Source organism: Heterodontus francisci, unplaced genomic scaffold, assembly GCF_036365525.1.
Source record: "Heterodontus francisci isolate sHetFra1 unplaced genomic scaffold, sHetFra1.hap1 HAP1_SCAFFOLD_411, whole genome shotgun sequence".
NCBI classification, from domain to species: domain Eukaryota; kingdom Metazoa; phylum Chordata; class Chondrichthyes; order Heterodontiformes; family Heterodontidae; genus Heterodontus; species Heterodontus francisci.
In genome coordinates, this window is record NW_027142047.1 from 525,670 (window position 1) to 597,758 (window position 72,089).

The window sequence follows — 72,089 nt, forward strand, 5'->3', positions numbered from 1 at the left end:
GAGAGTGAGATGCACTCAAGGCTTTGCAGCACTACCTGCCTGATTCTTTTTGACTGTCTGGGGATCACCAATTCCTTCTCTCCCTGCATAATCTTCAGCTGTTGGGTGACCACATCTATAAACATGCTAAAGCTGAATAATTTGGTGTATTAGAAGGAAGAATGTGCAGGATTATGGGAAGAAGGCAGGGAATGGGATTAGGTGAATTGCTCATTCGGAAAGGCGACGCAGACACGTCGGACTGAATAGTTCCTTTTGTGCTGTAATAACACTGTGATGGGGCGTCTCAGATGGGTGTAATGGTGGAGAATGGGGGATTCATTGTGGGAAAGGGAAGTTGTCCTATAGGAAACTGAATCTTAGCAGGGACTCTCCGACAGCCTGTCCTGGTGGAAGGCATCCAGAAAATATCCTCCCTGCCTCCTCCTCATTCTCCTGAGGTGGCCTCCGGATTCCTGCTGCCAATGCCTGTGTCCTCGTGATGGTGATGATATGAAGGGTGCAGCAGAACACCATGAACTTGGGCACCTGCTCCAGTGTGTACTGGAGGACTCCCCCCGAACGGTTCAGACATCGGAAGTAAAGCTTCATCACACCGATGGTCAGTTCCACCATGTTCCTGGTGACTCCATTGCATACATTTTGCACATGTTAATTGTGTGCGTTTGTTTGGTGGTGGGAGATGATTTGGGGTTGTAGAAACATGAGTTGGGTCTAGAGGGGGTTTTCCTTTGTCTCCGAGGAGCCGCATTCTTGTTCTGCATGGAGACCCACAGTGTTGGGACCGGTTGACTGCTTCAGAATGAAGGTATGGTGGCTGCTGCCACGATAGTGGACATTCACCAACATGATTTACTGTGCATGCTCACACACCAACTGTCCATTAATGGAGTGAGAGTTCTTTCAGTTCCTGTACCTCTCCCCGTTGACATGGAGACCCCGCAGAGCCACCTACACCATCAGGAATCCCGCTATCCTGACAAAGCCACGGGATCTCTCATCCTGCTTCTCACTGCTGAGGGAGAAAATGATGACATAGATGGTCATCCTCACCTCCCAGAATTATCAATGTACAACACACAGGCCTAGTAACTACTGGTCAGTTAGTGTAACATCAGTGGTGAGTAAGGTTTTAGAAACAATGATCAGGGAAAAAGGACAACACACACTTGGAGAGGTTTGAGTTAATTAGGGAGTGTCAGCACGGATTTCTAAAAGGCAGATTATGCTTGATGGGCTAATTGAATTTATTTCGATGATCAGAGAAGGTTGATGAAGGGGATGTGGTGGATGGTGCCTACCTGGATTTTATGAAAGTATTTGATTAAGAACCACACACAAGTTTGGTTAACAAAATTGAAGCTCATGGAATAGCATCTAATTGGATCAAAAACTGTCCAAAGGACAGCAAAAAGAGAAATGTGTTAAATGGTTATTTTTCAGACTGGAGGATGGTCGACATTGATGTTTCACAATGGTCAGTGCTAGGACCACAGTTGTTTTTTTTTTGCCGTATAAAAATGACACGGATCTTGGAATACGGAGTAGAATTTATATTTTTTCTGATGATTGCAACCTTGGAGGAGTGGAGAACAGTGAGGGTGATACAAACCACCTACAACATGATATAGATAGGCTAGCAGAATGGACATAGAAGTGGCAGGTAGAATTTAATAAAGAGTAGTGTGAGGTAATGTATTTTGTCAGAAAGAATAGGAAGACAACATAGACTTAATGACACAGTTCAAAAGATTGTGCAGGAACAGAAGGACCTGGGGCTCCATATGCATTGATCTTTGAAGGTGGCAGGACATATTAGCAGAGTGTTTCGCAAAACATATCAGATCTTGGGCTTCATCATTAGAGGCAAATATACAAAAACAGGGCGGCTTAGCTGAAACTTTACAAAGCTTTGGTGAGACCCCAACAAGAGAACTGTGCCCTGTTCTGTTCACCAGACTGTAGGAAGGATGTGAAAGTCCTTGACAGGGTGCGGAGGAGATTTACCAGAATGATTCCAGGGATGGGAGTTTAGGTACAAAGTGAGTTTGGAGAAGATGGAGTTGTTCTCCTGGTGTAAAGGAGATTGAGAGAGATTTGATAGAGGTGTACATGATTATGATAGACTTAGATAACATAGACAAGGAAAAACTGTTCCCATTAACTGATGCAACGCGGACTAGGGGGCACAGATGGAAGGTTTTGGTTAACATATGCAGGGGAATATGAGGAGGAACTTTTTTACTCAGTGGATGGTAATGAGCTGAAACTCACTGCCCATGAGGATGCTGGAAGCCGAGACAATCAAAGATTTCAAAAGGAAACTGGATGGAAACCTGAAGGAAATGAACTTGCAGGGATACGGGGATTGAGCGGGGGACTGGGGCTGACTGGATTGTTGCACAGAAAGCCGGCAGTGAGGGGCTGAATGGCCTCTTTCTGTGTTGTAAATGACTCCATCAATTTCTACCACTCTATGTTGGATATGTCAACTGCTCCTGCCTGTAAATATCCAGATACATAGAAGTTCAATGAAACTGTGAGCTTAACAACCACTGACAGCTCCGTCCTCACCCTGGTGAGAGGCTCCAGGTTGTGTTACAGGAGGCGACACAGCTCTGTGACCACCTCCTTATTGAATCAGAGTCACCTCACACATTGCTCCTGGGTTAGGTGTAGGTAGGAGAAGTGCTCTTGGAGCACCCGGGATGGGCAGGGAAGAGCCCTCTCCTCCTCTCTCTTTACAGAGCTTCCCCTCTCCGCAGCATCTGCTCCATTTGTTGGTCATGTTACAGACCCAGAGACACTGTAACTACAGTCCCCATACGTCGTCCAGAGTTGGGTCACCAAATCCTCTCTACACAAAGAACTAAGAACAAAAAAAATTACAGCACAGGAACAGGCCCTTCGGCCCTCCAAGCCTGTGCAGATCCAGATCCTCTATCTAAACATGTCGTCTATTTTCCAAGGCTCTGTATCTCTTTACTTCCTGCCCATTCATGTATCTGTCCAGATACATATTAAAAGACGCTATCGTTCCCGCGTCTACCACCTCCGCTGACAACGCGTTCCAGGCACCCACCATCCTCTGCGTAAAGAACGTTCCACGCATATCCCCCCTGAACTTTTCCCCTCTCACTTTGAACTCGTGACCCCTAGTAAAACTTTTCCCCTCTCACTTTGAACTCGTGACCCCTAGTAATTGAATCCCCCACTCTGGGAAAAAGCTTCTTCCTATCCAACCTGTCTATCCCTCTCATGATTTTGTACACCTCAATCAGGTCCCCCCTCAACCACTGTCTTTCTAATGAAAATAATCCTAATCTACTCAACCTCTCTTCATAGCTAGCGCCCTCCATACCAGGCAACATCCTGGTGAACCTCCTCTGCACCCTCTCCAAAGCATCTACATACTTTTGGTAATGTGGCGACCAGAACTGCATGCAGTATTCCAAATGTGGCCGAACCAAAGTCCTATACAACTGTAACATGACCTGCCAACTCTTGTACTCAATACCCCGTCCGATGAAGGAAAGCATGCCGTATGCCTTCTTGACCACTCTATTGACCTGCGTTGCCTTCTTCAGGGAACAATGGACCTGAACACCCAAATCTCTCTGTACATCAATTTTCCCCAGGACTTTTCCATTTACTGTATAGTTCACAAATGTCCCTGAATGTCTGCAGCAGCTCACAACACAACCTCCAGAAAAACATCCACAACACCTCCACTAACTTTACAATAGCAGAAGTAAGTCAAAAGCCTGTAAACTAGATGCCTGGTCCTTTTAAATAACACCGGAGGGGTTTCCTTTTGCTACTGAATGTATGTTCAGCGGTCAGTGGACATGCACAGAAAAAGTTTAAAGAAGTACATCAAAGCTGCTGGTATGGTACATTGACATCACTTTCAAATCCACCCTCAAAGGAACAACACATACAAGGTACAATTGAGCTAGAGCCCTGCGCAGCTTGGGACACTGTGCAGGGCATAGTAGAGGTGGCCGGCTGTGAAGACCACGCTGACAGCACATAGATGATGTGACTGGGCTGGAGCCCCGCTCAGCATGGGATATTGTGCAGACCGCACCGTAAGTGGCCAGCTGTGCGATTCACATCTCTTTCTGGATCCCAATTCTGTACCGTCAGCAGCAGTCTTGCTGCAGAGTCTAAAATCGTGGCTCGGAACAGATACAGAGGGAAAGAAATTCACTTTACAAGGAGAACTGAAAAAAGATTGAAGTCGAAAGATTTGCAGGAATATATGAATTGGAGAGGGGAAAGTGAATAAATGGAAGGGTGAGCCATGGAGAGATTCAAACACAAGAATGAGAATGTTAAAATTAAGGTGCTGCCAGACCGGGAGCCAATGGAGATCAGTGAGCACAGGGGTGATGGGTGATCGGGATTTGGTGTGAGTTCGAATACAGGCAGCAGAGTTCTGGATGGGCTGTGGTTTATGGAGGTTTAGAACTGTGAGGGTGAACAAGGTGGAATTGGAAAAGTCAACTGTGTATTTAACAGTGATGCGGATGAGGGTTTTTGCAGTAGATGGGCTGAGGCAGAGGTGGAGTTGGGTGATATCATAGAGGTGATATTAGGCATGGTTAGTGATGGAAAGAATATGGAGATGAACTCAGCTCAGGTTCAAATGTAACAAAGAAGTTGTAGACTGTCTGGTTGAGCCTCAGATATTGGGCAGGGTGGAATATGTGCCTCCCAGATAGGGGATGGAGTTTGTGATGGAGACCAATGACACTGGCTTCAGTCTTCCCAAAATGTACATAACAGAACAGTTTTTCAGTGAAACAGGGTTTACTGATCTCCTGGCCTGAAATAGAGACAGCAACAGCAGCAAAGATGAGAGAGTAAATGACAAGAACTGTAATACAGTTGACAATGGTTTATAGAGCAAAAAGCTGAAGATATTCACCAGGCATAACAACGGCAGCAAGAAGGGCAGAGTAAATTACAGGAGCAGTAATGCAGTTAAACATGCTTTAAAGGATTTATAGCTAGATAGAGAGACTTACCAGGGACACCAATAATAGCCAGGATGGGATAGTAAACATATTGAATAATCTTCAGTGCGAGATAGATACGAGTGTTTAATGAGAACCGATCATAATATGTAGAAAGGGAGTAAAGATCCGAGGATAGACTCCTGTCCATTGTTGTAACATTCCAATCTATTGTTCTCAGATTCTGACCCATTATTGTAACATTCCAATCTATTGTTCTCAGATTCTGACCCATTGCTGTAACATTCCAGTCTTTTGTTCTCAGATTCTGATCTATCCTCTCTCTATCTCTCTGGAGCAGCTGATCTCTGTAAGTGCCGGGGCTGATGTTCCCATTGACATATGGAATAACACATTGAAAGAAGCCCCTTATTAATAGAAGATGGAAAACGTCCAGTGACACAATTAGGGTCCATGGAGACTGACATTAATTAAAGTCACGGAACAAACATATTCAGTTAACCCTTTTCAATCCAACACTTTTTGTACCACAATAAGTTGAACATTTACCCAGTCTGGATGGGATGTATGATGGTTGCTGAGGGAAGCAATGCTGGAAATAGCAGAGGCACTGGCCAGAATCTTCCAATCCCCCTTGGATATGGGCGGGATGACAGATTTCCACAGGCTCACCACCCTCTGGGTGGAGAAACGTCTCTTCATCTCAGTCCTGAAAATTTTACCCCATATACTTAGATTATGACACCTGGTTCGGGAGTCTCCACCATCGGGAACATCCTTCCTGCATATACCCTGTCAAGCCATGTTAGAATTTTATAGGTTTCGATGAGATCCCTCCTCACTCTTCTGAATTCCAGTGAATATAGTCCTAACCGACTCAATCTCTCCTCATACGACAGTCCTACCACCCCAGGAATCAGTCTGGTAAAACTCTACTGCACTCCCTCGATAGCAAGGACATCCTTCCTCAGATAAGGAGATCAAAACTGCACACAATATTCCAAGTGCAGCCTCACCAAGGCCCTGTATAATTGCAGCACAACATCCCTGCTCCTGTACTCGAATCCTGTCTCTTTAAAGGCCAACATAACATTCGCCTTTTTCTACCGCCTGTTGCACCTGCATGTTTACCTTCAGTGACTGGTGTACGAGAACACCCAGGTCTCGTTGCATATTCCCCTCTCTCAGTTTATAGCCGTTCAGATAATAATATGCCTTCCTGTTTTTGCTAGTCAAGTGGATAACTTCACATTTATCCACATTATACTGCATCTGCCATGCATTTGCCCACTCACTCAACTTGTCCAAATCACCCGGAAGCCTCTTTGCATTCTACTCACCACTCACCCTCACACCTAATTTTGTATCAGCTGCAAATCTGGAGATATTACATTTAGTTTCCTCATCTAAATCATTAATATATATTGTGAATAGCTAGGGTCCCAGCTCCGATCCCTGCGGTACCCCACTAGTCACTGCCTGCCATTCAGAAAAAGATCCGTATGTTCCAATGCTTTGTTTCCTGTCTCCCAAACAATTTTCTATCTATCGCAATACACTACCCCCAATCCCATGTGCTTTAATTTTACACGCTAAACCCTTACGTGGAACTTTGTCAAAAGCCTTCCGAAAGTGCAAATAAATCACATCCACTGGCTCCCCCTCATCAACTCTACTAGTGACATACTCGAAGAATGCTAGTGGATTTATCAAGCATGATTTCCCTTTCATAAATCCATGCTGACTCTGTCCGACTCTACCACTGTTCTCCAAGTGCTCTGCTGCAAAATCTTTGATAATGGACTCCAGGATTTTCCCCACGACCGATGTCAGGCTGACTGGTCTACAATTTCCAACTTTCTCTCTACCTCCCTTTTTTAACAGTGGGGTAACATTAGCTACCTTCCAATCTGTAGGAACTGTTCCAGAGTCCATAGAATCTTGGAAGATGACCACCAATGCATCCACTATTTCTCGGGCCACTTCCTAAGTACTCTGGGATGTAGATTACTAGGCCCTGGGGATTTATCTGCCTTCAATACCATCAACTTCTCCAACACCATTTCTCTACTAATACTGATTTCTTTCAGTTCCTCTCTCTCACTAAACCCTGTATTCACCAACATTTCTGGTATGATATTGGCGTCCTCCTTTGTGAAGACAGAACTAAAGTATGCATTTAGGTGGTCAGCCATTTCTTTGTTTCCCAGAATAAATCCCCCTGTTTCTGACTGTAACGGACCTGCATTTGTCTTCGCCAATCTTTTCCGCTTCACATACCTATAGATTCGTTTACAGTCAGCTATTATGTTCCCCGCAAGCTTAATCTTGTACTCCATTTTCCCCTTCTCAATGAATCCCTTGGTGCTCCTTTGCTGAATTTTAAACTGCTCCCAATCCTCAGGTCTGTTGTTGTTTTCCTGGCAAATTTATATGCCTCTTCCTTGGATCTAACGCTATCTCTAATTTGCCTTGCAAGCCATGATTTGGCTACCTTTTCTATTTTACTTTTGCGCCAGACAGGTATAAACAATTGTTGCAGTTCATCCATGCGCTCTTTGAATGTTTGCCATTGCCTTTCCAGCGTTATCTCTTTAAGTAACGTTTCCCAATGTATCATCAACGACTCATGCCTCATACCTTCGTAGCTTACTTTATTAAGATTCACGACCCTAATCTCAGAATCAACTAGGACACTCTCCATCATGATGAAGAATTCTATCATATTATGGTCGCTCATCCCAGAGGGATCTCGCACAACTAGATTGTCAATTATTCCTCTCTCATTATACAATAACCAGTCTAGGATAGCCTGTTCTCCAGTTGGTTCCTCAAAGAATTGGTCCTGAAAACCATCCCGTATATTCTCCAGGAATTTCTCCACAATGTATTGCGACCAATTTAATTTGCCCAATCTATATGCAGATTCAAGAAACCCATAATTACAGATGTTCCTTTATCGCATGCGTCTCTAATTTCCTGTCCAATGCCATTCCCAAATTCAGCACTACAGTTTGGGGGTCTATATACAACACCCACTACCGTTTTCTGCCCCTTAGTGTTTCTCAGCTCTACCCATACATATTCGACATCGTCAGAGCTAATATTCTGCCTCACTATTGCGTTCATTTACTCTTTAACCAGCAATGAAACTCCACCGGGGTTGGAGATAGGCCGTTTTAGTGATGGTGTGAATATTTGGTAGGAAGCTGATCTCAAGGCATCTCAGGGTTAACTATGTAACTAAGTCTGTGAGCAGTTTGGCTTAGTCTCAAACATTTACAAAGGAGAGGGATGGAGTGTGTAACTAGGAAATGTTTGGAGCAGAGACAGAAAACAATGGCTTCATTCTTCTCAATATTTAATTGACATTGCAGATGTATGAGGTAATACATTTTGAAAGGATGAATGAAGAGAGACAATACAAGTTAAATGGTGTAACTATAAAGATGGTGAAATAACAGACACACTTGGGGTGTGTGTACACAAATCTTTGAAGGTGGTAGGAAAGGTTAACTTGACAGTTAATAAATGTATGGGATCCTAGGGTTTATAAATAGAGGCAAAAAGAACAAAAGCAAGGACATTATGTGAAACATATATCAAATACTAGTTCAGCTACACCTGGAGTCTTGTGTCGAATACTGGGAACCACACTTTTGGGAGGACATGAAGCCTTCGGAGTGGGTACAGAACTGTTTTGCTAGAATTCGTCCAGGCATGAGGAATTACAGTTAGGTAGCTGGGGTTGTTCTGCATAGAGCAAAGAACTTTCAGAGGAGATTTGATTGAGGTGTTTAACATTAGGAAGGATTTAGATAAATTAAATAAAGAGAAACTATTTCCAATGTCCAAGAGACACAGATTTAAGGCGATTGGTAAAAGAAGCAGACATGAGGATATTTGTTTCTGAGTGGTTTGGATTTGGAATGCACTATCTGATATGCTGATGGATACAGATTCAATAATAGATCCCAAAAGGGAATTGGATAAATATCTGAAGGAGAAAAAATGCAAGGATATAGTGAAAGAGTAAGGGAGTGGGACTAACTGGATTGCTCTTTGAAAGGGCCAGCACAGACTTGATGGGCCGAATGGCCTCATTCAGTTTGTGCTATTCTATGATTCTATGATGGTTCCCACCTGGACTTTCACAATATTCCAATCCTTTCACAAGGCGTTTGAGAAAGTACCACATAATAGCCGTGTTACCGAATTAGAAACACATGGGATAAAAGGACCAATGTCAGCTGTGGCTCAGTTTGTAGCTCTCTCCCCTTTCAGTGGCAAGCTTCCAGGATCAAGTGTCACTGCAGGACTTGATTACAAGAATCAATGCTGACATTGCAGTGCAGTACTGAGGGTGTGCTGCACTGTCAGAGGTGCAGTCTATCGAATGAAACTTTAAACCAAGTTGCAGTCTGCCCTCTCAGGTGGATGTTAAAGATCCCATCGCACTATGTAGAAGCAGAGGAGGGGAATTATTCCCGGTGTCCTGGTCAATATTTTTTCCTTCAATCAACATCACAAAATCCCATCTGATCATTCTCACATTGCTGCTTGGGGGATCTTGCTGTGCAGAAATTGTCTGCCTGTTTCTTACATTACAAGAGTGACTTCACTTTCAGAAGTATACATTGGTTGTAAATCACTTTGGGACATGCAGTGGTCATGAAAGGCGTTTCATAAATGGAAGTCTGTTTTTTATTTTCAATGTCAGCATGCAGGAAATTAGCTCAGTGACAGAAAGTAGAGAGTAGTGGAGAATGTTATTCTTTAGCCTGGAGGGAAGTACACAGTGGGGTTCCCCAGGGTCACTGTTGGGATCACAGTTTTTTTTTAAAGAGATACAGCACTGAAACAGGCCCTTCGGCCCACCGAGTCTGTGCCGACCATCAACCAACCATTTATACTAATCCTATACTAATTCCATATTCCTACCACATCCCCACCTGTCCCTATATTTCCCTGCCACATAAAAGTTGATTGATGACGGAAGGGCTGTCGATGTCATATACATGGACTTCAGTAAGGCGTTTGATAAGGTTCCCCATGGCAGGCTGATGGAGAAAGTGAAGGCGCTTGGGGTCCAAGGTGTACTAGCTAGATGGATAAAGAACTGGCTGGGCAACAGGAGACAGAGAGTAGCAGTAGAAGGGAGTTTCTCAAAATGGAGACGTGTGACCAGTGGTGTTCCACAGGGATCCGTGCTGGGACCACTGTTGTTTGTGATATACATTAATGATTTGGAGGAAAGTATAGGTGGACTGATTAGCAAATTTGCAGACGACACTAAGATTGGTGGAGTAGCAGATAGTGAAGGGGACTGTCAGAGAATACAGCAGAATATAGATAGATTGGAGAGTTGGGCAGAGAAATGGCAGATGGAGTTCAATCAGGGCAAATGCGAGGTGATGCATTTTGGAAGATCCAATTCAAGAGTGAACTATACAGTAAATGGAAAAGTCCTGGGGAAAATTGATGTCCAGACAGATTTGGGTGTTCAGGTCCACTGTTCCCTGAAGGTGGCAACGCAGGTAAATAGAGTGGTCAAGAAGGCATACGGCATGCTTTCCTTCATCGGACGGGGCATTGAGTACAAGAGTTGGCAGGTCATGTTACAGTTGTATAGGACTTTGGTTCGGCCACATTTGGAATACTGCGTACAGTTCTGGTCGCCACATTATCAAAAGGATGTGGATGCTTTGGAAAGGGTGCAGAGGAGGTTCACCAGGATGTTGCCTGGTATGGAGGGCGCTAGCTATGAAGAGAGGTTGAGTAGATTAGGATTATTTTCATTAGAAAGACGGAGGTTGAGGGGGGACCTGATTGAGGTGTACAAAATCATGAGAGGTGTAGACAGGGTGGATAGCAAGAAGCTTTTTCCCAGAGTGGGGGTTTCAATTACTAGAGGACACGAGTTCAAAGTGAAAGGGGAAAAGTTTAGGGGGGATATGCGTGGAAAGTTCTTTACGCAGAGGGTGGTGGGCACCTGGAACGCATTGCCAGCGGAGGTGGTAGATGCGGGCACGATGGAGTCTTTTAAGATGTATCTAGACAGATACATGAATGGGCAGGAAGAAAAGAGATGCAGAAGCTTAGAAAATAGGCGACATGTTTAGAGAGAGGATCTGGATCGGCGCAGGCTTGGAGGGCCGAAGGCCCTGTTCCTGTGCTGTAATTATCTTTGTTCTTTGTTCACATACCTATACTAGGGGCAATTTATAACATCCAATTAACCTATCAACCTGCAAGTCTTTGGCATGTGGGAGGAAACCGGAGCACCCGGAGGAAACCGACGCAGACACAGGGAGAACTTGCAAACTCCACACAGGCAGTGCCCAGAATTGAAACCGGGTCGCTGGAGCTGTGAGGCTGCGGTGCTAACCACTGCGCCACTGTGCCGCCCCAGTTGCTGTATGTTAATACAATGGGCTTGTGTACAGAGGGGATAATGTCAAAGTTGGCAGGAAACTCAGAAATGTTAATAAGCGGTGAGAAGGATAGTAACAGACTTCAGGACGACAGCGACTGACCAGTGAAATGAGCAGGAACATGGCAAATATAAATGAACACAGTGAAGTGTGAAGTGAGACATTTGGGTAGGAAGTGTAAGGGAAGGCAACAGAAACAAAGGGGTATTGTTTAAATGAGGAGACAGGAACAGAGAGACTCGTAACGTTAACTCTGCTTCTCTTTCCACAGATGCTGCCAGACCTGCTGAGTGACTCCAGCATTTCTGTTTTTTGTTACAGAGAGACTTGGTGTGTATTCAGACAGATCTTTGAAGGCCGCACGAAAGGTTGACAAGTTTATGTCTGATATAACAGACATCAGGTAGAAAATACTATTGAGAAACAGGCTGAATATTGAAAGTCCAGAGGGGAAGTGAAAAAGCAAATAAGGGAAGCAAAGAGAGAGCATGAAAAGAGGCGAGCATTAAAGGAAATCCCTAAGTTTTCTATCGGCATCTAAATAGTAAAAGGGTAGTAAAAGGAACAATGGGGCCGACTCAGGACCAAAAAGGGGATTTGCACATGGAGGCAGAGGATATAGCTGAGGTAATAAATGAATAATTTCCACCTGTCTTTACCAAGGAAGAAGATATGAAATCCTTTCCTTTATTAGCCGAGGTATAGAATATACGAGCAGGGAGGTTATGCCAGAATTGTATAACTCATTGGTTAGGACACAACTTGAGTACTGTGTGCAGTTCTGGTTACCTCATTACAGAAAGGATGTAATTGCACTAGAGAGGGTACACAGAAGATTTACGTGGATGTTGCCAGGACTGGAAAAATGCAGCTCTGAGGAAAGATTGGACAGGCTGGGACTGTTCTCCTTGAAATAGAGAAGGCTGAGGGTAAATCTGATTGAAATGTACAAAACTGAGAGTAGAGTGGAGCTGAAGGGTCCATTCACCTGAGAAAAGAGGTCAGTGGCGAGGGGGCATGGACTTAAAGTGATTGGCAGAAAGACTAAAAGGGAGCTGCGGATTTTATTTTTCACCCAGCGGGTGGTCAGAGTCTGGAACTCACTGTCCGAAAGGGTAGTTGAGGCAGAAACCAAAAACTCATTCAAAAGGTGTCTGGATGTGCACCTCAAGTGCTGTAATCTATCAAATGCTGGAAGGTCGGATTCGAATGGATGGATCGTTTTTTGGACAGCATAGACACGATGGGCCAAGTGGTCTCTCTGTGTGCCATAAACTGTCTATGATTCTAAGATGCAACCCAGGCAATGTTGAAAGAGGAGATAAGTCAGACACTAGTGGGGTTTAAAATTGATAAAGAGGAAGTATTAGATAGGCTGTCTGGACTTAAATTGAATAAAGCACCAGGACCAGATGAGATGTATCCAAAGATACTGAGGGAAGTGAGGGTGGAAATCGCAGAGCCACTGGACATAATTTTTCAGTCTTTCTTAGACTCGGGGTGATGCCAGAGGACTGGAGAATTGTAAACGTTACACCCTTGTTCAAAAAAGGGTGAAAAGATCAGGCCAGCAACTACAGGCCTGTCAGTTAAACTTCGGTGGTGGGAAAACTTCTAGGAAGAAATAATCTTGGACAAAGCTAATAGTCACATGGACAAATGCGAGTTAATTAAACACGCCAGCACGGATTTCTTGAGAGAACATCATGTTTAACTAATTTACTGAGATGTTTGAGGTGGTATCAGAGAGAGTTGATGAGGGCAATTCTGTTGATGTGGTGTACATTGATTTTCATATAACGGTCTATTCAGTTTCAAATGAACCTGCCTCCACCATTCTCAAGCAGTGCATTCCAGACATTTAACTATTCCCTGCATGCAAAAACCTTTTTATACAATGCCACACAACAGACCTGTGAGCAAACTTGTAGCTCATAGAATAAAAGGGACATTAGCAACATGGATAAGAAATTAGCTGAGTGACAGGAAACAAAGAGTAGTGGTTAATGGATGTTTTACAGGCTGGAGGAAGGTTTGTGGTGGAGTTCCCCAGAGATCAATGTTGGGATCCTTGCTTTTCCTGATATATATTAAGGACCTAAACCTGGGTGTACAGGGCACAATTTCAAAGTTTGCAGCTGATACGAACGTTGGAAGCATTGTGAACTGTGAGGAGGATAGTGTAGAACTTCAAAAGGACACACACAAGTTGCTGGAATGGGCAGACAGGTGGCAGATGAAGTTCAATACTGAGAAATGTGAAGTGATTCATGTTGGTAGGAAGAACATGGGGTGACAATATACAATTCTATAGGGTGTTCAGGAGCAGAAGAACCTGTGTGTATATGTGCATAAGTCATTGAAGGCGGCAGGACAGGTTGAGAAAGTGTTTAATAAAGCATGCAGTATCGTGGGCTTTATTAATATGGTCAAAGAGTACAAGAGCAAAGAAGTTATATTGAACTTATATAAGACACTATTTCAGCTTCAGCTCTGGTATTGCGTCCAGTTCTGGGTGCCACACTTGAGGAAAGACGTGAGGGCATTGGAGAGAGTGCAGAAAAGATTGACCAGAATCATTCCCAGGTTGAGGAATTTTAGTTATGAAGATAGGCTGGAGAAGTTAGGACTGTTTTCCTCGGAGAAGGCCGAGAGGTGATTTATTAGAGGTTTCAAAAATCATGAGGTGTCTGCATAGAGCAGATAGAGAGAAACAGTTCCCACTCGTGAACGGATCGAGAACGAGAGGGCACAGATTTAAAGTCATGGGTAAAAGAAGCAAAGACGACCTGAGGAAAATATTTTTTCACACAGTGCATGGTTAGAGTCTGGAATGCACTGCCTGAGAGTGTGGTGGAGGCAGGTTCAACTGAAGCTGAATAGATTGTTATATGAGAAGGAAGAATGTGCAGGATTACAGGAAGAAGGCAGGGAACGGCGTTAGGTGAATTGCTCATTCGGAGAGCCGGTGCAGATACGAAAGGCTGAATTGGTCCTTCTGTGCTGTAATAATTCTCTGATGTTTTTATTACAGGATGCTGACCAAGGGGACACTGTGATGGGGCGTCTCAGATGGGTGTAATGGTGGAGAATGGGGAATTCATGGCTGGAAAGGGAAGTTGTCCTATGGGAACTGGAATCTTAGCAGGGACTCTCCGACAGCCTGTACGGTTCGAAGGCATCGAGGAAATATCCTCCCTGCCTCCTCCTCCTGATGTGTCCTCCGGATTCCTGGTGCCAATGCCTGTGTCCTCATGACGGTGATGATATGAAGGGTGCAGCAGAACACCATGAACTCAGACACCTGCTCCAGTGTGTACTGGAGGGCTCTCCCCGAGCGGTTCAGACATCGGAAGCATTGCTTCATCACACCAATGGTCTGTTCCACCATGTTCCTGGTGACTCCATTGCTCACATTATACACATGCTAATTGCATAACTAACGGTTGACGGTGGGAGATGGTTTGAGGGTGTAGAAACATGGGCTGTGTCTAGAGGGGGTTCATTTGTCTCCAAGGAACCACATTCTGGTTCTTCATGGAGCCCCGATGTGTTGGGACCGGCTGACTGCTTCAGAATGAAGGGATGGTGGCTGCTGCCAGGATAGTGGACATTCACCAACATGACGTACTGGCCATGCTCACACACCAACTGCACATTGATGGAGTGAGAGTTATTTCAGCCCCTGTACCTCAACCCATGGGTTGACATGGGGTCCCCGCAGAGCCACCTACACCATCAGGAATCCCGCTATCCTAACAAAGCCACGGGATCTATCATCCTGCTTCTACCTGCTGAGGGAGATATTGATGACATAGATGGTCACCCTCACTTCCCAGAATTATCAATGGACAACACACAGGCCTAGTAACTACTGGCCAGTTGGTTTAACATCAGTTGTGAGGAAAGTTTTAGAAGCAATAATCAGGGGAAAAGGACAACACACACTTGGAGAGATTGAGTTAATTAAGGATTGTCAGCACGGATTTCTAAAAGGCAAATCATGCTTGATGAAGTAATTGAATTTATTTAGAAAATCAGAGAAGGTTGATGAAGGGAATGTGGTGGATGTTGTCTCCGTGGATTTTATGAAATTATTTGACGAAGAAACACACAGAAGCTTGGCTAACAAAATTGAACCTCATGGAATAGCATCTAATTGGATCAAAAATTGTCCATAGGACAGAAAAAAGAGAAATGTGTTAAATGGTTGTTTTTCAGACTGGAGGATGGTAGACAGTGATTTTCCCCAAGGGTCAGTGCTTAGGACCACTGTTTGTTTTTTTGCTATATATAAGTTACATGGATCTTGGAATACAGAGTAGAATTTCAACATTTTCCGATGATACCAATCTTGGAGGTGTGGTAAACAGTGAGGATGTTGCAAACCACCTGTAGCAGGATATAGATAGGCTAGCAGAATGGACAGAGAAGTGGCAGGTGGAATTTCATACAACGGAGTGTGAGGTGATGTATTTTGTCAGAAGGAATAGGAAGGTAATATAGACTTAATGACACAGTTCTAAAGATTGTGCAGGGACAGAGCGACCTGGGGGCTGCATATGCATTGATATTTGAAGTTGGCAGGACATATTAGGAGAGTGTTTAGCGAAGCATATCAGATCTTGGACTTCATCATTAGAGACAATGAATTCAAAAGGATACTGGATGGACACCCGAAGGAGATGATCTTGCAGGGATACGGGGACTGACTGGGAGAGTGGGACTGACTGGATTGTTCCACAGGGAGCGGGTACCGAGGGGCCGAATGGCCATCTTCTGTGCCATAAATGAATCTATCACTCTCTATGACTCTATGTTTGATATGTCTCCTGCTCCTGCGTGGAAATATTCAGATACATGGAAGTTCAATGAAACTGTGACTTTAACAGCCACTGACAACTCCGTCCTCACCCTGGTGTGAGAAAGAACAAAAGAACAAAGGACATTACAGCACAGGAACAGGCCCTTCGGCCCTCCAAGCCTGCGCCGATCCAGATCTTCTATCTAAACATTCGCCTATTTTCTAAGGTCTGTATCTCTTTGCTTCCTGCCCATTCATGTATCTGTCTAGATACATCTTAAAAGACGCTACCGTGCCCGCGTCTCCCACCTCCGCTGGCAACGTGTTCCAGGCACCCGCCATCCTCTGCGTAAAGAACTTTCCACGCATATGCCCCCTAAACTTTTCCCCTCTCGCTTTGAACTCGTGACCCCTAGTAATTCAATCCCCCACTCTGGGAAAAAGCTTCTTGATATCCACGCTGTCTATACCTCTCATGATTTTGTACACCTCAATCAGGTCCCCCCTCAACCTCCGTCTTTCTAATGAAAATAATCCTAATCTGCTCAACCTCTCTTCATAGCTAGCGCCCTCCATACCAGGCAACATCCTGGTGAACCTCCTCTGCACCCTCTCCAAAGCATCTACGTCCTTTTGGTAATGTGGCGACCAGAACTGCACGCAGTGAGGCTCCAGTTCGTGTTGCAGGAGGTGACACAGCTCTGTGACCACCTCCTAATTGAATCAGAGTTACCTCACACACTGCTCCTGGGTTAGGTGTGCATAGGAAAAGTGCTCTTGGAAAACCCAGGGAGGGTAGGGCAGAGCCCCTTCCTCCGCTCACTTTACAGAGCTTCCCCTCTCTGCAGCCTCTTCTCCATTTGTTGGTCGTGTTACAGACCCAGGGACACTGTAACTACAGTCAAGAACAAATACCAAGTTACAGTACAGCACAGGAACAGACCATTCGGCCCTCCAAGCCTGCGCCGATCTTGATGCCTGCCTAAACTAACACCTTCTGCACTTCCGGGGCCCATATCCCTCTATTCCCTTCCTATTTATGCATTTGTCAAGATGTCTCTCAAACGTCGCTATCGTATTTGCTTCTAACACCTCCCCCGGCAGCAAGTTCCAGGCACTCACCACCCTCAGTGTAAAAAATCTGCCTCGCAGATTCCCTCTAAACTTTGCCCCTCGCACCTTATACCTATGTCGCCTAGTAACTGACTCTTCCACCCTGGGAAAAAGCTTGTAACTATCCACTCTGTCCATGCCCCTCATAACTTTGTAAACCTCTATCATGTTGCCCCTCCACCTCCGTCGTTCCAGTGAAAAAAATCCGAGTTTTTCCAACCTCTCCTCATAACTAATGCCCTCCAGACCAGGCAACATCCTGGTAAACCTCCTCTGTACCCTCTCCAAAGCCTCCACGTCCTTCTGGTAGTGTGGCAGTCGGAATTGCACACAAAATTCCAAGTGTGGCCTAACTAAGGTTCCGTACAGCTGCAACATGACATGCCAATTTTTATACTCTGTGCCTCGTCCGATGAAGGCAAGCATGCTGTATGCCTTCTTGAATACCTTATCCACCTGCGTTGCCACTTTCAGTGACCCGTGGACCTGTACGCCCAGATCTCTCTGCCTGTCAATACTCCTAAGGGTTCTGCCATTTACTGTATCCCTCCCACCTGCATTTGACCTTCCAAAATGCATTACCTCACAGTTGTCCAGATTAAACTCCATCTGCCATTTCTCCGCCCAAGTCTCCAACCGATCTATATCCTGCTGTATCTTCTGACAATCCTCATTATTATCTGCAACTCCGCAAACTTACTAATCAGACCAGCTGCATTTTCCTCCGAATCATTTGCACATACTACAAACATCAAACGTCCCAGCACTGATCCCTGCGGAACACCACTAGTCACATCCCTCCATTCAGAAAAACACCCATCCACTGATACCCTCTGTCTTCTGTGACTGAGCCACTTCTGTATCCATCTTGCCAGCTCACCTCTGATCCCGTGTGACTTCACCTTTTGTACCAGTCTGCCATGTGGGACCTTGTCAGAGGCTTTACTAAAGTCCATATAGATAACATCCAATGCCCTTCCTTCACCAATCATCTTCGTCGCTTCCTCAAAAAACTGAATCAAATTAGTAAGACACGACCTCCCCTTCACAAAACAATGGTGTCTCTCGCTAACAAGTTCGTTTGTCTCCAAATGCGAGTAAATCCTGTCCCGAAGAATCCTCTCTAACAATTTCCCTACCACTGACGTAAGGCTCACAGGCCTATAATTTCCTGGATTATCCTTGCCACCCTTCTTAAACAAAGGAACAACATTGGCTTTTCTCCAGTCCTCTGGGACCTCACCTGTAGCCAATGAGGATGCAAAGATTTCTGTCAAGGCCCCAGCAATTTCTTCCCTTCCCTCCCTCGGTATTCTACGGTAGATCCCGTCAGGCCCTGGAGACTTATCTATCTTATTGCTTTGCAAGACACGCAACACCTCCTCCTTATTGATAATGAGATGACTGAGACTATCTGCACTCCCTTCCCTAGGCCCATCATCCACCAAGTCCTTCTCTTTGGTGAATACTGATGCAAAGTACTCATTTAGCACCTCGCCCATTTCCTCTGGCCCCACGCATAGATTCCCATCTCTGTCCTTGAATGGGCCGACCCTTTCCCTGGTTACCCTCTTGCTCTTTATAAATGTATAAAATGCCTTGGGATTTTCCTTAATCCTGTTTGCCAATGACTTCTCATCACCCCTTTTAGCCTTCCTGACTCCTTGCTTAAGTTCCTTCCTACTGTCTTTATATTCCTCAAGTCTGTTCCTCGCCATCCAGCCCTTACAACTGCTTCCTTTTTCTTTTTGACGAGGCTCACAATATCCTGTGTTATCCAAGCTTTCCCGAAACTTGCCAAACTTGTCTTTCTTCCTCACAGGAACATGCTGGTCCTGGATTCTAATCAGCTGACGTTTGAAAGAGTCCCACATGTCAGATGTTGATTTACCCTCAAACAGCCGCCCCCATTCTAAATTCTTCAGATCCTGCCTAATTTTGTTATAATTAGCCTTCCCCCAATTTAGCACCTTCACCCGAGGACTACTCTTATCCTTATCCACAAGTACCTTAAAACTTATGGAATTATGGTCACTGTTCCGGGAATGCTCCCCCACTGAAACTTCGACCACCTGGCCGAGCTCATTCCCCAATAACAGGTCCAGAATGGCCCCATCCCTTGTTGGACTATATACATACTGTTTCAAGAAGACCTCCTGGATGTTCCTCACAAATTCTGCCCCATCCAGGCACCTAGCACTAAGCGAGTCCCAGTCAATATTGGGGAAGTTAAAATCACCCACCACTGCAACCCTGTTACCTTTACATCTTTCCAGAATCTGTCTACATATCTGCTCCTCTACCTCCCACTGGCTGTTGGGAGGCCTGTAGTAAACCTCCAACACCGTGACTGCACCCTTCCTATTCCTGAGCTCCACCCATATTGACTCGCTGCATGACCCCTCTGATTTGTCCTCCCGCAGTACAGCTGTGTTATTCTCCTTAACCAGTAATGCAACTCCGTCACCCCTTTTACATCCCCCTCTATCCCGCCTGAAGCTTCTAAAGCCTGGAACATTTAGCTGCCAATCCTGCCCTTCCCTCAACCAAGTCTCTGCAATAGCAACAACATCTTATTTCCAAGTACTAATCCAAGCTCTAAGTTCACCTGCCTTACCTGTTATACTTCTCGCATTGAAACAAATGCAGTTCAGAACACCAGTCCCGCGGTGCTCAGAAACATCTCCCTGCTTGCTTTTCCTCTTAGTCCTACTGGCCTTCTTTATTATGTCCTCCTCATTTATTTCACTAGCTGTCCTACTGCTCTGGTTCCTACCCCCCTGCCACACTAGTTTAAACCCTCCCGAGTGACGCGAGCAAACCTTGCAGCAAGGATATTGGTGCCCCTCCAGTTTATATGTAACCCATCCTTCTTGTACAGGTCCCATCTGTCCCTGAAGAGAGCCCAATGGTCCCGATATCTGAAACCCTCCCTTCTACACCAGCTGCTCAGCCACGTGTTTAGCTGCACTATCTTCCTACTTCTAGTCTCACTGGCATGTGGCACAGGGAGTAATCCAGAGATTACAACCCTCGAGGTCCTGTTTTTTAACTTTCTACCTAACTCCCTAAAGTCCCCCTGAAGGACCTCATCACTCTTCCTGCCTATGTCATTGGTACCGATGTGTACCACAACCTCTGGCTGTTCACCTTCTCCCCTTCAGAATGCCCCATGTCCGTTCAGAGACATCCTTGACCCTGGCACCAGGGAGGCAACATACCATCATGGAGTCTCTTTCATGTCCACAGAAGCGCCTATCTGTGCCCCTGACTATAGAATCCACTATAACTATTGCTCTTCTGTGCTTTGTCCCTCCCTGCAGAACAACAGTGCCAGCCGTGGTGCCTCTGCTCTGGCTGCTGCTGTTTCCCCCTGATAGACCATACCTCGTCCAGAGTTGGGTCACCAAATCCTCTGTTCTCCCTGAATGTCTGCAGCAGCTCACAGCACAACCTCCAGAAAACCATTCACAGCACCTCCACTAAATTTACAATAACACAAGTAAGTCAAAAGCCCCTCACCTGTACGTTGGATGCCTGGTCCTTTTAAGTAATACGAGAGGGGGTTCCTCATGCTGCTGAATATATGTTCAGCTGAGAGTGACTAACACATGCGATCAGTGGACATGTACAGACCAAGTTTCAAAGACGTACATCAAAGCTGCCGGTATGGTATATTGACATCACATTCAAAACCATCCTCAGAGCAACAACACATACATGGTACGATTGAGCTAGAGCCCTGCCCAGCATGGGGCACTGTGCAGGCCGCACTAGAAGTGCCTGGCTGTGCAGTTCACATCTCTCTATTGATCCCAGCTTCTGTACCGTCAGCACCAGTAGTGCTGTAGAGTCTAAAATAGTGGCTCGGGACAGATACAGTGGGAAAGGGATTCACTTCAGAAGGAGAAATGAGAAAAGATTGAAGTCAAAACATTTTCAGGAATATGAGAATGGGCAGGAGAATGGGACTAATTGGAGGGGTGAGGCAATGGAGGGATTCAAACACAAGAATGACTATTTTAAAATTAAGGTGCTGCCAGACCAGGAGCCAATGTAGATCAGTGAGCACAGGGGTGATGGGTGATCGATTTGGTGTGAGTAAGGATACAGGCAGCAGAGATCAGGATGGGCTGTGGTTTATGGAGGTTTATAACTGGGAGGGTGACCAGGATAGAATTGGAATAGTTAAGTGTGGATTTAACAAAGGTACAGGTGAGGGTGTTTGCAGCAGATTGGCTGAGACAGAGGTGGAGGTGGGGGATATTACAGAGGTGGCCATAGACAGGGTTGGTACTGGAGAGAATATGGAGATGGACTCAGCTCAGGTTTAAATAGAATACACCGATTGCAAACAGTCTGGTTCAGCCTCAGATATTGGGCAGGGTGGTGTATTTGTTTCACAGATGGGGGATGGAGTTTGTGATGGAGACCAATGACACTGGCTTCAGTCTTCCCAAAATTTACATAACGGAACAGTATTTCAGTGAAACGGGGTTCACAGATGCCCTACCGGGAAATAGAGACAGCAACAGCAGTAAAGATGAGAGAGCAAATGTCAAGAAATCCAATAAAGTTGGCAATGGTTTATCGAGCTAATAGCTGGACATATTCACCAGGAATACAACGGCAGCAAAAAGTGCAGAGTAAACTACAGGAGCAGTAATGCTGTTAAACTTGGTTTATAGAATTAATAGCTAGATAGAGAGACTTACCAGGGACACCAATAATAGCCAGGATGGGATAGTAAATGTATTGAATAATCTTCAGTGCGAGACGGATCCGAGTGTTTAATGACATACAATCATAATATGTAGAAAGGTAGTAAAGATCCGAGGATAAACTCCTGTCCATTGTTGTAACATTCCAATCTATTGTTCTCAGATTCTGACCCATTGCTGCAACATTCCAATCTATTATTTTCAGATTCTGACCAAGTGTTGTAACATTCCAGTCATTTGTTCTCAGATTCTGATCTATCCTTTCTCTCTCTCTTGAGCCGCTGATCTCTGTTGTGGTTGTGCCGGGGTTGATGTTCCAGCTGAAACTATGGGACAACACTTGGGAGCCCCTTATTAATAGAAGATGGAAAACTTCCAGTGACACAATTAGGGTCCATGGAGACTGACATTAATTACAGTCACTTAACAAACAGATTCAGTTAACCCTTTTCAATACAGCACTTTTTGTACCACAATAAAGTAGATCATTTACCAGTCTGGATGGGATGCATGTGGGTTGCTGAGGGATGGAATGGTGGAAGTAGTAGAATTTTATAATTTTCTATGAGATCCCTCTTCACTCTTCCGAATATAATCCTATCTCTCCTCATACGTCAGTCCCGGCATCCCAGGAATCAGTCTGATAAACCTTCATTGCACTCTCGCTATAGCAGGAACATCCTTTCTCGGAGAAGGAGACCAAAACTGCACACAATATCCAAGTGCGGCCTCACCAAAGCCCTGTATAATTGCAGCAAGACATCCCTGCTCCTGTACTAGAATCCTGACTCTATGAAGGCCAACATAACATTCGCCTTTTTCTACCGCCTGTTGCACCTGCATGCTTACCTTCAGTGACAGGTGTACGAGAACACCCAGGTCTCGTTGCATTCTCCCCTCTCTCAGTTTATCGCCGTTCAGATAATAATCTGCCTTCCTGTTTTTGCTAACAAAGTGGATAACCTCTCATTTATTCACATTATACTGCATCTGCCATGCAATAGCCCACTCACTCAACTTGTCCAAATCACCCTGAAGCCACTCTGCATCCTCCTCACAACTTACCCTCCCACCCAGGTTTGTGTCTTCTGAAAATTTGGAGATATTACATTTAGTTCCCTCATCTAAATCATTAATATGGAGTGTGAATAGTTGGGGTCCTAGCACCGATCCCTGTGGTACCCCACTAATCACTGCCTGCCATTTGGAAAAAGATCCGTTTATCACTACTCTTTTTTTCCATCTGCCAACCAATTTCTAGCTATCGCAATACACTACCACTAATCCCATGCGCTTTAATTTTACTCACTAATCTCTTATGTGGGACTTTGTCGAAAGCCTTCTGAAAGTCCAAATAAAACATATTATCTGGATCCCCCTCATCCACTCTATTAGTTACATCTTCGAAGAATTCTAATAGATTTATCAAGCATGATTTCCCTTTCGTAAATCCATGCTGACTCTATCCGATTCTAACACTGTTCTCCAAGTGCTCTGCTATCAAATCTTTGATAATGGACTCTAGAATTTTCCCCACTACCGACGTCAGGCTGACTTGTCTACAATTCCCTGCTTTATTTCTACCTCCCTTTTTAAATGGTGGGGTTACATTAGCTGCCCTCCAATCAGCTGGAACTGTTCCAAAGTCGATAGAATCTTGAAAGATGACCACCAATGCATCCACTATTTCTAGGTCACTTCCTTAAGTAATCTGGGATGTAGATTATCAGGCCCTGAGGATTTAGCGGCCTTCAATACCATCAACTTCCCCAACACAATTTCTCTACTAATACTGATTTCCTTCGGTTCCTTCCTCTCACTAAACCCTGTGTTCCCCAACATTTCTGGTAAGATATTTGTGCCATCCTTTGTGAAGACAGAATCAGAGTATGCATTTAGTTGGTTAGCCATTTCTTTGTTTCCCATAATAAATTCCCATGTTTCTAACTGTAAGGACCTACATTTGTCTTAACCAATCCTTTCCTCTTCACATACCTACAGAAACCTTTACAGTCAGGTTGTATGTTCCCCACAAGCTTACTCGTGTACTTTATTTTCCCTTTCTTAATCAATCCATTGGTCCTCCTTTGCTGAATTCTAAACTGCCCAATCCTCAGGTCTGTTGCTTCTTTCTGGCGAATGTATATGCCTCTTCCGTGAATCTAATACTATCTCTAATTTTCCTTGTAAGCCATGGTTTGGCTACGTTTCCCATTTTACATTTGCGCCAGACAGGAGTAAACAATTGTTGCAGTTCATCAATGCACTCTTTGAATATTGCCATTGCCTTTCCATCGTCATCCCTTGAAGTAACGTTTCCCAATCCATCAGAGCCAACTCGTGCCTCATACCTTCATACTTTCCTTTATTAAGATTCACGACCCTCGTCTCAGAATCAACTACGTCACTATCCATCTGAGAGTCATAGATTCGTACAGCATAGAAAAAGGCCCTTCGGCCCACTGCGTCCATGCCGACCATAATGCCGAACTATACTGATTCCACGTGCCTGCATTAATTCCATATCCGTCTATGCTTTGCTCATTCAAATACCTGTCCAGATGACTCTTAAATGTGGCTACTGTTCCTGCCTCCACCACCTCCACTGGCAGCTCATTCCAGATACGCACTATTCTTTGTGTGTAAAATTTACCCTTTTAATCCCCTTTAAACCTCCTCCCTTTCATCTTAAATCCATGTCCTCTAGTTTTAGTCACCCCTACCATGGGAAACAGACTCTGCCTACCTGCTCTGTCTATGCCTCTCATAATTTTATATACCTCCATCATGTCCCCTCTCAGCCGTCTTTGCTCCAGGGAAAACACACCCAGCCTACCCAATCTCTCTTTCTAACTCAAGCCCTCCAAACCAGGCAACATCCTTATAAATCTTTTCTGCACCCTCTCTAGCTTAATCACATCTTTCCTGTAGTGTTGCGACCAGAACTGCACAAAGTACTCCAAATGCGGAATAACCAATGTTATGTACAACTGTAACATGACGTCCCAACTCTTGTACTCCATGCCGCAGTTGATGGAGACAAGCATGCCATACACCTTCTTCGCCACCCTGTCTACCTGTGTTGCCACAATCAGGGAACTATGCACTTGCACCCCAAGGTCTCTCTTCTCAACAACACTCCCCAGGCCCTGTCATTCACTGTATATGGCCTGCCCTGGCTCAACTTCCCAAAATGCATCACTTCGCACTTGTCTGCATTAAATTCCATTTGCCAAACCCTTGCCCACTTTCCAAGTTTACCGATATCCTGTTGTAACCTCAGACAACCTTCTTCACTTTCTACTATTCCATCAATTTTTGTTTCATCTGCAAACTTACCAATCATGCTGCCTACATTCATATCCAAGTAATTAATATATATGACAAACAAGAGAGGGCCCAGAACCGATCCCTGCGGCACACCACTGTTCACAAGCCTCCAATCTGAAAAACAACCCCCCACTACCAGCCGATCACCAAGCCAATTTTGTATCCAATTGGCTCGCACACCCTGGATCCCATGTGTTTGAACCTTCTGGACCAGCCGACCATGCGGGACCTTGTCAAAGGCCTTGATAAAGTTCATGTAGACAACGTCCTTCACCCTGCCCTCGTCAATCCTCTTGGTCACCTCCTCAAAAAACGCAATCAAATTCCTGAGACATGATTCCCATGCACAAAGCCATGCTGACTATCCCAAATCAGACGTTGCCTTTCCAAATGCATATAAATCCTGTCTGTCAGAATCCCTTCCAGTAACTTTCCCATCACTGATGGAAGGCTCACCGGCATCTAGTTCCCTGGCTTATCACTGCTGCCCTTCTTAAATAAAGGCACAACATTAGCTATCCTCCAGTCTTCCGGTACCTCACCCGTGGCTAACAATAATGCAGAAATCTCTGCTCGGGCTCCAGGAATATCCTCCCTTTCTTCCCATAGCATCCGAAAATACACCTGGTCAGGCCCTGGGGATTTATCTACCTTAATGCGCTTCAAAGACACCAACACCGCCTCCTTTGTAATGTTGATATGCTCCAGGATATCGAAATTCCCTCCCGTAAACTCACTAGCTTCCATGTCGTCTCCATGGCAAATAAAGACGAGAAGTATTCATTTAAGATCTCGCCCATTTCCCGTGGCTGCACACGTAGATTACCACACTGATCCTTAAGGGGACCGACTCTCACCCTAGCTACCCTTTTACTCTTAATATACTTATAGAATATTTTAGGATTCACCATTATCTTATCTGCCAGGGAAATCTCATGGCCCCTTTTCTCACTCCTAATTTCTTTCTTGAGTGTACTCCTACATCCACTCTATTCCTGGAGGGCCTCGTTTGATCCCCGCTGCCTATACCCGACATATGCCTCTTTCTTTTTCCTGACCAGACCCTCAACATCCCTCATCAACCAAGGTTCCCTAAACTTGCCAGTCTTGCCCTTCCACCTAACAGGAATATGCCAGCCCATAACTCTTCCTGTCTCACTTTTAAAAGCCTCCCACTTGCCAGACGTCCCTTTACCTGTAAACAGCCCCTTCCATTCAACTTTTGAGAGTTCCTGTCTGATGCCATCGAAATCAACCTTCCTCCAATTTAGGACTTCAACCTTTGGACCAGTCCTATCCTCTTCCATAACTATCTTGAAGCTAATAGAGTTGTGGTCACTGGCCCCAAAGTGCTCCCTCACTAATTCATCATCCACCTGCCCATCCTCATTTTCAAAGAGGAGGTCGAGTGTAGCCTTTTCTCTCGTAGGGCCATCCACATACTGTTTCATAAAACTATCCTGGACACACTGAACAAATTCTTGCCCATCTGATCCCTTAGCACTAAGGCAGTCCCAGTCAATATTAGGAAAGTTAAAATCACTTACTATTACAACCCGAAAATTCCTACACCTATCTGTGATTTCCCTGCATATATGCTCCTCCAATTCCCTCTGACTATTGGGGGGCCTATAGTATAATCCCATCAAAGAGATCACCCCTTGCTTATTTCTAAGCTCCACTCATATGGCCTCACTGGACGTTCCCCCCGGGATATCCTCTCTAACTACTGCCGTGATGTGCTCCCTAATCAATTGTGCAACTCCCCATCCTCTCTTCCCTCCAACTGAAGCATCGGTACCCCGTAACATAGAGCTGCCAGTCTTGCCTGTCCCTCAACCACGTTTCTGTAATAGCTATAATATCACAATCCCATGTACTGATCCATGCTCTGAGTTCATCTGCCTTACCTGCAAGGCCTCTTGAATGAAAGTACTTGCAGTTTAGTCGACCAGACCTTCCACTCTCCCTGTCAGGCCACTGCCAGGCCCGCCTACTGGACTGCTTGCATTAACCTCAACTATCTCATCGGAGAGACTACTACTTTGAGTCCCATCCCTCTGCAAGACTAGTTTAAACCCTCCCGAGTAGTACCAACATACCTCCCCGCAAGGATATTGGTCCCCTTCCAGTTTAGATGCAATCCGACCCTCTTCAACAGGTCACCTCTGCACCAGAAGAGATCCCAATGATCCAAGTAGCTGAAGCCCTACCGCCTACACCAGCTCTTCAGCCACACTTTCATTTGCCTAATCCTCCTATTCCTACCCTCACTAGCACGTGGCACAGGGAGTAATCCTGAGATTCTTCTTCTTCTTTGTCTTTGGCCTCCTTACCTCGAGAGACAATGGGTAAGCACCTGGAGGTGGTCAGTGGTTTGTGCAGCAGCGCCTGGAGTGGCTCTTAATGCCAATTCTAGAGTGACAGGCTCTCCCACAGGTGCTGCAGAAAAAATTGTCTGTCGGGGCTGTTACATAGTTAGCTCTCCCCTTGCGCTTCTGTCTTTTTTCCTGCCAACTGTGAAGTCTCTTCGACTCGCCACATTTTAGCCCCTCCTTTCAGGCTGCCCACCAGCTCTGGCGATCGCTGGCAACTGACTCCCACGACTTGTGGTCAATGTCACAGGACTTCATGTCGCGTTTGCAGACGTCTTTAAAGCGGAGACATGGACGGCCGGTGGGTCTGATACCAGTGGCGAGCTCGCTGTACAATGTGTCTTTGGGGATACTGCCATCTTCCATGCGGCTCACATGGCCAAGCCATCTCAAGCGCCGCTGACTCAGTAGTGTGTACAAGCTGGGGATGTTGGCCGCCTCGAGGACTTCTGTGTCAGAGATACGGTCCTGCCACCTGATGCCAAGTATTCTCCGGAGGCAGCGAAGATGGACTGAATTGAGACGTCGCTCTTGGCTGACATAAGTTGTCCAGGCCTCGCTGCCATAGAGCAAGGTACTGAGGACACAGGCTTGATACACTCGGACTTTTGTGTTCCGTGTCAGTGCGCCATTTTGCCACACTCTCTTGGCCAGTTTGGACATAGCAGTGGAAGCCTTTCCCGTGCGCTTGTTGATTTCTGCATCTAGAGACAGGTAACTGGTGATAGTTGAGCCTAGGTAGGTAAACTCTTGAACCACTTCCAGAGCGTGGCCGCCGATATTGATGGATGGAGCATTTCTGACATCCTGTCCCATGATGTTCATTTTCTTGAGGCTGATGGTTAGGCCAAATCCTGAGATTACCCCTAGAGGTTCTACTTTTTAACCTTCTGCCTAACTCCCTATATTCACTTTGCAGGACCTTATCTCTCTTCCTGTCTATGTCGTTAGCACCAATATGGACCACGACCTCTGGCTGCTCACTCTCTCCTTTCAGAATTTCCTGCAGCCACTCCGAGACATCCTTGACCCTCGCAGCAGGGAGGCAACATACCATCCTGGTGCCTCTTTTGCGGCCACAGAAACACCTACCTGCACCCCTTACGATAGAGTTCCCTATCACGATAGCTCAAACACCACTTTTCCTGTCCTGCTGTGCGGCAGAGCCCTCTGTGGTCCCATGGGCCTGGCTGTTGCTGCTTTCCCCTGGGAGGTCATCCCCCCCCAACTGTATCCAAAGCGGTCTATCTGTTTGAGAGGGGGTGACCACAGGGGACTGCTGCACTACCTGCCTGTGCCTGCTACTCTGTCTGGTGGTCACCCATCCCTTTTCGGCCTGTGCAGCTATTATCTGCGGTGTGACCACCTCGCTAAACATATTATCCACGACTTCCTCAGCATTATGGATGCTCCACAGTGATTTCACCTGCAGCTCCATCTCCATAATGCGGGTCGCCAGTAGTTGCAGATGGCCCCACTTCCTGCACACATGCCCACTAGGGATACTGGAAGCCTCCCTGATTTCCCACAAAGGGCAGGAGGAGCAGATCACGGGGCTGAACTCTCCTGTCATGACCTACCCTTAGACTAATTAGTTACAACCTTAATTAAAAAAATACTAATTACATGAGGGGCCTTTTTCTACCCACTTCAATCTAAGATTCTGAATAAACTACACTGAATTTAAAAAAGGAAACACTTCAGCAGTACTCACCTTATCACCAGAGTTCTTTTCCCACAAAAATAAACTTTTCACTTTTTTAAAGATATCAACATGCACTAATAGCTGCTACTCACCCAACCAATCAGCTTGCAGCTCTCCTCTGACGTCACTGTTGGCTTTCTTCATGAAGAATTCCATCATATTATGGTCGCTCATCCTCAAGGGATTTCACACAACTAGATTGTCAATTATTCCTCTCTCTTTACACAATACCCAGTCTGGGATGGCCTGTTCTCTAGTTGGTTCCTCAACATATTGGTCCAGAAAACCATCCCGTATACACTCCAGTAATTCCTCCTCTACGTTATTGTGACAAATTTGATTTGACCAATCTATATGCAGATTTAAGTCACCCATAATTACAGATGTTGCTTTATCGTATGCATCTCTAATTTCCGGTTTAAGACCATTCCCACATCACCACCAAAGTTTGGGGGTCTATATATAACCCCCACTAACGTTTTTTGCCCCTTAGTGTTTCTCAGCTCTACCCATACAGACTCCACATCATCAGATCTCATATCCTTCCTCACTATTGTATTACTTTCCTTTTTAACCAGAAATGCAACTCCACCGCGGGTGGAAATACGCCATTTTACTGATGGTGTGAATATTTGGTCAGAAGCTCATCGCAAGGCATCTCAAGGTTAACTATGTAACCAAGTGTGTGAACAGTTTGGCTTTTCGTCTCAAACATTTACAAAGGAGAGGGATGGAGTGTGTAGCTGGGAAATATTTGAAGCAGAGACAGAAAACAATGTCTTCAATCTTCTCAATATTTAATTGGCATTGCAGATGTGTGAGGTAATACATTTTGAAAGGAGGAATGAGGAGAGACAATACAAATTAAATGGTATAACTATAAAGGTGGTGAAATAACAGAGACACCTGGAGTATTTGTACACAAATCGTTGTAGCCAAACCGTTAATAAATATATGGGATCCTCGGTTTTATAAATAGAGGCAAAAAAATCAAAAGCAAGGACATTATGTGAAACATATATAAAATACTAGTTCAGCTGCACCTGAAGTCTTTTGTCAAATACTGGGAACCACACTTTAGGAAGGACATGAAGCCTTCGGAGAGGGTACAGAACTGTTTTACGAGAATTTGTGCAGGCATGAGGGATTACAGTTATGTAGCTGGGGTTGTTCTGCTTCGAGCAGAGAACTTTCAGAGGAGATTCGATTGAGCTGTTTAACATTAGGAAGGGTTTAGATAAATTAAATAAAGAGAAACTGTTTCCAATGTCCAAGGGACCGGTAATCAGAGACATAGATTTAAGGCGATTGGTAAAAGAAGCAGACATGAGGATTTTTGTTTCTGAGTGGTTTGGATTTGGGATGCACTGTCTGATAGGCTGATGGATACAGATTCAATAGTATATCCCAAAAGGGAATTGGATAAATATCTGAAGAAGAAAAACTGTTCGGATATAGTGAAAGAGTCAGGGAGTGGGACTAACTGGATTGTTCTTTGAAAGGGTTCAGCACTGACTTGCTGGGCCGAATGACATCATTCAGGGCTGTGCTATTCTGTGATTCGATGATTGTTCCAGCCTGTACTTTCCCAATATTCCTATCCTTTCAGCAGCTGTTTGATAAATTACCACATAACAGCCATGTTACCAAATTAGAAACACATGGGATTAAAGGACCAAAGTCAGCAGTGGCTCAGTTTGCCGCTCTCTCCCCTTTCAATCACAAGCTTCTAGGATCAAGTGTCACTGCAGGACTTGATCACAAGAATCAAGGCTGACACTGCAGTGCAGTACTGAGGGAGTGTTTCACTGTCAGAGGTACCGCCTTATCAACGAAAAGGTAAAGCCAGGCCCCGTGTAGCCCACTCAGGTGGATGTAAAGATCCCATGGAATTATTTAGAATGTCAGGGTAATTATTCCCAGTGTCCTGGTCAACATTTACTCCTCAATTCAACATCACAAAAACAGATCTGATCATGATCACACTGCTACTTGTGGGATCTTGCTGTGCGGGAATTGACTGTGTTTTTCCTGCATTTACAAGACTGACTAAACGTTAAAAACTACTCGTTGGTTGGAAATCGCTTTGGGACATGCAGTGATCATGAAGGCGTTACATAAATGGAAGTCCTTTTTTTATTTTCAATGTCAGCATGCAGGAAATTAGGTCAGTGACAGAAAGCAGAGAGTAGTAGAGAATGGTTGTTGATCAGTCTGGAGGGAAGTACTCAGTGGGGTTCCCCAGGGTCACTGTTGGGATCACTGTTGCTGTATGTTAATGCAACGGGCTTGTGTACAGAGGGGATAATGTCAAAGTTTTCAGAGGGCAGGAAACTCAGAAATGTTAATAAACAGTCTGAAGGATAGTAACAGACTTCAGGAGGACAGAGACTGACTGGTGAAATGGACAGGAACATGGCAGATGTAATTTAACACAGTGAAGTGTGAAGTGAGACATTTGGGTAGGAAATATGAGGTGAAACAATATAAACTCAATGGTACCATTATAAATCGGGTGAAGGATTAGAGACAAGTGGCGTGTACACACACAGATCTTAGAAGGTAACATGTAGTGTCTTTGGTGTTAGAGAGAGAGATACAGAGTAATAAAACTCAGGAGGAAATGCTGATGTTTATACATCATTGGTTAGGTCCCAGCTGGAGAATTGTGTCCAATTCTGATCACCACGGTTTGGTAAGGATGTCAAGGACTTAGTGTAGATACTGAGGTGATTTTCTGGAATGGTACCAGGGATCTGGCAATTCAGTTACGTTGAGAAATTGGAAAAGCTGGGATTGTTCTCTTTAGAGCACTGACGGGTAAGGAGAGATTTAATATAGAATTCAAAATCATGAGGGGTTTTGATAGGGTAATTAATGTGAAACTGCTTCCAGTGTCAGAAAGTGCAGTATTAAGAAGACAAAGATTGAAGGTAATTGACAAAGAATCAGAGGTGAAATGAGGAGAATTTTCTTCCACAGCAAGTTGTTGGGATCTGGAATTCATTGCCTGAAAACATGATAGAAGCAGATTCAATAATATCTTTCAACCTCTCACACTGCTCAATGTACCACACCCCCATCACTCACCCATCAGCTGTCCCTAACACTCAGGACTCACACATAACATTCACATACTCCACCTCACCATCACACACCTTCCACTGATACCAGCCTCACACCCACATCTCACTGTCTCCACATACCACCAGCTATTGAGCTATGGAAGGCACATCACACAAACACTGTGAAACACAATTACTGATATTCCACCCCCTCTCTGACAGGACAAGGTCACTCACAGGACAATCACAGGGGGCAGAAGTGAACTGGCAGGGGCCAGGCATATCTGCATCCCCTGAGCCTGAGGGAGGAGATGGTTCTCCGCATCATGGGACTGGCTGTCAAAGAGCCCGTGGCATCCGGCCTCGCCGACAGCATTCAGGCTGTTGCTATGTTCCTGCCTTATGTCCCTTCTTAACTCCCACCTCCCCCTCATCCTGCTATCTGGGATGATGTACAAGCTGGAGATGGGACCATGGACCTCCTGCTTTCCATCCCACCCCCAATCCCTCACCCCAACCTTCCAATTCTGAATTATACTTTCCAACGATAACTGAAAACTGCCAGCTTCCCAGTCACAGCAGCTCCAAGAGACAGAGAGAGAGCAGCAGCACAGCACTGATGGTGTAGCCCCATCACTTGGTCTGATACTGACAGACAACAGATCAAATACGTACACTGTGTGTGCTGTAGAGGCTGGTAAAGAGTCAGAATCTACACGTGGTGAGTCACCAAGCACGAGTGAGCTGCAGCCAGGCCAGGGGGAAAGGATAGTTCATGCGTCAGATGACCGGAGGGCAATGTCACAAACGAGTTATAATACACAGGACTCAGATATGAAATTTGCTGCAGCAGCATACAGGAGAATGATGATGGATATCGACACTGAGATACTTTGTCCATTGACAGGCCTGTCAGACAGTCTGTTGTCACTATCAAAGAACATGGAGGAGTCCAGCTCCAACATGGCACAGGACATTGCACAGAGCTTGAAGCCCATTTTTTTCCCCTGTGGAAGTGGCCACTAACTCCATGACAGCAGTAGCGGACCCAGCCTTGATGCAGTGTCTGGTGACCATTGTCTCAGCTTCCACTGCAGCACAGACGGCAGACACCCAACGTCTCAGTGCTTCAGTGGAAGCTCAGACTGCTTGCTGCCATGCAGGATCAGACTGCTGTCATCATGGCTGTGGTTCTCACTGCACAAAGGGGTTTGCAGGCTCTCACAACAGTCCAGCAATCTGTGATCCAGTAGATTACTAAGATTACTGAGATGTCGCCCCGTGGGAGTGGCTGTGTCTCCGTGGAGTATGAACCTGCTGTCCTCTCTCAGGATGACAGTATTTGTTCTCCTTTCACTGTCACTCCACCAATGTCCTTGCTGTTACCCATTAGCCAGCTCAGGCTGCTGCTGCCCATGTCGTGGTGGTGCAGTCTGAATCCGTGCCCTCAAGGCCCAGAGCTGCTCGAGGACGTCCTGCAAGGCCATCTGCAGTCTCCCCCAGTGAAAGTCAGCAGCCTTCCACCATCCATGCTGCAGTCACTGGGGAAACACTGTGTAGGAGCACTAGGCAAGTCGAGGGATCCACAAGACAGGCACTAAGGGAATATTCAAGGGTGAATAGTTCAGCTTTGCTTGTATAATTTGATGTGTTATTGGATAAAGATGTCAATGAAAAGGTTTTTGTTGGTGTTTTTTTATTGCTGGACACTGTGATGGGGCATCTCAGATGGGTGTAATGGGGGAGAATGGAGGATCCATGGTGGGAAAGGGAAGTTGTCCTGTGGGAACCGAAATTCTAGCTGGGTCTCTCCGACAGCCTGCCCGGTTCAAAGGCATCCAGGAAATATCCTCCCTCACTCCTCCTCCTGAGGTAGCCTCCGGATTACTGGTGCCAATGCCTGTGTCCTCATGATGGTGATGATATGAAGGATGCAGCAGAACACCATGAACTTGGACACCTGCTCCAGTGAGTACTGGAGGGCTCCCCCCGAGCGGTTCAGACGTTGGAAGCATTGCTTCATCACACCGATGGTCTGTTCCACCATGTTCCTGGTGACTCCATTGCTCACGTTATACACGGGTTATTTTCATGCGGTTGGTTGGCATTGATGCTGGGGGTTGAATTAGGAGTGATGTACAGAGTGAGGTAGGCATTGTCTCCGAGGAGCCACATTCTGGTTCTGCATAGAGGCCCGAAGTGTTGGGACCGGCTGCCTGCTTCAGAATGAAGGTATGGTGGCTGCTGCCAGGATAGTGGACATTCACCAACATGATGTACTGGGCATGCTCACACACCAACTGTACATTAATGGAATGAGAGTTCTTTCAGTTCCTGTACCTCTCCCCGTTGACATTCGGGCCGCGCAGAGCCACCTCCACCAGCAGGAATTCCGCTACCCTGACAAAGCCACGGGACCTCTCACCCTGCTTCACCCTGCGGAGGGTGAAAATGATATATTCACCTCACCCGACATAGATGGCCTCCATTAACCAGCAGATACATTATTGGACAGCATAGAGATAGACAATGGATACGTCACACGCTGCTGCCTGGGAAGATCCAGATACATAGAAGTTCAATGAAACTGTGACCTTAACGGCTTTGGACAGCTCCGTCCTGGTGTGAGGCTCCAGGTCGTGTTGCAGGAGGTGACACTGCTATGTGACCACCTCCTTATTGAATCAGAGTCACCTCACACACTGCTCCTGGGTTAGGTGTAGGTAGGAAAATTGCTCTTGGGAAAGCCAGGGTGGGTAGCGGAAAGACCCCTCCCTCATAACAAAGAACAAAGAACAAAGAAAATTACAGCCCAGGAACAGGCCGTTCGGCCCTCCAAGCCTACGCCAATCCAAATCCTCTATCTAAACCTGTCGCCTATTTTCTAAGGGTCTGTATCTCTTTACTTCCTGCCCATTCATGTATCTGTCTAGATACATCTTAAAAGACGCTATCGTGCCCGCGTCTACCACCTCCGCTGGCAATGCGTTCCAGGTGCCCACCACCCTCTGCGTAAAGAACTTTCCACGCATATCCCCCCTAAACGTTTCCCCTTTCACTTTGAACTTGTGTCCCCTTGTAATTGAATCCCCCACTCTGGGAAAAAGCCTCTTGCTATCCACCCTGTTTATACCTCTCATGATTTTGGACACCTCAATCAGGTCCCCCCTCAACCTCCGTCTTTCCAATGAAAATAATCCTAATCTACTCAACCTCTCTTCATAGCTAGCGCCCTCCATACCAGGCAACATCCTGGTGAACCTCCTCTGCACCCTCTCCAAAGCATCCACATCCTTTTGGTAATGTGGCGACCAGAACTGCACGCAGTATTCCAAATGTGGCCGAACCAAAGTCTTATACAACTGTAACATGACCTGTCAACTCTTGTACTCAATACCCCGTCCGATGAAGGAAAGCATGCCATATGCCTTCTTGACCACTCTATTGACCTGCGTTGCCACCTTCAGGGAACAATGGACCTGAACAGCCAAATCTCTCTGTACATCAATTTTCCCCAGGACTTTTCCATTTACTGTATAGTTCACTCTTGAATTGGATCTTCCAAAATGCATCACCTCGCATTTGCCCTGATTGAACTCCATCTGCCATTTCTCTGCCCAACTCTCTAATCTATCTATATTCTGCTGTATTCTCTCACAGTCCCCTTCACTATCTGCTACTCCACCAATCTTAGTGTCGTCTGCAAACTTGCTAATCAGTCCACCTATACTTTCCTCCAAATCATTAATGTATATCACAAACAACAGTGGTCCCAGCACGGATCCCTGTGAAACACCACTGGTCACACGTCTCCATTTTGAGAAACTCCCTTCTACTGCTACTCTCTGTCTCCTGTTGCCCAACCAGTTCTTTATCCATCTAGCTCGCACACCTTGGACCCCATGCGCCTTCACTTTCTCCATCAGCCCACCATGGGGAACCTTATCAAACGCCTTACTGAAGTCCACGTATATGACATCTACAGCTCTTCCCTCATCAATCAACTTTGTCACTTCCTCAAAGAATTCTATTAAGTTGGTAAGACATGATCTTCCCTGCACAAAACCATGTTGCCTATCACTGATAAGCCCATTTTCTTCCAGATGGGAATAGATCCTATCCCTCAGTATCTTCTCCAGCAGCTTCCCTGCCACTGACGTCAGGCTCACCGGTCTATAATTACCTGGATTTTCCCAGCTACCCTTCTTAAGCAAGGGGACAACATTAGCAATTCTCCAGTCCTCCGGGACCTCACCCGTGTTTAAGGATGTTGCAAAGATATCTGTTAAGGCCCCAACTATTTCCTCTCTCGCTTCCCACAGAAACCTGGGATAGATCCCATCCGGAAATGGGGACTTGTCCACTTTAATGCCTTTTAGAATACCCAGCACTTCCTCCCTCCTTATGCTGACTTGACCTAGAGTAATCAAACATCTGTCCCTAACCTCAACAACCGTCATGTCCCTCTCCTCGGTGAATACTGATGCAAAGTTCTCGTTTAGAATCTCACCCATTTTCTCTGACTCCACGCATAACTTTCCTCCTTTGTCCTTGAGTGAGCCAATCCTTTCTCCAGTTACCCTCTTGCTCCTTATGTATGAATAAAAGGCTTTGGGATTTTCCTTAACCCTGTTTGCTAAAGATATTTCATGACCCCTTTTAGCCCTCTTAATTCCTCATTTCAGATTGCGCCCACAATCACGATATTCTTTCAAAGCTTCGTCTTTCTTCAGCCGCCTAGACCTTATGTGTGCTTCCTTTTTCCTCTTAGTTAGTCTCACAATTTCACCTGTCATCCATGGTTCCCTAATCTTGCCATTTCCACCCCTCATTTTCACAGGAACATGTCTCTCCTGCACGCTAATCAACCTCTCTTTGAAAGCATCCCACATATCAAAAGTGGATTTACCTTCAAACAGCTGCTCCCAATTTACATTCCCCAGCTCCTGCCGAATTTTGGTATAGATTAGATTTTTTTTTTAGATTAGAGATACAGCACTGAAACAGGCCCTTCGGCCCACCGAGTCTGTGCCGAACATCAACCACCCATTTTTATACTAATCCTACACTGATCCCATATTCCTACCAAACATCCCCACCTGTCCCTATATTTCCCTACCACCTACCCATGCTAGTGACAATTTATAATGGCCAATTTACCTATCAACCTGCAAGTCTTTTGGCTTGTGGGAGGAAACCGGAGCACCCGGAGAAAACCCACGCAGACACAGGGAGAACTTGCAAACTCCACACAGGCAGTACCCGGAATCGAACCCGGGTCCCTGGAGCTGTGAGGCTGCGGTGCTAACCACTCCGCCACTGTGCCGCCCCACAATTTAGCACTCTTCCTTGAGGACCACTCTCTTCTTTGTCCATGAGTATTCTGAAACTTGCGGAATTGTGATCACTATTCCCAAAGTAGTCCCCTACTGAAACGTCAACCACCTGGCCTGGCTCATTCCCCAACACCAGGTCCAGTATGGCCCCTTCCCGAGTTGGACTATTTACATCCTGCTCTAGAAAACCCTCCTGGATGCTCCTTACAAGTTCTGCTCCATCTAGACCTCTAACATTAAGTGAATCCCAGTCAATGTTGCGGCCATTTCAGAGACATGGGTAGAGCAGGGCCAGGAATGGATGTTGCGGGTTCCGGGATTTCCATGTTTCACTTAGAACAGAGAAGATGGGAAAAGAGGGGGGGGGTGGGTGTGTGGCATTGTTAATCAAGGAAAGTATTACAGCGGCAGAAAGGACGTTTGAGGACTCGTCTACTGAGGTAGTCTGGGCCGAGGTTAGAAACAGGAGAGGAGAGGTCACCCTGTTGGGAGTTTTCTATAGACCTCCAAATAGTTCCAGAGATGTCGAGGAAAGGATAGCAAAGATGATTCTTGACAGGAGCGAGAGTAACAGGGTAGTGGTTATGGGGGACTTCGACTTTTCAAATATTGACTGGAAATACTATAGTTCAAGTACTTTAGATGGGTCTGTTTTTGTCCCGTGTGTGCAGGAGGGTTTTCTGACACAGTATGTGGACAGGCCAACCAGGGGCGATGCCACATTGGATTTGGTACTGGGTAATGAACCCGGCCAGGTGTTAGATTTAGAAGTTGGTGAGCACTTTGGTGATGGTGATCACAATTCGGTTAGGTTTTCCTTAGCGATGGGCAGGGACAGGTATATACCGCAGGGCAAGAATTATAGCTGGGGGAAAGGAAATTATGATGCGATTAGGCAAGATTTAGGATGCGTAGGATGGGGAAGGAAACTGCAGGGGATGGGCACAATCGAAATGTGGAGCTTATTCAAGGAGCAGCTACTGCGTGTCCTTGATAAGTATGTACCTGTCAGGCAGGGAGGAAGTTGTCGAGCGAGGGAGCCGTGGTTTACTAAAGAAGTTGAAGAGCTTGTCAAGAGGAAGAAGAAGGCTTATGTTAGGATGAGACGTGAAGGCTCAGTTAGGGCGCTTGAGAGTTACAAGCTAGCCAGGAAGGATCTAAAGGGAGAGATAAGAAGAGCAAGGAAAGGACACGAGAAGTCATTGGCGGATAGGATCAAAGAAAACCCTAAGGCTTTCCATAGGTATATCAGGAATAAAAGAATGACTAGAGATAGGTTAGGGCCAATCAAGGATAGTAGTGGGAAGTTGTGTGTGGAATCGGAGGAGATAGGGGAAGTGTTAAATGAATATTTTTCGTCAGTATTTACAGTGGAGAAAGAAAATGTTGTCGAGCAGAATACTGAGATACAGACTACTAGGCGAGATGGGATTGAGGTTCACAAGGAGGAGGTGTTAGCAATTTTGGAAAGTGTGAAAATAGATAAGTCCCCTGGGCCAGATGGGATTTATCCTGGGATTCTCTGGGAAGCCAGGGAGGAGATTGCAGAGCCTTTGTCCTTGATTTTTATGTCGTCATTGTCGACAGGAATAGTGCCGGAAGACTGGAGGATAGCAAATGTTGTCCCCTTGTTCAAGAAGGGGAGTAGAGACAGCAGTGGTAATTATAGACCTGTGAGCCTTACTTCAGTTGTGGGTAAAATGTTGGAAAAGGTTATAAGAGATAGGATTGATAATCATCTTGAAAAGAATTGGTTCATTAGAGATAGTCAGCACGGTTTTGTGAAGGGTAGGTCGTGCCTCACAAACATTATTGAGTTTTTCGAGAAGGTGACCAAACAGGTGGATGAGGGGAAAGCCGTGGATGTGGTCTATTTGGATTTCAGTAAGGCGTTTGATAAAGTTCCCCACGGTAGGCTATTGCAGAAAATACAGAAGTATGGGATTGAAGGTGAATTAATGCTTTGGATCAGAAATTGGCTAGCTGAAAGAAGACAGAGGGTGGTGGTTGATGGCAAATGTTCATCCTGGAGTATAGATACTAGTGGTGTACCGCAAGGATCTGTTTTGGGGCCACTGCTGTTTGTCATTTTTATAAATGACCTGGATGAGGGTGTAGAACGGTGGGTTGGTAAATTTGCGGATGACACGAAGGTCGGTGGAGTTGTGGATAGTGCCGAAGTATGTTGTAGGTTACAGAGGGACATAGATAGGCTGCAGAGCTGGGCTGAGAGATGGCAAATGGAGTTTAATGCGCAAAAGTTTGAGGTGATTCACTTCGGAAGGAGTAACAGGATTGCAGAATACTGGGCTAATGGGAAGATTCTTGGTAGTGTAGATGAGCAGAGAGATCTTGGTGTCGAGGTACATAAATCCCTGAAAGTTGCCACCCAGGTTAATAGAGCTGTCAAGAAGGCATATGGTGTGTTAGCTTTTATTAGTAGGGGGATCGAGTTTAGGAGCCACGAGGTCATGCTGCAGCTGTACAGAACTCTGTTGCGGCCGCACCTGGAGTATTGCCTGCAGTTCTGCTCACCGCATTATAGGAAGGATGTGGAAGCTTTGAAAAAGGTGCAGAGGAGATTTACTAGGATGTTGCCTGGTATGGAGGGAAGGTCTTACGAGGAAAGGCTGAGGGACTTGAGGTTGTTTTCGTTGGAGAGAAGGAGGAGAAGAGGTGACTTAATAGAGACATATAAGATAATCAGAGGTTTGGACAGGGTGGATAGTGAGAGCCTTTTTCCTCGGATGGTGATGGCAAACACCAGGGGACATAGCTTTAAGTTGAGGGGTGATAGATAGAGGACAGATGTCAGAGGTAGTTTCTTTACTCAGAGAGTAGTAGGGGCGTGGAACGCCCTGCCTGCAACAGTAGTAGACTCGCCAACTTTAAGGGCATTTAAGTGGTCATTGGATTGACATATGGTTGAAAATGGAATAGTGTAGGTCAGATGGTTTCACAGGTCAGCGCAACATTAGAATATTAGAACATTAGAACATTACAGCGCAGTACAGGCCCTTCGGCCCTCGATGTTGCGCCGATCATCTGACCTACACTATTCCATTTTCATCCATATATCTATCCAATGACCACTTAAATGCCCTTAAAGTTGGCGAGATTACTACTGTTGCTGGCAGGGCGTTCCACGCCCCTACTCCTCTCTGCGTAAATAAACTACCTCTGGCATCTGTCCTATATCTTTCACCCCTCAACTTAAAGCTATGTCCCCTCGTGTTTGCCATCTTCATCCGAGGAAAATGACTCTCACTATCCACCCTGTCCAAACCTCTGATTATCTTGTGTGTCTCTATTAAGTCACCTCTCCTCCTCCTTCTCTCTAACGAAAACAACCCCAAGTCCCTCAGCCTTTCCTCGTAAGACCTTCCTTCCATACCAGGCAACATCCTAGTAAATCTCCTCTGCACCCTTTCCAAAGCTTCCACATCCTTCCGATAATGCGGTGACCAGAACTGCAGGCAATACTCAAGGTGCGGCCTCACCAGAGTTTTGTACAGCTGCATCATGACCTCGTGGCTCCGAAACTCGATCCCCCTACTAATAAAAGCTAACACACCATATGACTTCTTAACAGCCCTATTAACCTGGGTAGCAACTTTCAGGAATTTATGTACCTCGACACCAAGATCTCTCTGCTCATCTACACGACCAAGAATCTTCCCATTAGCCCAGTACTCTGCATTGCTGTTACTCCTTCCAAAGTGAATCACCTCACACTTCTCCGCATTAAACTCCATTTGCCATCTCTCAGCCCAGCTCTGCAGCCTATCTATGTCCCTCTGTACCCTACAACACCCTTCGACACTATCCACAACTCCACCGACCTTCGTGTCATCCGCAAATTTACTAACCCACCCTTCTACACCCTCATCCAGGTCATTTATAAAAATGACAAACAGCAGTGGCCCCAAAACAGAACCTTGCGGTACACCACTAGTCACTAAACTCCAGCATGAACATTTGCCATCAACCACCACCCTCTGTCTTCTTTCAGCTAGCCAATTTCTGATCCAAAGCTCTAAATCACCTTCAACCCCATACTTCCGTATTTTCTGCAATAGCCTACCGTGGGGAACCTTATCAAACGCCTTACTGAAATCCATATACACCACATCCACGGCTTTACCCTCATCCACCTGTTTGGTCACCTTGTCAAAAAACTCAATAAGGTTTGTGAGGCACGACCTACCCTTCACAAAACCGTTCTGACTATCGCTAATGAACTTATTCTTTTTAAGATGATTATAAATCCTATCTCTTATAATCTTTTCCAACATTTTACCAACAACCGAAGTAAGGCTCACAGGTCTATAATTACCAGGGCTGTCTCTACTCCCCTTCCTGAACAAGGGGACAACATTTGCTATCCTCCAGTCCTCCGGCACTACTCCTGTCGACAATGACGACATAAAGATCAACAACAACGGCTCTGCAATCTCCTCCCTGGCTTCCCAGAGAATCCTAGGATAAATCCCTTCTGGCCCAGGGGACTTATCTATTTTCACTCATTCCAAAATTGCTAACACCTCCTCCTTGTGAATCTCAATCCCATCTAGCCCAGTTGGCTGTATCTCAGTAATCTCCTCGGCAACATTTTCCTTCTCTACTGTAAATACTGACGAAAAATATTCATTTAACGCTTCTCCTATCTCCTCTGATTCCGCACACAACTTCCCACTACTATCCTTGATTGGCCCTGTTCCAACTCTTATCATTCTTTTATTCCTGACATACCTATAGAAAGCCTTAGGGTTTTCTTTGATCCTATCCGCCAATGACTTCTCGTGTCCTCTCCTTGCTCTTCTTAGCCCTCACTTTAGATCCTTCCTGGCTAGCTTGTAACTCTCAAGCGCCCTAACTGAGCCTTCACGTCTCATCCTAACATAAGCCGCCCTCTTCCTCTTGACAAGCGCTTCAACTTCTTGAGTAAACCACGGCTCCCTCGCTCGACAACTTCCTCCCTGCCTGACAGGTACATACTTATCAAGTACACGCATTAGCTGCTCCTTGAATAAGCTCCACATTTCCTTTGTGCCCATCCCCTGCAGTTTCCTTCCCCATCCTTCACATCCTAAATCTTGCCTAATCGCGTCATAATTTCCTTTCCCCCAGCTATAATTCTTGCCCTGCGGTATATACCTGTCCCTGCCCATCGCTAAGGTAAACCTAACCGAATTGTGATCACTATCGCCAAAGTGCTCACCTACATCTAAATCTAACACCTGGCCGGGTTCATTACCCAGTACCAAATCCAATGTGGCATCACCCCTGGTTGGCCTGTCCACATACTGTGTCAGAAAACCCTCCTGCACACACTGGACAAAATCTGACCCATCTAAAGTACTCGAACTATAGTATTTCCAGTCAATATTTTGAAAGTTAAAGTCCCCCATAACCACTACCCTGTTACTCTCGCTCCTGTCGAGAATCATCTTCGCTATCCTTTCCTCTACATCTCTGGAACTATTCGGAGGTCTATAGAAAACTCCCAACAGGGTGACCTCTCCTCTCCTGTTTCTAACCTCGGCCCATACTACCTCAGTAGACGAGTCCTCAAACGTCCTTTCTGCCGCTGTAATACTTTCCTTGATTAACAATGCCACACCCCCCCCCCCTCTTTTACCCTCTTCTCTGTTCTTACTGAAACATCTAAATCCCGGAACCTGCAACATCCATTCCTGCCCCTGCTCTACCCATGTCTCTGAAATGGCCACAACATCAGGATCCCAGGTACCAACCCATGCTGCACGCTCACCCTCCTTATTCCGGATGCTCCTGGCGTTGAAGTAGACACACTTTAAACCAAGTTCTTGCTTGCCAGTGCCCTCTTGTATCCCTGGAACCTTATCCCCTACCTCACTACTCTCAACACCCTGTACACTGGAACTTTAATTTAGGTTCCCATTCCCCTGCTGATTTAGTTTAAACCCCCCCCGAAGAGCACTAACAAATCTCCCCCCCAGGATATTGGTACCCCTCTGGTTCAGGTGAAGACCATCCTGTTTGTAGAGGTCCCACCTACCCCAGAAAGAGCCCCAATTATCCAGGAAACCAAAACCCTCCCTCCTACACCATCCCTGCAGCCACGTGATCAACTCCTCTCTCTCCCTATTCCTCTCTTAGCTAGCACGTGGCACGGGCAACAACCCAGAGATAACAACTCTGGTTGTTCTCGCTCTAAGCTTCCACCCTAGCTCCCTGAATTTCTGCCTTAAATCCCCATCTCTCTTCCTACCTATGTCTTTGGTGCCTTTGTGGACCACGACTTGGGGGTGCTCCCACTCCCCCTTAAGGATCCCAAAAACACGATCAGAGACATCACATACCCTGGCACCTGGGAGGCAACACACCAACCGTGAGTCTCTCTCGTTCCCACAGAACCTCCTATCTGTTGCCCTAACTATGGAGTCCCCAATGACTAATGCTCTGCTCCTCTTACCCTTTCCCTTCTGAGCAACAGAGACAGACTCTGTGCCAGAGACCTGCACCCCATTGCTTACCCCTGGTAAGTCGTCCCCCCCAACAGTATCCAAAATGGTATACCTGTTGTTGAGGGAAACGGCCACAGGGGATCCCTGCACTGCCTGCTGCTTCCCTTTCCTTCCCCTGACGGTAACCCATCTACCTACTTCTTTTACCTGAGGTGTGACTGCTTCCCTATAACTCCTGTCAATAATCACCTCCGCCTCCCGAATGATCATCGAGGGCTGAAGGGCCTGTACTGCGCTGTAATGTGCTATGTTCTATGGTCTATGTTCTATGTTCTAAAACTAAAATCTCCTATCACCACCACCTTGTTGCTCCTACTGCTTTCCATAATCTGTTTACATATTTGTACCTCTATCTCACGCTCGCTGTTGGGAGGCCTGTAGTACAGCCCCAACACTGTTACCGCACCCTTCCTGTTTCTGAGTTCTGCCCATATTGCCTCAAAGCTCGAGTTCTCCATAGTGCCTTCCTGCAGCACAGCTGTGATATCCTCTTTGACCAGTAATGCAACTCCTCCACCCCTTTACCTCCCTCTCTATCACGCCTGAAGCATCGGTATCCTGGGATATTTAGTTGCCAATCATGCCCTTCACTTAACCAAGACTCAGTAATAGCAATAACATCATACTCCCAGGTACTAATTCAAGCCCTAAGTTCATCTGCCTTACCTACTACACTTCTTGCATTAAAACAAATACACCTCAGGCCACCAGTCCCTTTGCTTTCATCATCTGCTCCCTGCCTACTCTTTCCCTTAGTCACGCTGACTTCATTATCTCGTTCCTTACAGGCTTTCGTTAATACATCCTAACTCTCCACTGACCTCATTTGGCTCCCATCCAGAGCTTTCCCTCTCTGCAGCCTCTGCTCCATTTGTTGATCATGTTACAAACCCAGAGACACTGTAACTACAGTCCCGATACCTCGTCTAGAGTTGGATCACTAAATCCTCTGTCCTCCCTGAATGTCTGCAGCAGCTCACAACACAAACTCCAGAAAACCATCCACAGCACCTCCACTAATATTACAATAGCAGAAGTAAGTCAAAAGCCCCTCACCTGCAAGTTGGATGCTCGGTCCTTTTAAATAACCCCAGAGGGGATTCCTTGTGCCAGCTGAATGGATGCTTAACTGAGAGTGACTAACACAGGCGGTCAGTGAACATGCATAGGCCAAGTTTCCAAGCTGCTGGAACAGGTTGTTCATATGCCATCCAGACCCCTGTTCAGTCTACCGGTCCATGCAGGGTACTCTTGGACTCGTGCCCTGTCCAGCATGAGAACTGTGTCGGCCACACCAGAACTGCCCATCAGTGTGGATTCCACTGCACCAGCACCAGTGATAGTACTGAGACCAAATCAGAGTCAGAGACAGATCCATAGCTAATGAAATTCACTTCAAAACGAGAAATGACAAACACTTCAAATAGAATAAATGGAAGGAATATGGGAAACGTACAGGGGAATGGGGATAATTGGAAGGTTGAGGCAATTTAGAGCTTTTAATCCAAGTATGATTATATTAAAATTGTGGCATTGCCAGACTGGGAGGTAGGTTATGTGAGTGAGTACAGGGGTGATGGGTGATCTGGACTGGGCGTGAGCTGTGATGCAGCCAGTAGATTTCTGAATGAGCTGCAGTTTATCGAGCTTTGTTATTGTGAGTATGACCAGGAAGACATTGGAATCATCAAGTGTGGATCTAAGAAAGGCACGGCTGAGGGTTTATAAGTAGATGAACTGAAGGAGATGTAGAAATGAACAAAATTATAGAGGTGGCTGTAGGCAGGGTTAGTGATCGACAGGATATTGAATTGGAACTTAGCTTAGGATGAAAGGAATCGCTGACGTTGTGAAGAGGCTGGTTTGTTCTCAGACATTGGACAGGGAGTGTGATAGAGTCGGTGGACAGGGACAGAATTTGTGACAGAAATCGATGGCAGTAGATTTAGTCTTCCCAATATTTAAATAAAAGGAACAGCAATGCAGTGAAACATGATCTGTAGTTCTAATAGCTGGATAGAGAGGTTTACCAGGAACAATAATATTAGCAAGAAGGGCAGAGTAATTGACAAGAACAGTACTGAAGTTAATCATAGGTCATAACATTAATAGCTAGGGAGAGAGAGACTTACCGGGGACACCAACAATACTGAGGACCGGATAGTAAATCGTTTGAATAGTCAAAAGCGCGTAATAGATCCGATATTGTAAAGAAAGCCGATGATAATTTGTAGAAAGATAGTCAGACGCCCACGAAAAACTCCTGTCCATTGTTGTCACATTCCAGTCTATTGTTCTCGGATTCTGACCCATTGTTGTCACATTCCAATCGATTGTTCTCAGATTCTGATCTATCCTCTCCCTCTCTCTGGAGCCACTTATCCCTGTCAGTGCCGGTGAGAGGGATGGAGGTGGGGGTGGGCGCGGTGGAGGCTCCTGCTGATACTATGGGATAACACATTGGAAGGAGTCCTGTATTAATAGAAGTGGGAAACCCTCCAATGACACAATTAGGGTCCATGGAGACTTACATTAATTACAGTCACTGAACAAACAAGTTCAGTCAACACCTTTCAATCCAACACTTTCTGTACCGCAATAAACAATTATCCAGTCTAGATGGGATGTATGAGGGTTGCTGAGGGAAGGAATGTTGGAAATAGCGGAGCCACTGGCCCGAATCGTCCAATCCTCCTTGGATATGGCAGTGATGTCAGAGGACTGAAGTGTTGCAAATTCTACACCCTGTTCAAAACAGTAGAGATAGGCTACACCCGAGAACTACTGACCCATCAGTCTAACCTCACTGAAATGTTGGAGAAGCTTGTAGCGTCTGTAATCTGGGACAAGATAATCGTGGTTTAAATAGCATGAGTTTATAAATGACAAGAAGGTCCAGAAGATATATTAGTGGCAAATCGTGTCTGAAAAACTTGATCAAATTCTTTGATGCAGTAATGGAGATTGTTGCTGCGGAAAGCACGGTTGCTACTTTGTATATGAACAGTCAAAAGTCGTGGAATCAAATGCCATTTAATAGATTCGTTAGGAAGTCTGAACCTCATGGATTCAAGAGGCAGTGACAGTGTGGATATGACATTGGCTAAGGAACAGAATACAGAGGGAAGTGGTGATCTATTGTTGCTCAGACAGTGGAGGGGATTATGCAGTGATGGTCCCCAATGGTCGGTATTCGGGCCATTGCTTCTTTGTGGAAACATACATAAATATATAAATGTGTATTGTGTTTGTGTGTGACATTTACTTATATATAAAAGGCATAATTTCAGTGTACTCAGGTGACAGAAACTCGGAAATGCAAAAAAAATGAGGATGATATTAGAAGGATTCAGGGAAACTGATGAAATGAGGAAATGAAGCAGATGAAATTTAGTGCAGACATGGGCTAAGGGAGGAAGAATAAGGTGAGGCAATGTAAATGAAATGGGGCAATTTTAAATTGGGTGCATGAGCAGATGTCTTTGAATATAGCAGAACAAGTCGATAAAATTACTAAAAACACATCCAGGATATCGAGCTTTATAAATAGAGGCATAGCGTGCAAAAGGAAGGAAGTCAACTGAAACTTTGTAAATCACTGGTTAGGTCTCAGCTGAGGAATTGTGTCCAATTCTGAGCATTACTTATTAGAAAGGATGTCAGAATGTTGGAGAAGGTGCAGAGGAGATTTACTGGAATGGTCTATGAATGTGGGAGTTCAGGAACATGGGGAGACTACAGAAACAGGAATCAGAGTAGATCAGGTAAAGGGGGGAATTTAATGGAACAGATCACAATTATGTGCTGTTTTGACAGAGTAAGGGTAAACTGTTTCCTTTGAGAAAAGGACCGATAGCAAGACTCAAAATACTTGGCAAAAGATGCAGAGGTGCCATAAGGAAAACATTTTTTTATACAGTGAGTTGCTTTAATCTGGAATACACGGCCTGAAGATGTGCTGGAAGTAGATTCAAGAGCAAGTTTCAAAAGGGAACTGGATAAATGCTGCAGAGGGGGATTTGCAGGGCTTTGGGAAAAGAGGAGGAAAGAGGGGCAAAATAAAAAGCTCTTTCAAAGAAGGCACAGGTACGATGGGCCAATGGACTGCTTCCATGCTTTGTGTTTCTCCGATTCTATGGTAACAGAATCCATTGAGTCCTTATTTCGTGTGTAAAACTGATGTCCAGCAGTTCCTGAGCCAGCGGCTCATTGTTACTTGTATCCTCACACAGATAACAGAAGAAAGGCAAACACAAGGGCCAGGTGAGGTGAATTGTGTTGACAATTTGCTATATTGGGTTATGACGTCTCTCTCTTTGATCACTTCAATCAGTCAGTTACAAACACATTGATTTTATTCCCATTTTATTTCCTGTCTATTTGTTCTCAAGGTATGAGTGATACTGACAAGGCTGGCATTACTTCCCCATGCCTGGTTACCATGAGAAAATGATGGGCCTTCATCCTGAACCACTGCAGTCCGTGTGGTGAAAGTGTTCCCACAATGCTGTTACAGAAAGGATTTCAGGCTTTTAACCCAGTGATGATGAAGGAACGGTGATTTCTGTCCAAGTCTAGATGGTGTTTGTCTCGGAGGAGGGGAATGTGGAGGTGATGGTGTTTTGTGTTAGAGTCCGAGCTGAATTCTACGCCCTCCCCTCTATCTCGTGTCCCTTGACTGTAAACTGGAATTGTTCTCTTTAGAGCAGTAATGTTAAATGGAGATTGAATAGAGATATGCAAAATCTTGAACAATATTTGATGGAGCAAAGACAGAGAATTTGGTTTCACTGGAAGTACTGTCAGTAACCAGAGGACACATTTTTAAGGTGATGGGCCAACAAAAATGCATTGATCTATTATAAACTGGAATTCACAACCAGAAAGAGTGGTGAAGAAGATTCAATAATAAATTTAAAAAAGAGAATTGATTCAATAGTATCAGAGGAGATTTTCAGCGAAGTGGTAATTGTGTAGAGGAGAGGGACAAATGGGATTGCTCCTTCAAACAACATGCACAGACACGATGGGCCAAATAGCCTCCTCAGTGCTGTATGATTCTTTGAGTCTGTGGAAACAGAAACCATTGAAACCTTACCTGATTTGTACAACAGACGGTCAACAATTTTAAGCAGAGGCTGATCATTACTTGTACTTTGATATGGTTCAGGAAAACATCATGTTGGATTAACACAGATGAGGGAGAGAATTAGTCCTTTCCTGCTCTGTTTGTTTGGTCAGTACCACACTGTGTGGAAGTAACACTGATCAGGGATAGACGGACAGCAATTTTAAGCAGAGGCTGATCGTTACTTGTTCTTGGAAGATACCTTGTTGGATTAACACAGGCGAGGGAGAGAGATGGAAATCTCCTGCTCTGTGTGTGGGGGTCATTAACACAACATGTTGGATTGGCACAGGCCAGGGAGAGAAATAGAAATTTCTTGCTGTGTCTGTACCACACTATGTGGGAATGACACAGATCAGGGAGAGAATGGTCCTTTCCTGCTCTCTGTGTGTACGCGGGGGTCATTACCACATCGGGTGGGAGTGAGACAGATCAGGGATAGAATTGGTCCTTTCCTGCTCTCTGTGTGGGTCAGTACCACACTGTGTGGAATTAAGAGCCCGGGGATAGAATTGGGTCTTTCCTGCTCTCTGTGTGTACGTGGGGGTCATTACCACATCGGGTGGAAGTGACACAGATCAGGGATAGAATTGGTCCTTTCCTGCTCTCTGTGTGGTTCAGTACCACACTGTGTGGGATTAAGAGGCCGGGGATAGAATTGGGTCTTTCCTGCTCTCTGTGTGGGTCAATACAACACCGGGACGATTTAACACAAGCCGGGGACAGAATTGGGTATTTCCTGCTCTCTGTGTGGGTCAGTACCTCACCGGATGAGATTAACACCGTCCAGGGATAGAATTGAATCTTTCCTGCTCTCTGTGTGGGTCAGGACCACCGGGAGAGATTAACACAGGCCAGGGATTGAATTGGGTCTTTCCTGCTCTCTGTGTGGGTCAGGACCACACCGGGTGGGATTAAGACACACCGGGGATTGAAGTGGGTCTTTCCTGCTCTCTGTGTGGGTCAGAACCACACCGGGTGGGATTAAGACACACCGGGGATTGAATTGGGTCTTTCCTGCTGTCTGTGTGTGTCAGTACCACACCGGGTGGGATTAACACAACCCGGGGATAGAAGTGACTCTTTTCTGCTCTATTTGGAGCTCAGTACCACTTTGGGTGAAAGCCGCTTACTCAGCACAGCCTGAGGATGGAGCCTGGTCTGTCCCAATGAGGACAGAGAGTGACTGGTGAAATGGCCAGTCACCCGGCAGATTGAACTTTACACATTGAACTGTGAAGTGATACATATCGGTAGGAAATATGAGGAAAGGCAAAATAATGTGGATGGTTGAATGGACAGACCTCGGGCTGTACTAATTTATGAGGCAGCAGGACACTGAGAAGGCTGCTACAAAATAACAACATATCGTGTCCTTGGCTTTATAAACACAGCACGGAGTAATAAAACTCAGGAGGAAATGCTGATTTTTATACATCATTGGTTAGGTCCCAGCTGGAGAATTGTGTCCAATTCTGATCACCACACGTTGGTAAGGATGTCAAGGACTTAGTGAAGATACTGAGGTGATTTACTAGATTGGTACCAGGGATCTCATGGAGAGATGGGAAAAGCTGGGATTTTTCTCTTTGGAGCAGTGAAGGGTAAGAGGGGATTTAATATAGAATTCAAATTCATGAAGGGTTTTGATCGGGTAATTAGTGTGAAAATGTTTCCAGTGTCAGAATGTTCAGTATTAAGAAGACACAGATTGAAGGTAATTGACAAAGAACCAGAGGTGAAATGAGGAGAATGTTCTTACACAGCGAGTTGTTGGGATCTGGAATTCACTGCCTGAAAACAAGGTGGAAGCAGATTCAATAGTAATATGGTGGAGAAGGCAGATGGAATCCTTTCCTTTATTAGCTGAGGTATGGAATAAAAGAGCAGGGAAATTATGCTGGAACTGTATAACTCATTGGCTAGGCCACAACTTGAGCACTGAGTGCAATTCTGGTCACCTCATTACAGAAAGGATCTAATTGCACTAGAGAGGGTACAGAGGTGATTTATGAGGATGTTGCTAGGACTAGACAAAATGCAGCTATGAGGAACGATTGGATAGGCTGGGGTTGTTCTCTTTGGAATATAGAAGGCTGAGAGGAGATCGGACTGAAATGTTCATAATTTTGAGGGATCTGGACAGAGAGGAGGTGAAGGGTCTGTTCACCTTAGTAGAAAGGTCAGTGACTAGGGGGGAATAGATTTAAAGTGATTAGTCGAAAGATAAGAAGGGAGATGAGGAAAACCTTTGCATACAGAGTGTGGTGGGGTCTGGAACTCACTGCCTGAAAGTCTAGTTGAGGCAGAAACCCTCAACTCATTCAACAGGATTCTGGATATACACCTCAAGTACCGTAATCTGCAGAGCTATGGATCAAATGCTGAAAGTGGGATTAGAATGGGTGGATCGTTTTTCGGTCAGCACAGATACAATGGGCCAAGTGACCTCTTTCAGTCAGGAGGCCGCTGCTACTGACTGTGAATGCTGCAATTGGACAGAAGGTAAATGGAATACTAGGACAGAAAGAGGGCTCCGCAGTTCCCGGATGTGGTGACCCTAGATCAGATCTTACAGTGGTGTAGGAGAGGGAACAGAGTTCATGTCAAAGTCCTGCCTTCCTTTTATATGATCCTGTATAATGGACAGGGACTACTGGGCAGTAAAGTGCTCAAAGGTTATCAGCAGTAATTGATTATCGCTATATTTGTATATTATGGAACATTAAACCATACCCCTGCTCTGGTGTCCATTGCACCCTCAATATTCCTGATTAAAATATCAGAGGAGTGTGAACCAGTCACCTCTGATCACCCTGAGGTGCAGGCGATTCTCGAGTCGGTGCTGAGTGTATTCACAACCCATAAAGATGACTGTGGAAACATGAGCAGACCTGAAGAAATTAACTGACCATTGCATGATCCATGAAGCAGTCCTCTTACCGAGCTGAGATTATATCATATATTCCAGACAACATCAGGTTATTGTTATACCAGGGTGCAGTTCACAAAGACACATTCACTGCTAACTGCCCGATTTTGCCGGTTACAAAACCAGATGGCAGCTGGGGACTGACTATTGACCATACAAACTCAACTCAGTCACCCCTGTGTGAACTCGGTTGTCTGAGAGACACCAACCCTACTCTCCCGGATTCCCAGCGGCAGGGCTGACGTCACCACGCTGGATTTCTCTAATGTTTATTGGAGTATCCCAGTAAAACTAGAGAAACAATTTAAATTCTCATTCACTTCTGAGGACCAGAGATACCCCTGGGCATGTCTGTCACAAGGGGTTCCACAATAACCCCACTATTTTCCACAAACGTATGCCCGGGGCCGTTAGGAGCCTTTCACAGTCTTCCTGCTTGCTGAAATAAATTGATGGTCTCCTCCTCATCACCACAGACCGTGTCCACACATTTAACACTTTTACAGGAACTACTGCAGTTACTTTGGGAGCTGGACTAAAAGACCATCCACGTAAGACCCAGCTGGTGCAACATCGTGTCATCGTTCTATATGTCCAAATTGGCTCATCCAACATCAGCCCAGACCAACATCAGGTCGAGACCATCCAGTGTATACCCCTGTCCACCTCAAAGACAGCCTTGTGTCCTATCCTCAGGCTGGTGGGGTATCAGTGGACCCTCATCCAGTGTCTACCCTTGTCCACCTCAAAGACCGCCCAGTGTCCTACCCTCAGGCTGGTGGAGTATCAGTGGACACAATTCCAGTGTCTACCCCTGTCCACCTCAAGGACTGCCCAGTGTCCTATCCTCAGGCAGGTGGGTATCAGTGGACCCTCATCCAGTGTCTACCCCTGTCCACCTCAAAGACTGCCCTGTGTCCTATCTTCAGGCTGGTGGGGTATCAGTGGACAAAATTCCAGTGTCTACCCCTGTCCACGTCAAGGACTGCACTGTGTCCTATCCTCAGGCTGGTGGGTATCAGTGGACCCTCATCCAGTGTCTACCCCTGTCCACCTCAAAGACTGCACTGTGTCCTATCCTCATGCTGGTGGGTATCAGTGGACCCTCATCCAGTGTCTACCCCTGTCCACGTCAAGGACTGCACTGTGTCCTATCCTCAGGCTGGTGGTGTATCAATTGCCCCTCATCCAGTGTCTACTCCTGTCCACCTCAAAGCCTGCTCTGTGTCCTCTGCTCAGGCTGGTGGGGTATCAGTGGAGCCTCATCCAGTGTCTACCCCTGTCCACCTCAAAGACTGCCCTGTGTCCTATCCTCAGGCTGTTGTGGTATCAGCGGACCCTCATCCCTCGCTTTGCTGAGACTGTGACTCCTCTTTATGAACCACCGAATGGTGATGATGACCAGGTTTATCCCATTTGGACTGAAGAGAACACAGAAACAGTAACACAACTAAAGAAATCTGTCGCCCAGGCAACGTGTCTTACCTCACCGAACCCCGACAAGACTTTCCACATGGATGTGGGGACACAGTGACAGCCTGGCTGCTGTCCAATGCCGAGAAAACCAGGAGAAAATACTCCCCATTGTGAATTACTCCAGAATTGTGAATGGGCCTGAACTGATTTACTCTGTTTGTGAAGGACATTTGTTAACCATGTTCTGGGGCATCAAACATTTCACTTACATCACGGGGTTCAACAGGGTGATACTCTCCAGTCCATTATAAACCTTCCCAGTATAGGAAAGCTGTTGTAATAGAATACCCATGTCATAGAGCCTTAGTCAATTCTAGTGCAGAATGGGACATTTCAACTCATCGAGTCCGTGCCAGCGCTTTGTAGATAAATCAAGTCAGTCTCATTCCCCAGCTCCATGGATGACAAGGAGCCTACAGGGTAAGATACAGCAGGAAGGGCAAGTTTATGTCCCACACCGATAACTCAATACAACAGAAAACCAAGAGGAGTATAGAAAGTGGAGGCTGATATCAAAAAGGAATTTACGAAAGCAAGGAGAAATCATAAAAAAATATTGGCAAGCAAAATCAAGGTGAACCCATGTATGTTTTTTCTTTCAATACATTAAGGCTAAGAGGACAACTAAGGAGAGAGTAGAGCCCATTAATGACCGAAAAGGTAACCTCTGTGTAGGGACAGTAGTTACTGATATGGTTCTTAATGAATACTTTGTGTCTGTCTTCACAAAAGAGGGGAACGGTGCAGATATTGTAGTTAAGGAGGAGGAGTGTGAATTATTGGATGTGATAAACATAGGCAGTGAGGAATTACTAATGGAATTAGCCTCATTGAAAGTTGATACATCACCATGGCATGATGAAATGTACCCCAGGTTGTTAAAAGAAGCAACAGAAGGAATAACCAAAGGTATGTCCATGATTTTCCAGTTCTCACTGGATACAGGTGTGGTGATGGAGGATTGGAGAACTGCTAACATTGTACCACTGTTTAAAAAGGGAGCGAAGGACAGACCGAATAACTACAGGCCAGTCAGTCTAACCTCAGAGTGGGACAATTATTGTAATCTATTCTGAGATACAGCATAAACTGTCACTTAGAAAGGCACAGGTTTATCAGGGATAATCACCATAGATGTGTTAAGGCAAAATTGTGTCTGACTAACTTGCATGATTATTTGATGAGGTAACAAGGACGTTAGATGAGGTTAATGTAGTTGATGCGGTCTACTTGGATTTTAGCAAAGTTTTTAGCAAGGGCGCACATAGCAGACTTGTTAAAAATAAAATCCCAGGGGATCCAGGGAAATGCAGCAAGGTGGATGCAAAATTAGCTCAGTGACAGGAAAATAAAGAGTAATTGTTGACAGGCGTTTTAGACGATGTTTCCAGCAGCATTTAGTGGAGGCAGTGGTGTAGTGGCAATGTCACTGCACTTGTAAATCCAGCAAACCCAGGTTAACACTCTGGGGACATGGATTCGAATCCCACCATGACACAGAATGAAATTTGAAATCAATTAATAGTTCTGGAATTAAACAGCGACTCTAATGGTGACCATGAAACCATTGTCGATTGTTTGAAAATCCCATTTGGTTCACTAATGCCCTTTAGGGAAGGAGATCTGCTGTCCTTACCTGATCTGGACACATGTGACTCCAGACCCACAACAATGTGATGGACTATTAAATGGCCTCACAAGCCACTCAGTTCAAGGGCAATAAGGGATGGGCAATAAATTCAGGCCCAGACAGTGACGCCCAAATCCCACGAATGAATAAAAAAAAGCAAATTCCACACGGCTCAGTACTGGGACCCCTGCTTTATGTCGCATACATTAACGATTTGGAAGTAAAGGTAGGGGCATAATCAAGAAGTTTGCAGACGATACAAAGATTGACCGTGTGGGAGATCGCAAGGAGGATAGCTGTACACTGCAGGAAGATATTGATGGACTGGTCAGATGGGCAGAGAAGTGGCAAATTGAATTCAGGCTAGATAAGTGCGATATGATGCATTTGGGGAGGTCAAATAAGGCAAAGGAATGCACGAGAATATTGAGAAGTGTAGAGGAAGTGACAGACCTTAGAGTGAATGCCCACAGATAGCTGAATGTAGCAGGACAGGTCGATAAGGTGGTTAAGAGGTCATATGGAATCCTTTCCCTTATGAGCCGAGGTATTGAATATAAGAGCAGGGAGGTTCTGCTGGAACTACATAAATCATTGGTTAGGCCACAACTTGAGTAATGCGTGCAGTTCTGGTCACCTCATGACAGAAGGGATCTAATTGCACGAGAGAGGGTACAGAGGAGATTTACAAACATGTTGCCGGGACTGGGAAAATGCAACTTTGAGGAATGATTGGATAGGCTGGGGTTGTTCGCCTTGGAGCAGAGAAGGCTGAGGGGAAATCTGATTGAAACGTACAAAACGTTGAGGGCCCTGGATAGAGTGGAGGTGAAGGGTCTATTCGCCTTAGCAGAGAGATCAGTGACAAGAGGGCATGGATTTAAATGATTGGTAGAAAAATTAGAGGGGAGATGAGGAAAAAAAATCACCCAGAGTGTGGTGGGGTGGGGGTCTGGAACTCAGTTTCTGAAAGGGTAGTAGAGGCTGAAAACCTCATCTCATTTTAAATGTGCCTTGCTACACCTCAAGTGATTTAATCTGCAGAGCTCGGGACCAAATGCCAGAAGGTGGGATTCGGCTGGGGAGGTCGTTTTTTGGATAGCAGAGACACAATGGGCCAAGTGGCCTCTTTCTGTGTTGTAAACATTCCATGATTTTTCTATGATTTTCTAGGTGCAGATAGGCTGTTTTAGTGAAGGTGTGTAGATGTGGTTAGAAGTTCATCTCGGGGTCAAATATGACACCAAGGTGTGAACAGTCTGGTTTAGTCTCACACAATTGCCAGGGAGAGGTATGGAGTCGGTAGCGAGGGAATTAAGTTTGGAGCAGGGACTGAAAACAATGTCTTCAATCTTCTGAAATTTGAATTGTCACAGCAGAGATGTGAGGTAATACCTTTTAGAAGGATGTATGTGGAGAGACAACACAAGCTACATGTTACAACTGTAAAGGGAGTGCAAGAACAGAGAGACCTGGGGAGTTTATGTGTAAATCGCTGAAGGTCACAGGGCAGGTTAGCACAACAGTTAATAAAGCATGTGAGATCTGGGCTTTATAAATAGAGGCATAGAAAACAAAACTTGGAAGTTATGCTAAATCTATATAAAACACTACAGCATATCCCAGTACATGACACATGGAATAGCAGAATTTGAAACATATGGTACCAGGGATCTGGGAATTCAGTTACATGGGGAGATTGGAAAAGCTGGGTTTGTTCTCTTTAGAGCAGTGAAGGGTAAGAGGAGATTTAATATCGAATTCAAAATCATGAAGAGTTTTGATGGGGTAATTAATGTGAAACTGTTTCCAGTGTCAGAAAGTTCAGTATCAAGAAGACACAGATTGAAGGTAATTGACAAAGAACCAAAGGTGAAATGAGGAGAATTTTCCTTCTCAGCGAGTTGTTGGGATCAGAAATTCACTGCCCGAAAACATGATGGAAGCAGATTCAATAATATCTTTCAAAAGGGAATTATAATTAAAAAACTGGAAAAGGCGAAAAAAATAGTCTGGGGGTAAAGGAGGAGAGTGGTAATAATTAGACAGCTCTTTCAAAGAAACAGTACTAACACAAAGGGCCGAAAAGCCTCCTTCAGTGCTGCACCTGTCTCTAATTCTATGAGCAAGAGACATAGAGTGAAGGGAGAGAGAGTGAGAAAGCGGGAAAGAGGGAAAGGAGAATAGAAAGAGAGATCAAACCGGGTTTGCATCGCTTTTTGAGCAGAGGGGTCATGATCTGCCACTTGAGGCAGATGACACAACATTTCTGGAGCCTCCTCATTTCATTTCCATAAATTCTAGGGGCCGCCCAGGGTGACCCGCGCTGCTGTCTGTCTGCACGCTTAACAGGAGACTTAACTGTGTCTGAGTCTAGCACGTGTTTCAGCCAGGATTCAGCCTATAAAGGCCGTCTGTCCCTCTTAAAGGGAAGCTGAACTGAATCACAGGAGGCTGCTGCTGCTGACTGTGAATGCTGCAATTGGAGAAAAGTTAGGTTGAATACTAGCACAGAGAGAGGGCTCTGTGATTCACGGATGTAGTGCTGGAGGCCTTAGTCATGGAGGGTGACAGGAGAAGAGAGGCCATGTATCAGTGGGGTGGGATGGAGACCCTCAAGAAACGCACTCCGAAGGGAATGGGAGCAGGTGGCCAGGGAGGTCAATGCAGGAAGCTTGGCCCCAGGAACTGGCAGCAGAGCCAGAAGAAGTAGAATGAGCTCACACGGGTGATCAATGTCAGTGAATTCATTTCCACATGGCATCTCCTACCGCCAACATCACCAACCTCTCACACTGCTCAATGTACCACACCCCCATCACTCACCCATCAGCAGTCTTTATCACTCAGGACTCACACCTAACATTTACATACTCCACATCACCTTTACATACCTTCCACTGACACCAGCCTCACATCCACCTTTTACTGCCTTCACACACCACCGGCTATTCAGCTATTGCAGGCATATCTCCCAAACACAGTGCAACATAATCACTGACATTCAGCTCTCTCTCTTAAAGGACAGGGAGCAGCAGTGAACTGTCGGGATCCAAGCTTACCTTCATCCCCTGAGCCTGAGGGAGGAGTTCGTTCTGCTCCTCATGGGAAAGGCTGTGACAGAGCCCGTAGCATCCGGCATCACCGAGAGCATTCAGGATGACATTATGTTCCTGCCTTATGCCCCTTCTTAACTCCCACCTCCTCTTCATCATGCTGTCTTGAATGATGTACAAGCTGCAGATGGTGGGACCACGGATGCCTCTGTGGTGTATACGTGAGGTTGAGTAATTTGTGAAGAGCACATTATAGATGTGGTCACCCCACAGATTATGGGAAGAAGAATTACAGTCAAGAAGAATCAGGCAGGTAGCACAGGAGACCCCAGAGTGCATCTCACTCTCCAACCAGTATTCAATACTGAGGAAAGTGATGTTTCATCTGGGGACTGCAGCCAGAGACAAGGCCATGGTACCCGGGCTGTCTCACCTGTACTGGGGGTGGGAGGGGATACAGTGAAGACTAGAATGTTGACAGTGACAGGAGATTCGATAGTCACGGGAACAGACGAGCGTTTCTGAGGCCGCAGACATGCATCCAAGATGGTGTGTTTCCTCCCTGGTGTCATGGTCAAGTTAGCCATCTCAAAGTAGTAATCTCCGGATTACTGCCAGTACCCCGTGCGAGTGAGTATAGAAATAGGAGGATAGTACAGATGGATGTGTGGCTGGGAGGATGCTGCAGAAGCGGTGAGGTTTGCATTGCTGGGACACTGGGACCAGTTCAGGAGAATGTGGGATCTGTACAGGCCGGACGGTTGCACCTCAACAGAGCTGGAACTAATTTCCTTGCAGGGTGATTTATTAATGCTATTGGAGAGGGTTTACACTGAATTGGCAGGTGTGTGGGAACCAGGAGTAAACATCAGAGAGGAATTCTAAAGTGCACAGAATACTGGGAGAGATGGATAACACTATAGTAGGGTTTAGAAAGTTATTAGTTGGGGTCTGAGTAAGGGAGGAAGTAATAAAGTTTACATCAGGGTTGATGTGCATGTATGTGAATACGGAGTGTGGTTAATAAGACTGGTGAGGTACAGGTGCAGATTGCCATGTGGAAATATGATGTTGTGGCTATGACAGAGATCTGGCTCAAAGAAGGGCAGAACTGGGTGTTAAATATTCCTGGATACAAGGTGTTCAGGAAAAATAGGAAAGGGAGAAAAGGAGTAAGAGTGGTGGTATTGATTAAGGAGAACATTATAATGCTGGAGAGAGTGAAAGTCCCGGGGACGTGTGTGGGGACGTGGGAGTAGGGCTGGGTGGGTGCGTAGGTGGGTGAAGGACAGAATCTATTTGGATAGAGCTAAAGAACAAAAAAACATTCATTTACATTGCTCGGTGTTATCTATAGGCCATCAGCTAATGGGAAGGATGTGGAGGAACAAATCTGCAAGAAAATTACTGAAAGATGCAAGAATTATAGAGTAGTTACAATGGGGGAACATTCATTATCCTAATATGGACTGGGATAGTAGTATCGTAAAGGGCAGAGTCAGGTAAGAGTTACTACAGTGTGTGCAGGAAACTTTTCTACAACAATATGTTGCTAGTCCAACGAGAAAGGAGACACTGCTAGACCTGGTTCTCGAGAATGAGCTGGACCCAAGTGGATTAAGTATCAGTAGGAGAACATTTAGAGGACAGTGATCATTGTATCATAACATTTTGTTGACTATGGGAAAGGACAAAGAGCAATCCAGAGTAAGAATAATTAACTATGAGAAAGTCAACTTCAACAAGTCAACCAGTGTAAAAATGGAGCTGGGGCGAATAAATTAGAGTCAACGTTTGGCAGGAAAACAGGATCTGAACAATGGGCTACCTTCAAAGAAGAGATAGTTCGGGCAGAGTGGTGGTAAACGGTTGTTTTTCACACTGGAGGATGGTAGACAGTGATGTTTTCCAAGGGTCAGTGCGAGGACCAACTGCTTTTTTTTTTGCTTTATATATATAAATGAGATGGATCTTGGAATTCAGATTAGAATTTCAATATTTTCCAATATTGCCATACTTGGAGGAGTGGTAACCAGTGAGGATGATGCAAAATGCCTACAACAGGATATAGATAGGCTAGCAGAATGGCCAGAGAAGTGGCAGGTGGAATTTAATACAGAGGAGTGTGAGGTGATGTATTTTGTCAGATGGAATAGGAAAGCAATAGAGACTTAATGGGACAGTTCTAAAGCTTGTGCAGGAACTGAGGGACCTGGGGCTCTATATGCATTGATCATTGAAGGTGGAAGAACATATATGGAGAGTGTGAAGCAAAGCTGATCAGATCTTGGGCTTCATAATTAGAGGCAAAGATACAAAAGCAGGGAAGTTATGCTGAAACTCTATAAAGCTTTGGTTAAGCCCCAAGTAGAGAACTGTGTCCAGTTCTGGTCAGCACACTTTAGGAAGGATGTGAAGGTCCGTGAGAGGGTGCCGAGGAGATTTACCAGAATGGTTCCAGGGATTGGAGCTGGTGGGGGGGTGGGGGGTGGTGGGGAGCGGGATGGTTAGTTACAAGGTTAGTTTGGAGAAGATGGAGTTGTTCTCTCTGGAGTAAAGGAGATTGAGAGAGGTATGATAAAGGTGTTCAAGATTATGATAGGCTTCGGTAAGATAGACAAGGAAAAAGTCTTCTCATTATCTGATGAAACACGGACTAGGGACACAGATGGAAGGTTTTGGATAAGAGATGCAGGTGGATATGAGGAAGAAATATTTTATACAGTGGATGGTAATGAGCTGGAACTCACTGCCCATGAGGGTGGTGGAAGCCGAGACAATCAATGATTTTAAAAGGAAACTGGATGGACACCTGAAGGAAGTGAACTTGCAGGGATACGGGGATTGAGCAGGGGATTGGGACTGACTGAATTGTTCCACACAGAGCTGGCACAGAGGGGCAAAATGGCCTCCTTCTGTGTCGTACATGACTCCATGACTCCATCAATTTCTACCACTCTATGTTGGATACGTCTCCTGCTCCTGCCTGGGAAGATCCAGATACATAGAAGTTCAATGAAACTGTGACCTTAACGGCAACTAACAGCTACGTCCTCACCCTGGTGTGAGGCTCCAGGTCGTGTTACAGGAGGTGACACAGCTCTGTGACCAGATCCTTATTAAATCAGAGTCACCTCACACATTGCTTCTGGGTTAGGTGTAGGTAGGAATAGTGCTCTTGGAAAACCCTGCGTGGGTAGGGCAGATCCCCTTCGTCCTCCCTCTTTACAGAGCATCCCCTCACTGCAGCCTCTGCTCCATTTGTTGTTCATGTTACAGACCCAGAGACACTGTAACTACAGTCCCCAAACCTCGTCCAGAGTTGAAATGACAAACTCAGTTGAGTGATCATTGCACGAATGGGTAGGAGATATGGAGACAGAGAAAGATTAGAATAGGTCAAAAACTTGGGGTTATTGCAGAGACTGGGCAGGGAGTTGTCACAGAGAGAGAGAATGTGCAGTGAAACACGTGTGATCGTCATTGGGACTGGTTTGGACATCTCGAGATCGAAAGAAAGTTTACACCAGAACACGGTGTGCTCATCACTAAGAGCGGGGTGGGGTGGGGGGGGGTGGGGTGCGGGCGGTGGGGGAGCTTTAAGAGAGTTTGAATAAGTAAAACCAGAAATACAATGTCATTAGCATATCACAGGAAATAGTCAATTGATAACCTGGCAGAGAAAAAAAACAGGCACAACTGGGGAGACGGACATCCTAAGGATTATCGAGCAGTATGATGGGGATTACGATTTAATTCTCAATAGAATATCTGAGGATGTCCAGAAATGCAAATTTAAGGTAAAAAAGAGTTGAGATAAGTTGGTTAATGGGGCACATCTCTGCACCTGACGGTTAAATAAAAGACACAAAGAATTGAAGGATGAGATGAACAATTTACAGAAGGAAAATGAAGGTTGGTAGGAGAACATTGGCATCCTGTACAATCAGTTACTGTTGGATCAGGAGCCACGTGATGGAGTATATTATCCACAGAGAAAATTAGAACAAATACTGGACCAAAACACTTACTAACAGGCAGAAACTCCCAGACTAGGGGAGGAGTTAGAAGATGTGAGGAGGGGCTATGAGGGAATTAGACCCGTGTTAAAGCTCTGCCTCCTCTGAAGCTGCCCACGCCCTGTTTTGAGATAAAATCCGACAGTTTCAGACACAATCCGTCAACAGTGGGCAGTAGTGGCTGCTGTCTCCAAGCACAAAGCCAGATATCCCGGTTCTTCTTAGGACAACATATTTGTGAGCCTTACAGTCTCTGCTCAATCTCCTCCATACAAGGACGACAAGATAACTGGAAATTACCAGGGTATGTACTAACCTGGGCCTAAACTTCAGACCAGTCTAAGAACAAGACTAACCACAGTCACTGACAGTGAGAGAGATGTCACCACCACAACCACACAGAGGTACCTTCCAGCCGTTGAGTCTATGGCTCTAAAGCAGGAACTGGGAATGGTGGATATGAGCAGAAGCTCCCTCGATCTGTGTGTTCTGTGTTCCAATATCCAAATTATTTATATATATATCAGAAAAATATCAGTGATCCAAGCACTGCCCCTTGGGGAAACACCACTGTCTACCTTCCTCCAGTCTGAAAAAAGCAACTGTTTACCACAACTCACTGTTTTCTCTCATTAAGCCAGTTTATATTTTTTATCCAAGCTGACACTGACCCTCTTATTCCATGAGAATCAATGAACTGTCCAGCTGTCACAAAGAAACTAGAAGTTCAGAATAAAATTAAGTGAAATGCTAAATGCAACAGTTAACTAACTTTATTGTATTTAGTACTCTGTACAAGTAGTACTCCCTAAAACTGGACTCTCTGCAACTTACTGTATTTAAGGTTTAGGAAGAGAATACCAGAGCTCAGGGAAGAGAACAGAAAGTGCTGGAAATACTCAGCTGGTCCTGCAGCATCGGCGCAGAGAGAAACAGAGTTAATGTTTCAGATCTGTGACACTTCATCAGAACTGGTAAACGTCAGAAATGTTGATGGACAAGCTGCAGATGGTGGGATCATGGACCTCCTGCTTTCCACCACCCCCAATCCCTCACCCCAACCCTCCCCTTCTGATGTTATACTTTCCAATGATAACCCAATAATGCCAGCTTCCCAGTCACAGCAGCTTCAGGAGATAGAAAGAGAGCAGCAGCACAGCACTGATGGTGAAGACCCATCACTTGTTCTGACCCTCACAGTCACCAGATCAAATACTTACAGTGCGTGTAACTTAGAGGCTGATATAGAGTCGGAATCTGCACGTGGTGAGTCACCGAGCACGAGTGAGCTGCAGCCAGGCCAGGGGGAAAGGATAGTTCATATGTCAGCTCACCGGAGGACGAGGTCACAGACGGGTTATAATACACAGGACTCAGATGTGAATATTGCTGGAGCTGCTGCCCATGTCGAGGTGTTGAAATCCGAATCCGAGCTTTCACGTCACAGAGCTGCACGAGGACGTCCTGCAAGCCCATTTGCGGTCACCCCCAGTGAAAGTCAGCCATGCTGCAGCCACTGGGGAAACACTGTGTAGGAGAACTAGGCAAGTTGAGGAAATCCACAAGACAGGCACTAAGGGAATACACAAGGGTGAATAGTTCAGTTTTGTTTGTACAATTGGATGTGTTGTTGGATAAAGATGTTAATGAAAAGGTTTTTGTTGGTGGTTGCAGGATGGTGATAAAGGAGACACAGTGATGGGGCGTCTCAGATGGGTGTAATGGTGGAGAATGGGGGATCCAAGATGGGAAAGGGAGGTTGTCCGATGCGAACTGGAATCTTAGCAGGGACTCTCCGACAGCCTGTCCGGGTCGAAGGCATCCAGGAAATATACTCCCTGCCTCCTCCTCCTCCTGAGTTGGCCTCCGGATTCCTGGTGCCAATGCCTGTGTACTCATGATGGTGAGGATTATGAAGGGTGCAGCAGAACACAATGAACTTGAACACCTGATCCAGTGTGTACTGGAGGACTCCCCCCGAGCGGTTCAGACATCGGAACCATTGCTTCACCTGGTGGTTTTGTGTGTGGGAAGGGGTGTCTAAAGTTTAGAGGTCATGAGCCACATTCTGGTTCTGCATGGAGGCCTGAAGTGTTGGGAATGGCTGACTGCTTCAGAATGAAGGTATGGTGGCTGCTGCCAGGATAGTGGACATTAACCAACATGATGTACTGGGCATGCTCACACACCAACTGTACATTAATGGACTGGGAGTTGTTTCAGTTCCTGTGCCTCTCCCCATTGACATGGGGGCCCCGCAGAGATACCTACACCATCAGGAATTCTGCTATCCTGACAAAGCCACGGGATCTCTCATCCTGCTTCCCCCTGCTGAGGTAGCGGATGGTATAATTCACCTTACGCGACATAGGTGGTCTCCGTCACACAGCAGATACATCAATAGACAACATGGAGAGAGATAATGGATCCTTCAGCCGCTCTTGCCTGGATCAATCCAGATAAGAACATAAGAACTAGGAGCAGGAGTAGGCAGTTCAGCCCCTCGAGCCTGTTCTGCCATTCAATATGATCATTGCTGATCTCATCTCGGCCTCTACTCCACTTTTCTGCCCGTTCTCCATAACGCTTCAACCCATTTCTAATAAAAATCTGTCCATCTCCTCCTTAAATTTACTCAATGTCCCGGCATCCACCGCACTATGGGGTAGTGAATTCCACAGACTCACAACTCTTCGAGGGAAGAAATTTCTCTTCATCTCTGTTTTATATCTGCACCCTCTTTATCCTAAAACTATGACCTCTCGTTCTAGATTGCCCCACGAGAGGAAACATCTTCTCTACGTCTACTTTATCAATCCTTTAATGATCTTATATACCCCATTAGATCTCGTCTCATTCTTCTAAACTCTAGAGAGTAAAGGCATAAACTGCTTAATCTCTCTTCATAAGACAAACTCCTCATCCCTGGATTCAATCTCGTGACCCTCCTCTGAACTGTCTCCGATGCAACTACATCCATCCTCAAGTGAGCAGACCAAAACTGTCCGCAATACTCCAGCCGCGGTCTCATTAATGCCTTGTACAGTTGCAGCAACACTTCCCTACTTTTATATTCTATTCCTTTAGCAATAAATGCCAAAATTCAATTTGCTTTCCTTATCACCTGCTGTATCTGCAAACTAGTTTTCTGTGATTCATGCACGAGGCCACCCAGATCTCTCTGCACCGAAGTACTCTGAAGTTTCTCTCTATTTAGATAATAATTTACCTTTCTATTTTTCTGACCAAAATGGATAACCTCACACTTAACCACGTTAAACTCCATCTGCCAAATTTTGTCCCATTCACCAAACCTATCCATATCAATTTGTAAATTTCTTATGTATTTATTGCAACTTACTAATCAATCTATTTAAGTGTCATCTGCAAATTTGGCAATAGTACCTTCTATCCCTGCATCCGCCATTGAGATAGATTGTAAATAGTTGGGGCCCAAGGGCCAAACCCTGAGGCACCCCACGAATTACATCTTGCCAACCAGAAAAAGACTCATTAATCCCGACTCTCTGTTTTCTGTTGGTTAGCCAATCATCTACCCAAGCTAATAAATTGCCCCTAACCCCATGTTATCTTACCTTGTGTATTAACCTTTCGTGTGGCACCTTACAAATGCCTTCTGGAAGTCTAGATATACTACATCTACAGGATCCCCATTTTCCACATTTCTTGTCACAGCTTCGAAGCACTCTGGCAAATTCGTCAAACACGATTGACCCTTCATAAAACCTGACTCTGATGGGTTGCTTTTGACTTTCTTAATGTCCTGTTATTACTTACTTAATAATGGATTGTGACACTTTCCCAACGATAGATGTTAAACTATTAGCCACTAATTCAAGAATTCAAGATGGCTCCTGGGCTGGAAGCTCCCTTACTGTTCAACGATATCCATGGCCATCTGCTCCCATTCCTAATGTTTTCTCCCCCAATCTACCCTCTTAAACTGTTTAAACTCCCCTGGCTCTTTATATCAGTTCATTTTAGCCCGAATTAAAAGCTAACAGTTTAGTGTATTTTACCTGGGCCCACTGCCCTCCCCCAGCCACACCTGCTCTTTGTTTTCTCAATGAAATTGATCCGGATGAAACTGAAGAGCACAGCTGCCGATACTTTAATCTCCGATCCTGATGTCTTCACTGCCCAGAGTGTCTGCAGCCATGGCATGCGGTAAGTCCATTGAGGTGAAGAAGGAGCAGCGGGACCCGAGAGAAGTCTTGAGAAAAGGTGCCCCGAACACCCAAAAAATCCACGAACGGCCCCCCGGCCGCAACATCAAAGCGCCCGCGGGAGATGGCTCGGAGAGCATCTGCAGCGCACTGTCGGCAATGCTGCATGCCTTTATTTAAACCAGTGAGAAAAAACCCTTAGTGAATGTAATCACCTCTGTAAGTCTGCCAAAAGATGCTTCACCTCCTGAAGGACGTGGATGAGTTTCCGGACGTCGATGGTGGGCACTAGGGACCTTATTACCTGCAACCTCTTTCCCCCCCTTTTCCCCCCTTCCCCTTCCCTGCTCCACCCTCTCAGCTCACCCCCCTACAACCCCGTCCCTGCCCACCACCCCTCGCACAATCTTCCCCCAACACCCGCTTCCCCTGCACCCCCCACCCCCTTACAGCCCCCTTCCCAGCTCCCCCTCGCACCTCCCCACCCTCCACACCACTCCTCCCTCCACCCCTCCCCCTCGCATCCCCTCCTCCCACAGGCACCATCCTACACCTGTGTAGGTGCCCTAACAGTCAAACTGCCTTGTGGGCGTCTCGGGAGAGACCAAGGCTAAGGGAGTAAACCCGAACAGATAATCCGGAGTGGAACCCCGTAGGCGGTCATGTGTCACCTTTGGCATGTTTCCGGCAGTTCCTGCAGCCATACCGGTGCCAAACGTCGTGTCCTGCACTCCTTTGGACCCCACCAGAAAGGCCGAGAGGGGGGTTTTGACGACTGGGCAACTCTCAACCACCATAAACTTGCCCAGGCATGCGCCATGGAGAGGTCACTCCATAGTTGCCTCACAGCGACTGACACAACACGGAAGGCAGCAGTTACGGGTTATAAGTCCAGATAAATTGGCGTAGAAACTGGGCGCCACGGGTTGCCTTTGTCGGTGGGAGAGGTCATTGCACCTCACTGGACAGCTACTGCCCGCCTCAAACCGGGCAGCCCACGGTCAATAAGGTTCTGTCCCGCCACAGTCTACCTGCTTCAATGTGTGCTTGGAGCTCAGGGTCATTGCCCAAAAGGTGGACTGATACACCGCAGCAAACAACACGAAAAAAGGAAAGAAGGTCCCAGCTCTTCGCTTTGCAAGCTGGAACGTCAGAACTATGTGTCCTGGCCTGTCGGAAGACCTTACACAAATCAACGATTCTCGGAAGACCGCCATCATTAACAACGAGCTCAGTAGACTCAATGTAGACATTGCAGCACTTCAGGAGACACGCCTCCCCGCGAGTGGATCTCTAGCAGAGCAAGGCTACACCTTCTTCTGGCAGGGCAGGGATCCTGAAGAACCAAGACAGCATGGAGTGGGCTTCGCCATCTGAAACTCCTTGCTCAGCATGATAGAGCCTCCCTCAAATGGCTCGGAACGCATACTGTCCATCCGACTGCTCACCACCTCTGGTCCTGTACACCTACTCAGCATCCATGCTCCAACACTCTGCTCCCCTCATGAAGCTAAAGACCAGTTCTACGAGCAACTCCATAACATTTTGGGTGGCACAGTGGCGCAGTGGTTAGCACTGCAGCCTCACAGATCCAGCGACCCAGGTTCAATTCTGGGTACTGCCTGTGTGGAGTTTGCAAGTTCTCCCTGTGTCTGCGTGGGTTTTTTCCGGGTGCTCCGGTTTCCTCCCACAAGCCAAAAGACTTGCAGGTTGGTAGGTAAATTGGCCATTATAAATTGCCACTAGTATAGGTAGGTGGCAGGGAAATATAGGGACAGGTGGGGATGTTTGGTAGGAATATGGGATTAGTGCAGGATTAGTATAAATGGGTGGTTGATTGTCGGCACAGACTCGGTGGGCCGAAGGGCCTGTTTCAGTGCTGTATTTCTAAACTAAACTAAATCATTAGCAGCATCCCCAACACCGAACGCCTATTCCTGCTGGGGGACTTTAATGCCAGGGTTGGGGCCGACCATGACTCATGGCCCTCCTGCCTTGGGCGCTATGGCGTTGGAAGGATGAATGAGAACAGGCTGAGACGGCTTGAGTTGTGTACCTATCAGAACCTCTGCATCACCAACTCGTTCTTTCACACGAAACCCTGTCACCAGGTTTCATGGAGGCACCCAAGATCGCGTCGTTGGCACCAGCTAGACCTCATTGTCACAAGGCGAGCCGCCTTAAACAGTGTTCAAATCACACGCAGCTTCCACAGTGCAGACTGCGACACCGACCACTCCCTGGTGTGCAGCAAGGTTCGACTCAGACCAAAGAAGTTGCATCATTCCAAGCAGAAGGGCCACCCGCGCATCAACACTAGCAGAATTTCTCACCCACAGCTGTTACAAAAATTTCTAAATTCACTTGTAACAGCCCTTCAGAACACTCCCACAGGGGATGCTGAGACCAAGTGGGCCCACATCAGAGACGCCATCTATGAGTCAGCTTTGACCACCTACGGCAAAAGTGCGAAGAGAAATGCAGACTGGTTTCAATCTCATAATGAAGAGTTGGAACCTGTCATAGCCGCTAAGCGCATTGCACTGTTGAACTACAAGAAAGCCCCCAGCGATTTAACATCCGCAGCACTTAAAGCAGCCAGAAGTACTGCACAAAGAACAGCCAGGCGCTGCGCAAACGACTACTGGCAACACCTATGCAGTCATATTCAGCTGGCCTCAGACACCAGAAACATCAGAGGAATGTATGATGGCATGAAGAGAGCTCTTGGGCCAACCATCAAGAAGATCGCCCCCCTCAAATCTAAATCAGGGGACGTAATCACTGACCAACACAAACAAATGGACCGCTGGGTTGAGCACTACCTAGAACTGTACTCCAGGGAAAATGCTGTCACTGAGACTGCCCTCAATGCAGCCCAGCCTCTACCAGTCATGGATGAGCTGGACATACAGCCAACCAAATCAGAACTCAGTGATGCCATTGATTCTCTAGCCAGTGGAAAAGCCCCTGGGAAGGACAGCATTACCCCTGAAATAATCAAGAGTGCCAAGCCTGCTATACTCTCAGCACTACATGAACTGCTATGCCTGTGCTGGGACGAGGGAGCAGTACCCCAGGACATGCGCGATGCCAACATCAACACCCTCTATAAAAACAAAGGTGACCGCGGTGACTGCAACAACTACCGTGGAATCTCCCTGCTCAGCATAGTGGGGAAAGTCTTTGCTCGAGTCGCTCTGAACAGTTTCCAGAAGCTGGCCAAGCGCGTCTACCCTGAGGCACAGTGTGGCTTTCGTGCAGAGAGATCGACCGTTGACATGCTGTTCTCCCTTCGTCAGATACAGGAGAAATTCCGTGAACAACAGATGCCCCTCTACATTGCTTTCATTGATCTCACCAAAGCCTTTGTCCTCGTCAGCAGACATGGTCTCTTCAGACTACTAGAAAAGATTGGATGCCCACCAAAGCTACTAAGTATCATCACCTCATTCCATGACAATATGAAAGGCACAGTTCAACATGGTGGCTCCTTCTCAGAGCCATTTCCTATCCTGAGTGGCGTGAAACAGGGCTGTGTTCTCGCACCCACACTTTTTGGGATTGTCTTCTCCCTGCTGCTTTGACATGCGTTCAAGTCCTCTGAAGAAGGAATTTTCCTCCACACAAGATCAGGGGGCAGGTTGTTCAACCTTGCCCGTCTAACAGCGAAGTCCAAAGTATGGAAAGTCTTCATCAGTGAACTCCTCTTTAATGACGATGCTGCTTTAACATCACACACTGAAGAGTGCCTGCCGAGTCTCATCGACAGGTTTGCGGCTGCCTACAATGAATTTGGCCTAACCATCAGCCTCAAGAAAACAAACATCATGGGACAGGATGTCAGAAATGCTCCATCCATCAATATTGGCGACCACGCTCTGGAAGTGGTTCAAGAGTTCACCTACCTAGGCTCAACTATCACCAGTAACCTGTCTCCAGATGCAGTAATCAACAAGCGCATGGGAAAGGCTTCCACTGCTATGTTCAGACTGGCCAAGAGAGTGTGGGAAAATGGCGCACTGACACGGAACACAAAAGTCCGAGTGTATCAGGCCTGTGTCCTCAGTACCTTGCTCCATGGCAGCGAGGCCTGGACAACGTATGTCAGCCAAGAGCGACGTCTCAATTCATTCCATCTTCGCTGCCTTCGGAGAATACTTGGCATCAGGTGGCAGGACCGTATCTCCAACACAGAAGTCCTCGAGGCGGCCAACATCCCCAGCTTGTACACACTACTGAGCCAGCGGAGCTTGAGTTGGCTTGGCCCTGTCATTAACATGGAAGATGGCAGGATCCCCAAAGTCACATTGTACAGCGAGCTCGCCACTGGTATCAGACCCACCGGCCGTCCATGTCTCCGCAATAAAGACGTCTGCAAACGCGACATGAAATCCTGTGACATGTCGTGGGAGTCAGTGCCAGCGTTCGCCAGAGCTGGCGGGCTGCCATAAAGATGGGACTAAAATGTGGCGAGTCGAAGTGACTTAGTAATTGGCAGGAAAAAAGACAGAGGCGCAAGGGGAGAGCCAACTGTGTAACAGCCCCGACAAACAAATTTCTCTGCATCATCTGTGGAAGAGCCTGTCACTCTAGAATCGGCCTTTATAGCCACTCCAGGCGCTGCTTCATAAACCACTGACCACCTCCAGGCGCGTATCCATTGTCTCTCGAGATAAGGAGACCCAAAAGAAAAGAAGATGTTAAACTAATTGGTCTACTGTTTCCTACTTTAAGCCTCCCTCACTTTTTGGATAAGGGCGTTATACAGGCATTTTTCCAATCCACTGGAACCTTTCCCGCATGCAGGGAATCTTGGAATATTATAACCAATGGATCCACTATTTCAGTTGCTATTTCCTTTAAGACCCTAGGATGTAGGCCATCAAGCCCTGGGGATTTGTCTGCCTTCAATCACAATAGTTTGTTCAGTACCTTTTCCCTCGTGACTTTTTTTTAATTCATTCATGGGATGTGGGCGTCGCTGGCTAGGCCAGCATTTATTGCCCATCCCGAATTGCCCTTGAGAAGGTGGTGGTGAGCTGCCTTCTTGAACCGCTGCAGTCCACTTGGGGTAGGTATACCCACAGTGCTGTTCGGAAGGGAGTTCCAGGATTTGACCCAGCGACAGTAAAGGAACAGCGATACAGTTCCAAGTTAGGATGGTGTGTGACTTGGAGGGGAACTTTCAGGTGGTGGTGTTTCCAATCATTTTATACCCTTATCCTTCTAGTTGGTCGAGGTCGCGGATTTGGAAGGTGCTGTCTAAGGAGCCTTGGTGCATTGC